The sequence below is a fragment of the Salvelinus alpinus genome, chromosome 13 (genome assembly GCF_045679555.1).
Source record: "Salvelinus alpinus chromosome 13, SLU_Salpinus.1, whole genome shotgun sequence".
Classification (NCBI taxonomy): Eukaryota; Metazoa; Chordata; class Actinopteri; order Salmoniformes; family Salmonidae; genus Salvelinus; species Salvelinus alpinus.
Window position 1 is genome coordinate 13,429,132 of NC_092098.1, and position 72,089 is coordinate 13,501,220.

Sequence of the window (72,089 nt, forward strand, 5' to 3'; positions counted from 1 at the left end):
TGTTGAAAGTCACTGAGCTCTTCATTACAGGCCATTCTACTGGCGATGTTTGTCTATGGAGATTGCATGGCTGTGTGCTCGATTTTATGACAAACCCCAGAGGTGCCTTATTGATATTATAAACTGGTTACCAACATAATTAGAACAGTAAAAATAAATGTTTTGTCATACCCGTGGTATATGGTCTGATATACCACGGCTGTCAGCCAATAAGCATTCAGTGCTCGAACCACTCTGTTTCTAAAGTCTCTTATACCATTGTATTGTTGAATACTTGTTTCTGATTGGCTTGAAAGGAATTCTATAGCGTGCATTATTTAAGTGATAATGCCCTCGAAGTCAGTGTTTGGAGGACATATTGGCACGGGTGTTAGGCCCGAGACTAAGTCGAGGGCCGGTAAACCGTGCCAATATATCCTCCAAACACGGGCTTTGAGGGCATTATAACTTTTATACAATGAGTAAACAACATATTCAAATAAAGATTGACATATTTTAATTAACTTTATTTTGATTAATTTATTCATACTATTTCATCCTTCCACGAGATATAGTCCTGACACAAATCTAGGGTTGCTACCCAAGCCGCTGGTCGTTCGTTCTATCGGTTCGGTTGTCCAGAGACGCCACCCAGTCGTTTAGACTTTTTGTTCTGTATCTTTGGACAGTTACGACCCAGTCATTCTTCTAAATGTTCTATTGCTATACTTTATTATCCCTTGCTTGCTAGGTTAGCCAACTACAGCTAATTTACAGTCACGTCAAACAATGCAGCCAGAATAACAACAAAGTAGCTGCATTTGCATTTGTTTAAGCTGTTTTCTAGTGACATTTATTTGGATACATGCATAAGAATGAGCTAATGATGCGCGATTTCACCTGGCATAGAAAATGTGCTCTCTCCTCAGGACACTGTTGTTCAGAGGAGCTAGCCAACAACACAGCTAACACAATCACTTCAAAATGAAACTGGAAAGACTGCAAACTAGCTGCATTTAGTTGTATCTGTTCTCTATTGAAATGTCTTTGTATATGTCCATAAAAATGAAGCTGATTCATGATTTCGACTGGCTGAGAACAGTTGCCTGTCTTTCTTGTCCCGACTCCCGACCCCTACATGTTCATTACTATGGGACAGCTGGAGATCGAATTTCAATATGAAACAATGTTGCAAATGTCAGAAAGTCAGACTTCAAGTTTTATACAAATCTCTGTTATTGAAAACCAATTGCTAGTCTAAAATAAATGGGAGATAATGTCTAGATGCTTTTTACAGTGGGGATGACGTTTATAAATTGTCTGGTTGGGCTGATGAGACAGTGGATTGCGCAGTGAGATGGAACAGAGTAAATAGGCATTTCAATATCATAGCTTTAGCCGTGGTAATTTGTGGAATAGACACCTGCTGGAATGCGGTTTTAACCAATTAGCATCCAGGATCAGACCCTTCCGTTGTAAAATTTCCTATAACGCACAGTATATCAGCATTGTAGAATTCAATGGCTATAGTTAATTCTTTCATGTTCTATGTTTGAGCTGCTTTTGAAAGAAAGTCGAATTGAAAACACTATTGGCATTGTTGAAATCGATTTTCATAAACGCAAGCAGATGGTTAGCTAAACCAGCAAGTCTGTTTGGTTACCAAGGCAACTCCTGCAGCTCTCTAGTAAACTTGCTAGCTACTTCAGTGAATGTTGAACACATTTCTACCTGCAAATTAACACATTTCTAGTGGCAAATGCCAGGGCGGCAGGTAGCCTAGTGATTAGAGCGTTGGGCCTGTAACCGTAAGGTTGCTGGATTGAAGCCTGAGCTGACAAGGTAAAAATCTGTCATTCTGCCCCTGAACAAGGCAGTTAACCCACTGTTCCCCGGTAGGCTGTCATTCTAAATAAGAATTTGTTCTTAACTGTATTGCCTAGTTGAATAGAAATGTACAAATTATTTTTTTTAACAATTTGAGCCATGGTATAAAAGGGATAATCAACTCAGGGCTCTGTGTTCTCTGGAAAATAATGCAACTCTGTGGAAAGTTAGTTCCACCTTGCTAGTACATCTTGGAACCCACCTTCCATGTTGTTCAATATTTTTGTTGATTATCCCTTACTCATAAAGGCCTGCTTGTTGAGTACATCCCAAGTGTTACCAAATTACAGTCTTACTCATAAAACTATTGAAAGGCTGTGATAGGATAACACTGTTATCATAACAGTGAACATGGACCGAACTAGACGGACACTGTAGCAATGTTCCATAATCAAACTGCAAGACAATTAATTTGCAACTATCCAACACTATTTTAAAATATACTTGTTACATTATTAGTAACGTAACATTAGTATTGTTTTATTATTTCAAAAGAAACAACACAAATATAATATAAAGTGAAAGAAATAATTGACAGTTGTACAATTATAGCATTCATCATATATTAGTTATGGCTAGTCTACAACACCAGTTGATAGATGGGATTTTACAGCAAATGTACCACTACAAAACGTAATTTAGATGCAAAACATTCACCCTAGAACAATAAATACTCAACATTGACCCTAGAACAATAAATAAAGTGACAAATGATAAAACAAGAAGAATGCACTTGAAGGTAATAGCGTAAACAAAGTTTCTTTACCCTTATCTACAAAAGTGTTTTCTTCCAATTCTGTCAAAAAATGTCGTATGCCTCCATCTTCATTCAAGCAACTATCTCTAACATTGAGATGAACTGAGCTCAACTACAAACAAGATCATTGAAGAACTGGGATATAGTCTGTGGTGAGACAGAGGATTCTGAGCAGACAGTCTTTGAGGGGTGTTTCTGCAGCAGGGGCTGCAGGATGAGGCTAGGGGTCAGTAGGTGGCATCTATAACGTTGTCTTCCATCTGATGTCTGTAGGCCACTCTTGCCTTGTGGGAAAAGTAGACAACTCCACCTCCAGCACCATCACTGGCATAGGTTGTCGGGGCAAACTGGGGCTCCGCTTCAATGTATGGAACTAAACAGGAAAAGGAGAGATGAGAGGATTAAAACCCCATTAATATTACATTAATACTGACATTAATCTCTCTTGGGAAGTCACATTCCCAGACTGTACTACTGTTGATGATGATGAACTGTCAAAGGGGTGTCAGTCCAAAATTACATTCCAAGTCAATTGTAAATAGCCTTAAAGTGGAACTGACAGCACTTTAGCACCATGAAATCTTATAAAAATCTATTCATATACACCCAAGGAAGAATACTTCTTTCAATCTTTACTAACGACACTGGCTTTGCAGATGACTTAACACTATACACGTCAGCTACTACCGCAACTGAAGTTACTGCAGCATTTAACAAAGAGCTACAGTTAGTCCTAAATATTTCAAAAACTAAAAGCATTGTAATTGGGACAAATCATTCACTAAACCCTAAATCTTGTAATGAATAATGTGGAGCAAGTTGAGTGGACTAACTGCTTGGAGTAATCCTGGATTGTAAACTATCATGGTCAAAACATATTGATACAACAGTAGCTAAGATGGGGAGAAGTCTGTCCATAATAAAGCGCTGTTCTACCTTCTTAACAGCACTAAAAACTAGTTTGCCGTCAAAATTCCACTGATAAACGATGGGGAATAGTAGCCTGCTTGCCTGCCAATGCATGCATGTTCCAACACACGTTTTGACAACTGAATGGGAACTTACCTGCCAACCCATTTGATCAATGCCAAATACATTTAATTGACAACTAAGGGTGCCTGTTTCTGCTCTCAGGTTCAGGAATGGCTGAAAATGCATAACATTGATCTAAAATTGACCCTAGAAGTAGTACTGTTGGGAGATCTGGAGAGACCGGGTCAGTCAATAGCTAATATACTAATACTCTTAGTAAAAGTATTTATTTACATTTACATCATTTAGCAGACGCTCTTATCCAGAGCGACTTACAAATTGGAAAGTTCATACATATTCATCCTGGTCCCCCCGTGGGGAATGAACCCACAACCCTGGCGTTGCAAGCGCCATGCTCTACCAACTGAGCCACACGGGACATTTATCTTCAATCTGTGGATTCTATTCGATTAGATAGATTGAAATTGTACATTAAACATCATGGCATAGCTGAAAGATATATGGTGCATAGAATTCCGAAGAGGGTGGCCAGCAGAGATGAAATGAGCTGAGGGAAGCTGAGTGTTGGGATGTGGAATTGGAGACAAGTGGGAGTGGGCGGGGGATAGAATGACGGTCAAAGATAAAAGTATAAAAAATAAAGTCAAAATAAAACATAACAAAAAGTAAGTTTGAATGACACTGAGGGGCAGTGTTGTTACAGCTAATGCCTGTTTGCCTGAGGCTGATGCTGTGCAGGTGTTTGTACACATGCATATACACACACACTCATTCAAATGCACACAGGTGCACATACATGGTCACACACACATGTAAATAGTGCCATACATGCACTTAAACATATTCAGTTGTCCTTGATGTCTTTTGTTTTTTGCATTGTTGTTTTCTGTTTTCCTTTGTCTTTCTCTTTTTTCTCTTTTGTTCACTTTCTTGGTTATTGGGGGGGTCTTGGGGGTGGGGAATGGAATATTTTTTAAACTTTATTTTTATCTTATTTTCTCAGGGCAGGGGGGACTGTGTGTGTGGGGGGGGGGTGTCTCGGATGGTCGAAGGGCAGCTCTTGTGGAACTGTGGGGGTGATCTTGGATGGCTGGTGGCCTGGCGGTTAGGAGCTTGGGCCGGTGGCTGATGGATCGCTAGTTTGGGTCCCCGTTTTTGACCTTGTGGGAGATCTGTCGACATGCCCTTGAGCAGGGTGTTGACCCTGGTTGCTTCTGTGTGTCGTTCTGGATGGGAGTCTGTTAGGTGACTAATGTGATGTAGTTGTTGAGCGGCTTCACTGCAAGTATATTGTATGTTCAATAAAAAATAACACACAAAAAAAAAAACATTTGATTTACAAATAAAATCACTCAGTGTTTCAGAGTGCACTCTGGGTCGTTCGTAAACTCAGAGTGCTGTCAGATTGTCTGTTGGTAAATTCAAAGTGTTTCGCCCCCCGAGCGCACACTGCACTATTGATACTGGACACTGGCCATGGAGTATGGTTGATCCGAGCATTCCTCACAACAGCCAAGCTAAGTGGCTAAAGTTGGCTAACCTGCTAGCTACTTCCAGACACAAATGAGAGAACACCTCGCTCTGACCATTTTACTTGCCCTAGCAGAGCTGGTAAGGCTGTTTACATGTTATCTAGAGCTTAGTGACTAACTGTGCTGATGGCAACAATTTAATAACTTTTTTTTGCCAACGTTTACTGACACCGGTCATATTCAGCCCGTGTTAAGTGTTTGTAAATTCATCAGTTATTCTGCGCTCTGGCATACTCAGACATGGAGAGTGATCTGAAATTGGAGTAGATAGCCATATTTCACATTTCTTGCTAGGTTACCAAATGACACCAGCATCTCTAGCTGTAGCCACTGACAAATTATATAAGTGAAAAAAGTCGGTCACTTACCACTCCTCCAATGACATGACATCCTCCCAGCAATGTAAAAAAGTGACTACCTTTTACCTTACTTGTCCAGTTATCCCAAAAGTTAAAGAAACCCATTTTAAAATGTTTTCTTCTATCTACCCTGTTAATGATTTCTTGCACAAAAGATTCCATTTTGACAAAATGCCTTGTGTTTTTTGTTCCTCTGATTCAGAATCTATAGAGAATGTATTTTTTTCATGCCACCATTCTAGTGAACTATGGATTGAAATTCATGAATGGTTGTGTATAAAATCTCTAGAATTACCTATGTTACCTTTGATGATGTCAAATGGCATTATGCTTATCCTTGTAATTCCGATCATAACTATTTTATTAACATTATTATTCTCTTGGCCAAATATTATATTCACAAATGTAAATGGAGTGGAAAAATTCCTTATTTTGTAGTTTTTTTTTAAATTGAACTGTTACAATCTTATAAATCCCTCAAACTTGTGAAACTTAAAAGGGGAGGGGTAATATTGATGTGTAATATTGTTATTATTGTTGCAATAATAAAAAATAAATGTAAAAAATTATATAGAAATAAATAAAATAAAAAATAAAACACTAGGCTCTGTGTTTTTAGCTTGCTAAATAAATACCTAATTAAATAGATATGCTAGCCTATTAACCATGTTATGACTGACTTGTGATCATTGCCCTTGCTAGTTTGATTGTATTGACATTCCCAGCCTTAGTTACATTCGTCTGTTTTTGTTCAAAAAATGTAGTAATTGAAAATGAAACAGTGCATCCCGAATGGGTGGAGGCAACAAACAATTTTCCAGGCCAGCTGTTATTTACAACCTGATAGCAATATTTTTGGGAAAACCAAGAATTATATTAATCATACATTGAACTATGCCTTACTGTACGTCATGGAACTTTGACTTAAATATAACTTCTTTTCAAAACCAATTATAAAGTTGGTTTTGTAGCATAAACTGGGAATTGTATATTTTTAACTGATATTACAACTGTCTGTTTGTTTCATATCTGCAAATTAGTTAAAATGCTGTCAGTTCCACTTTAATGAACACAGTGTTCTTCTCTTTGCAAATAGTGCCCAATTGAAAAAATCGAAACAAATACAGTGCCTTGCAAAAGTATTCATCCCCCTTGGCGTTTTTTCTATTCTGTTGCATTACAATCTGTAATTTAAATTGATTTTTATTTAGATTTCATGTAATGGACATACACAAAATAGTCCAAATTGGTGAAATGAAAAAAAAAATACTTGTTTAAAATAATTCTTAAAAATTAAAAACTGAAAAGTGGTGCGTGCATTTGTATTCACCCCCTTTGCTATGAAGCCCCTAAATAAGATCTGGTACAACCAATTACCTCCAGAAGTCATATAATTAGTTAAATAAAGTCCACCTATGTGCAATCTAAGTGTCACATGATCTGTCACATGATCTCAGAATATATACACCTGTTCTGAAAGGCCCCAGAGTCTGCAACACCAGTAAGCAAGGGGCACCACCAAGCAAGCGGCACCATGAAGACCATGGAGCTCTCCAAACAGGTCAGGATCAAAGTTGTGGAGAAGTACAGATCAGGGTTGGGTTCCAAAGAAATATCTGAAACTTTGAACATCCCACGGAGCACCATTAAATCCATTATTAAAAAATGGAAAGAATATGGCACCACAACAAACCTGCCAAGAGAGGGCCGTCCACCAAAACTCACGGACCAGGCATGGAGGGCATTAATCAGAGAGGCAACAAAGAGACCAAAGATAACCCTGAAGGAGCTGCAAAGCTCCACAACGGAGATTGGAGTACTTGTCCATAGGACCTTAAGCCGTACACTCCACAGAGCTGGGCTTTACGGAAGACTCCCCAAACATATGGAAGAAGGTACTCTGGTCAGATGAGACTAAAATGTAGCTTTTTGGCCATCAAGGAAAGAGCAAACCCAACACCTCTCATCACCCCGAGAACAACATCCCCACAACGAAGCATGGTGGTGGCAGCATCATGCTGTGGGGATGTTTTCCATTGGCAGGGACTGGGAAACTGGTCAGAATTGAAAGAATGATGGATGGCGCTAAATACAGGGTAGTTCATGAGGGAAACCTGTTTCAGTCTTCCAGAGATTTGAGACTGGGACCTCAATCCAATGGAGAATCTGTGGTATGACTTAAAGATTGCACCAGCGGAACCCATCCAACTTGAAGGAGCTGGAGCAGTTTTGCCTTGAAGAATGGGCAAACATCCCAGTGGCTAGATGTGTCAAGCTTATAGAGACATACCCCAAGAGACTTGCAGCTGTAATTGCTGCAAAAGGTGGCTCAACAAAGTATAGACTTTGGGGGGTGAATAGTTATGCACGCTCAAGTTCTGTTTTTTTGTCTTATTTCTTGTTTGTTTCACCCCAAAAATATTTTGCATCTTCAAAGTGGTAGGCATGTTGTGTAAATCAAATGATACAAACCCCCCAAAAATGTATTTTAATTCCAGGTTGTAAGGCAACAAAATAGGAAAAATACCAATGGGGATGAATACTTTTGCAAGCCACTGTAGGCATCACACTCCTGCAAAAACTGTAGTTGGTGTTGTTACCTGCTTTAGGGGGGCAGTGTCTGCCCTTGCCTCTGTCTTTACACCTCCTGTACCAGGGAAAACACTGGAGAACCTTCACACCCATGGGCGCAGCAGCTCGAGGAGCCAGTCTGAAAAGAGAGAACAAGGATTTTGTTATTTAAAAGAAGCATTAGCACTCGGTACTCTATACCTTTCAAAACCTGAAAACAGAGAAAACTTCAACAACCATATTGCAAATGAATAATGAGCCTTTTTCAGGGAATTTAAGAGCTACTCATCCCTCTATATGAATTGCACCAGCAAAATTGAGTTGTTATACATTTCTAAAACTGACACACTCCAAACTTTCCCTAAATGTGTCATTCTGGTTTGGTTTTAGGACTATCATAATAAAATATATTGATAGTTTTTATGTTTAGGAGAGAGAGAGAGAGAGAGAGAAAGAGAGAGAGAGTGATAGCTTAATGGTATTTTCTTAATATTTTGGACCCTGGAGGCCGTGAACCATTTAAATGATTACTTCCAGCTATGACAGAAGATCGAATAGCTTAAAAACAGACAATTCATCAAAGGGAGCTTTTAAATGAAATAACCCACTAGGCACAGACCTCAGTTCAACGTCTGGTTTTGATGTACATTTGGTTGAGTTATCAAGTAACGTAAAAACAAAACAAATCACAATATTGTCGGGAAGTAGTTTGGGGGTGGTGCGATTTTTTTTCTGGGTTTTTCCCACGCAGCAGATGGCTATATCGGGCTAATATAGGACTATTAAAGGCCCAGTGCACTACTTTTGTGAATGTTGTATTTTTTTTCAACCCCCCAAAAAATGTTTATTACAACAAAAAAAAATCTGATTTTTCAGGGGGTGCTGCAGCACCCCTACCTCCCATGGCTATGCATGGCATTGGATTTAGGTTCAAAGTTGAGTGACAAAAAGACGACATTCCTTTACTTTGATGACTTTTTGCAAATCCAATCAGTTTTCCACTTTGATTCAACGTCACCACATAGATTTTTTGTTGTTGAAATGACGTGGAAAGAACGTTGATTCAACCAATTTTTGCCCAGTGGTAAGTTACGTAGCTCATACATTTCTGTTTACATTATCCAACTATGTTGTGACTGTACAAAGTACATGTTATAGAGCAAATAAACTCTAGTTATCCTTTTATGAAAGTTGATTTCCACTGGTAAAGTTTCCTAAGCTTCAGGTCTGTTCAGGTAAGTGTTTCTCAATGGATGTTCTCTTTTAAATTCTTATTTTGATGTATCACAATGGGATTTTCTCCAGTCAGATGACTACTAGGAAGAATCAATCACACAATGTCTGTCGCAGACAGAGATCCCCTCCCTCTTTACAAGGCAACACTCGTCCTTCTCGCCTCTCTTCCTAGCGGAAGCTCACTACGCTCCTGAAGCTCTCCTCAGCGTGACTTGATCCCTGTCTTCCATTCTTAACTGTTCTCAGGCAAACCGCAAGGTTAACGCTCCCAAATGTAGGACCTTAGCTCTTGTTCCTGTGTTGAAGAACTGACCGAAAGGAAAGTTTCAGCTTCAAGTAGAATTCATTTTCTACTCTAATGGGGCCTTCACAACACATTGATTTGGTGCGTTTGTTCCGAACTCTGGCGCGTTTTCCCCCTTAGTTCGGTTCGTTTGGATTATCCGCACTTGGGAGCGCACTAGGCTACCTGCCGCCCCAGGAATACACAGGTAATCCTCTTGTCCAGATGGGATAGGGCAGTGTGCAGTGCGATGGCGATTGCATCGTCTGTGGATCTATTGGGGCGGTAAGCAAATTGAAGTGGGTCCTCAGTTGCAACACTCACTACCGATTTCCAAACTGTCTTTGGAAGCAACATCAGCACAAGAACTGTTCGTCGGGAGCTTCATGAAATGGGTTTCCATGGCCAAGCAGCCGCATAGAAGATCACCATGCCAATGCCAAGCGTCGGCTGGAGTGGTGTTGACGTTATTGGACTCTGGAGCAGTGGAAACGTGTTCTCTGGAGTGATGAATCCCACTTCACAATTTGGAAGTCCGACAGACGAATCTGGGTCTGGTGGATGCCAGGAGAACACTACCTGCCCCAATGCATAGAGCCAACTTTAAAGTTTGGTGGAGGAGGAATAATGGTCTGGGGCTGTTTTTCATGGTTTGGGCTAGGCCCCTTAGTTCCAGTGAAGGGAAATCTTAACGCTACAGCATACCAGGGTATTCTAGATGATTCTGTGCTTCCAACTTTGTGGCAACAGTTTGGGGAAGACCCTTTCCTGTTTCAGCATAACAATGCCCCTGTGCACAAAGCGAGGTTCAAACAGAAATGGTTTGTCGAGATCGATGTGGAAGAATTTGACTGGCCTGCAAAGAGCCCTGACCTCAACCCTATTGAACACCTTTGGGATTAATTGAAATGCCGACTGTGAGCAAGGCGTAATCGCCCAACATCAGTGCCCAACCCCACTAATGGTCTTGTGGCTGAATGGAAAAAAGTCCCTGCAGCAATGTTCCAACATTTAGTGGAAAGCCTTCCCAGAGTGGAGGCTGTTGTAGCAGCAAAGGGGGCACCAACTCCATATTAATGCCCATGATTTTGGTGTTCGAGCAGATGTCCACATACTTTTAGTCATGTAGTGTACAGTGGCTTGCAAAAGTATTACAGCTGCAGCTCAAAAATTACAGCTGCAGGTCTTGGGGCATGTCACTATAAGCTTGGCACATCTAGCCACTGGGATTTTTGCCCATTTTTCAAGGCAAAACTGCTTCAGCTCCTTCAGGTTGGATGGGTACCGCTGGTGTACAACAATCTTTAAGTCATACCACAGATTCTCAAATGATTTGAGGTCTGGGCTTTAACTAGGCCATTCCAAGACATGTAAATGTTTCCCCTTAAACCACTAAAGTGTTGCTTTAGCAGTATACTTAGGGTCATTGTCCTGCTGGAAGGTGAACCTCCGTCCCAGTCTCAAATCTCTGGAAGACTGAAACTGGTTTCCCTCAAGAATTTCCCTATATTTAGCGCCATCCATCATTCTTTCAATTCTGACCAGTTTCCCAGTTTTTTTATTTATTTTTATTTCACCTTTATTTAACCAGGTAGGCTAGTTGAGAACAAGTTCTCATTTGCAACTGCGACCTGGCCAAGATAAAGCATAGCAGTGTGAACAGACAACAACACAGAGTTGCACATGGAGTAAACAATAAACAAGTCAATAACATGGTAGAAAAAAAGAGAATCTATATACAATGTGTGCAAAAGGCATGAGGAGGTAGGCAATAAATCGAATAAGTACAATTTAGCAGATTAACACTGGAGTGATAAATCATCAGATGATCATGTGCAAGTAGAGATACTGGTGTGCAAAAGAGCAGAAAAGTAAATAAATAAAAGCAGTATGGGGGGTGAGGTAGGTAAATTGGGTGCCAGTCCCTGCCAATGGAAAACATCCCCACAGCATGATGCTGCCACCACCATGCTTCATTGTGGGGATGGTGTTCTCGGGGTGATGGAGGGTGTTGGGTTTGCGCTTTCCTTGATGGCCAAAAAGCAAAATTTTAGTCTCATCTGACCAGAGTACCTTCTTCCATATGTTTGGGGAGTCTCACACATGCATTTTGCAAACACCAAACGTATTTGCTTATTTTATTCTTTAAGCAGCTCTACGGAAGAGTGGACAGATACTCCTATGGACAGATACTCCAATCTCCGCTGTGGAGATTTGCAGCTCCTTCAGGGTTATCTTTGGTCTCTTTGTTGCCTCTGATTGATGCCCTCCATGCCTGGTCTGTGAGTTTTGGTGGGCGGCCCTCTCTTGGCAGGTTTGTTGTGGTGCCATATTCTTTCCATTTTTTAATAATGGATTTAATGGTGCGCCATTGGATGTTCAAAGTTTTAGATTTTTTTTTAGAACCCAACCCTGATCTTTCTTATTTGTCCCTGACTTGTTTGGAGAGCTCCTTGGTCTTCATGGTGCAGCTTGCTTGGTGGTGCCCCTTGTTTAGTGGTGTTCAAGACTCGGGGGCCTTTCAGAACAGGTGTATACAGTTGAAGTCAAAAGTTTACATACCCTTTTGGAGTCATTAAAACTCGTTTTTCAACCACTCCACAATTTGTTTTTAACAAACTATAGTTTTTGCAATTCGGTTAGGACATCTACTTTGTGCATGACACAAGTAATTTTTCCAACAATTGTTTACAGACAGATTATTTCACTTATAATTCACTGTATCACAATTCCAGTGGGTCAGACATCATTTGAGTCAATTGGAGGTGTACCTTTGGATGTATTTCAAGGCCTACCTTCAAACTCAGTGCCTCTTTGCTTGACATCATGGGAAAATCAAAAGAAATCCTTCAAGACCTCAGAAAAAAATTGTAGACCTCCACAAGTCTGGTTCATCCTTGGGAGCAATTTCCAAATGCCTGAAGGTACCACGTTCATCTGTACAAACAATAGTACGCAAGTATAAACACCATGGGATGCAGCCATCATACCGTACCGCTCAGGAAGGAGACGAGCTCTGTCTCCTAGAGATGAACGTACTTTGGTGCGAAAGTTGCAAATCAATCCCAGATTAACAGCAAAGGACCTTGTGAAGATGCTGGAGGAAACAGGTACAAAAGTATATATATCCACAGTCAAATGAGTCCTATATCGACATAACCTGAAAGGCTGCTCAGCAAGGAAGAAGCCACTGCTCCCAAACCGCCATAATAAAGCCAGACTACGGTTTGCAACTGCACATGGGGACAAAGATCGTACTTTTTGGAGGAATGTCCTCTGGTCTGATGAAACAAAAATAGAACTGTTTGGCCATAATGACCATCATTATGTTTGGAGGAAAAAGGGGCAGTCTTGCAAGCCGAAGAACACCATCCCAACCATGAAGCACGGGGGTGGCAGCATCATGTTGTGGGGGTGCTTTGCTGCAGGAGGGACTGGTGCACATCACAAAATAGATGGCATCACGAGGGAGGAAAATTATGTGGATATATTGACGCAACATCTCAAGACATCAGTCAGGAAGTTAAAGCTTGGTCGCAAATGGGTCTTCCAAATGGACAATGACCCCAAGCTTACTTCAAAAGTTGTGGTAAAATGGCTTAAGGACAACAAAGTCAAGGTATTGGAGTGGCCATCACAAAGCCCTGACCTCAATCCCGTAGACAATTTGTGAGCAGAACTGAAAAAGCGTGTATGAGCAAGGAGGCCTACAAACATGACTCAGTTACACCAGCTCTGTCAGGAGGAATGGGCCAAAATTCACCCAACTTATTGTCGGAAGCTTTGGAAGGCTACCCGAAACACTTGACACAAGTTAAACAATTTAAAGGCAATGCTACCAAATACTAATTGAGTGTATGTAATCTTCTCACACACTGGGAATGTGATGAAAGAAATAAAAGCTGAAATAAATCATTCTCTCTACTATTATTCTGACATTTCACATTCTTAAAATAAAGTGGTGATCCTAACTGACCCAAGACAGGGAATTTTTACCAGGATTAAAAGTCAGGAATTGTGAAAAACGGAGTTTAAATGTATTTGGCTTAGGTGTATGTAAACTTCCGACTTCAACTGTATTTACTTAGATCATGTGACAGATCATGTGACACTTAGATTGCACACAGGTGGACTTTATTTAACTAATTATGTGACTTCTGAAGGAAATTGGTTGCACCAGATCTTATTTAGGGCCTTCATAGCAAAGGGGTGAATACAAATGTACGCACCACTTTTCCGGGTTTAAAAAAAATATATATTTTAAACAAGTTCTTTTTTTCATTTCACTTCACCAATTTTGACTATTTTGTGTATGTCCATTACATGAAATCCAAATAAAAATCAATTTAAATAACAGGCTGTAATGCAACAAAATAGTAAAAATGCAAAGGACGATGAATACTTTTGCAAGGCACTGTACGTCTCACTCATATTATCTGAGAACCGTGGTTACGAAAGTAACCTTAAATTATGGCGAGCAGCAAATCCCAGGAGGCTTAGCGTGTTTCTTCAGGGAATTGTGAGAACAAGGGAAAACACTGCCAACAAGATGATCTAATCTCAGATCTCTCTCCTTTACAGTACAGGACAAGGCAACCTCAACATGGTGATCCCCACATGCCCAACTAAGCTGTTATTGCTTGTGTGTGTTTTCCTAGGTCTATTTCAGTTTGTGCCCACAATTCTGAAATAATGTGAGGTTCCATATCAATGATTTCACATAGTCCTACCTGATACAAGTATAGACATTTAGGGGGTGCAGACTTAACCTCTGTGCAGGGACAAAACACTGTAGGCTAGTCTTTTGTGAGGCAGACCTGCAGGACAAACCCCAATGGTGGATAAGAAGTGCACAGCAGGTGCACTACAAAGGTGAGCTGCTGCCACCAGTAGCAAATAAGTGTAGAGATCAGCAACCCTAAGGTTACAGGGCAAGTGCACTTACTTTGCTTACTGTATCAAGGTGCTGTCCAGAGGGTGCTACACTTGTTCACATGCCAGACTTGTTGCTGTCAACCGGTAAGCTACAGTAGGCTATTGATACACTGCGTTCTCTGAAAAGACAGTTACATAAACCGGCAGTAGCATAATCTGTTGTTGCCATTGAAACTAGAGCAATTTACGCAAAGGCAGACAGATCTCTCAGTATCCCATAACGGAATTCAATGCAGAAATTAATGACTGCATTTTTATTTCTCTAAATTCTGATCTTAAAATGAGAAATTCTGTGTGTTGTTATGCACAAAATAGCTCATGTCTAAAGTAGGCCTGGGCTATATGCAAATTAAGAAATTGTGTAAGAGCAATAATTCTGAATTTCAATAGCCTTTCAAATATTTTAAAGGCCCAATGATGTTTTCTTGTGTTTTGTATCACATTGTACAGTAGCTGATGAAACTAACACTGTAAAAGTGTGAACAAATTTGATCATTGTTTGATTTCCTGATAGTTGCTGGTTGAAAATGCAGTCTACACAGGACCTTCTATTCAGCAGGTTTGCATGGGCAGGAGTTTTGTACGTTTGTTAATAGACCAATAACAAAAAGCGTTCCAAACCTCTCTGAAAATGGCTAGTTTTCAGTTTTCTTGCTTGAGAAATAGTTTTTGGCTAAAAAAGCATTTTTTTGTCAATTTTAATGGAAAACTATTAGACTACACTAAGATATTTAATTGGTACCCAGAAATTATATTTATATAATGACTGCATTGGGCCATTAAGATATTTGTCCTCTTACTCCCTCTGAAACCCAATTACTCAAATGTAAAAAATCACAATAGTCAAATGTAGCCATACCCTACAACCAATCAATAACTGTATGAAGGTTACATCAACCTAATACGAAATGTGAAAACAAAACATTGAAATATCCCTGTATGTCATGGTGCTATTGAATAGCCAACAGAATAGAATAGTCTATAACTCACCTGTAAATCAAATATCAAAATGGTATGAACTTGTTTAGTTTGTAGGTTTGGTTGGAGTTCTCTAGATAATTGTATCATTTGCTCTTTGATGTCTGATCTTCTGGTTTGATGTCACGAGGCAGTCAGAGCTCATTCCTCTGACCACTGATGCTGTAAATGCAACCTGTCTTGTCCCTGGTAGAGCGTCTATCACTCTCTCATTGATACAACGAGGGCATGGAAATTTTCCACTGTCGACTCTGCGTCTTTAAATAGCTAATCCCTCAGCGCGTGGCCACAAAACAAAACATGCTTCCCCTGACGCTGTCCCCACACTTACAGTGTATGTGTGTGTTGGCAACTTAGTGTTGTCAGTAAATAGATTTCAAGTGAAGTGCTATGTTCCCTTGTAAAAAACGATTAAAAACAAGGACATGAATGGTGATCTAATTGGTAAGGGATGCAATGTTAGTCAAGATGGTGTGTTTACCTACACTAATATGTAAAACACTTTATTCTGCATATTGTACCTCCACATAGAGATACAAAGATACAAAATGTATTTCTTTTTTTAAAGGTCAACATATGCTGTTATTATCTTGTCCATCATCAACACGAGGACACCAGTGCATGCAACCAACACAAAAGGCAATCATAACGTTGATCATGTCTGAAAGATGTCCTTACCTGCCTGTTTCTGAATAACCTATTTTGAATGACAGGCAGAACAACGCTGACCATTGGTGACCCTGAGCAGTGAACTTTCCAACAGCTGACATAGAGCACAACAGCTGGCAGGGAGAAAATAGGTTATTTTGTAGTTGTTTATATGAAATTGGCATAGCTTTTTAATACCATTCTATTGCTATAATGGGCAATTAGAAAGCCTGTAATATACTCAAAGTATTTTTTCCAAGTATTCTCAATTACGTTACAACAGCTATTCACAGGCCATGATTATATAAACATGACAGAAGTTAATTGTTTTAGCTTACTTAAAAAAACACATTTGGCAAGTTACTCATGTATTTATTACTGCATGACAACTGTTTTTGTTATCCACAAATGATGAGTATAGGTTGTCAACAGTTTTCTATGAATGTCATCATTATATACAAGCCCAACAAGGGAATACAGGTAAACCCTTACAGTTACTGAGTGAAGCGATGTCATAAAAAGCTTTTTGATTGATTCTGTACACCATTTATATGATGTACTTGTGACTAAAACTCCATTAAAACTTGGATTAAAGAGTCAATATTTGACAGCTGCCAAATGGCATCAGAGAGATGGTAGCCTTGGTAACCCACAGGCTTGTGAGGTGATGTCATGGTAGAGGACATCTTGTGATCCACTAGAGGGAGATGTTGCCATTTCATGCCAGACAGTCCACAACAGAACCTGATTCCCTTTTCTTTATTTCTTTAACACACTAAGCAACTTTTTCGATATGATGGAATATTTTATTCTAAACAAGCATAACATAATAAAAGTACAGCATTAATGAATATTTAAAAAACGAACGTAATAATGTGACATTGAATTACAGCATAGTTACAGGGATATTTGATAGTACTTCATGTAGCATAGTTGTGTGTTTTTACAGCTTCACCTTTGCTCTCTACTTATAAAAGAACCAGTGTATTGTAAGATCCACCTCCACACCACCCCCAGACCTACAGACATATGAAAGTTGTCCATAATCTCCACACCTCATGCTCTGTTTTCTTTCTCCATTCCTTCACATTCCTCCCCTCCCAGCTCAAAATACAAGTTGCCCCTATCCACAGATCTAGGATCAGATTACTTGACCCCCAATCCTAACCTTAACCATAAGGAGGAAGAAAATGTTATCTGACCCTGCATCGGTGGTTGGGTCAACATCTACTCTACTCACACCCACACACTGCCTTTGCCCTCCCCCTCTGAGGCCCCATGCTGGCCGCAGCAGTCCCCTCCACGGTGGCGCGAGGCAGGCAGGTTCTTGTATACGGCCCTGCTATAGGGGATGAAGCAGAGGCCCAGTTGGAGGTGGCGGGCCAGGCGGCAGTAGGCAGCCAGAGCCAGGACCAGGAGGGGGGTGACCAGGATGAAGCCCACCACCAGCAGGGCCACACAGCCACCGTCATCCAGCAGGTCTGAACAGTACAGGGACGTGCCATTGGGCTGCACCTGGGGACGACATATACACATATTAAAACCACTCATGTGTCACACTGCAATGTTCAGGTGGTGACTCATGCTCTTTCTCCCCGCGTGTCTTTGACTCTTTCCTCTCTGTCTCTATCTCTCTGAGACACACATACTTCCTTCCTGGATGGCAGTCTTACCGTGGAGTGACACAGGAAGCCAAACACGACCATGACCAGTGCTGGGGTCAAGATAGTGCCGAACACGACGCTGGCCAGTGTGCCGTTGACCAGTGCGATGATCAGGTTCTGAGCCGTCACCAGTACTGAGCACGCCCAGCAGTCCAGAGAGCCTCTCAGCTCCAGAGGGGCGTTCGTACCCCCTGATGCGCTGCCCACCACTGAGTACGGGGGTGGCACCACCACTCCTGACCCCCCCGTGGGTGACCTTGGTACAGAGGTCACAGAGCCTGTGTGCTGGAGGTGGGATGGCAGTGATGACAGAGGTTCCCCATTATGAATGTGATTCAGCTGGGTGATGCCCTTCTCCAGGGTCCCGTTTCTCGACAGACTCATCCTCCCTGGGCCTTCAGAAAACAAAATGATTAGGGTTGTTTAATTAATGAATTAATTAATGTGCGTATCATACAGTACAATTGTATAATCATTATTACCAGTGGCAGTGCAGTTGGTTATGGGTTAAGTGGTATTGGGAGGGCCTGTTACTGCTCTTCTGTTAGGGTGCCTTAGTAGTTGCAGTTACATAGACTGGGAGCCTGATAATGAATCCCCTTTACAGAAAGGAATCTGTTTGGCATGCCCATGTTTTTACATAACAGAGTGAAAAAAGCCTCTGAATGTCGCTCCATTAAAGTGAGAGTAGCAAAGTTTCCTAAAGTACACTGGTGAGAGCTGCGGAAAGAAAACACAGATAACTACGCAACTCGGGGAGGTAGGAAATAGACTTCCCTTGGCCCCACCCCCAGTCTCCTGGATGACTACAGTCTCAGAACAATGAGCCAGGAACAAGCCCCCCCCCCTCAAACACCCCTTCTGAGAAACCCTCTACCACTAATTTTAACAGTCAACAACCTTTAGTTAAGTTGGATTTTAAATGAAAACGGATCATTATAATGGACTTTAAAAAATATATATTTCACCCAACTTTCCAGTTGTCTTTAGAAGTGGGGTGGTACCTCAGCCATGTGTAATGGTCACAAATCTAATACTAGACTGTTGGTATTGAGAGGAAGGTAGCATGTATGACCTCTGAGAACATAATGGTGAAAAGGATCATGGATTTAAATAGTTCATTTTCCATTCAGTCTCCATATGAATCTAGCAATGAACGGGTGAATTAAAACCCTTCAAATAAAGTTATTCAACTGTCCTGTAATACAATGCCAAATGCTAAGTGTCTCATCACACCCAAACATGCACTAGCAGCATAAACACTATACGCTGCAAGAGAGTCGACCATGATCTTTGTTAGGATGTTCAGTTTTAGTTTCCATGTCCCTCCTTCATCCCTGGACACCCATAACGACCACAGTGAGATGTGTTTACTCACTGTGTGATTGGTGGAGTAGTTCTGAGGATCTGTTTCTCTCTCCTCTCACAGTAGCGGTGAGACGATGAGAATGTACTCTGTTCTTTAAGCTGTCCTCCCACTTTGAGAACGCCCGTGGAGAGAAGAAGAGGTCGGTCTCCACTACATGAACATCCAGATCCCGAGGTCAGAGTGATGGTATTGATCAGGTGGAGGTTAATAGCCTTATGATGAGGGTTTAGACCTTTCTCTGCTGTATCCTGGTCTTTCAGAAGGTAAACTCCAGGTATTCAGAAGATGCTTTGTGTCCTCACAGCCCTCAGTCAGTGTGACTATCGTTCTCTTTTGCTTTGTGCTGAATTCGATGTTCTGCACAGTTAAGGCAAATTTTGCTTTCCTGCTTGGCTCTGGCTCTTCATTTCCTGCCGTGCCGTTTCCTCACTTTTACTCCAGTTTGGTTAGTCACTGAGTCTCCCCTCTGTCTCCTGCCTGTCTCCTCCTCTCTGCTGGGTGCGTGTCTGTGGGCTGCTGTGGTGCTGGTGGGTACAGAGGCAGCTGGGGTGTGTTAGGGGTTGGTGATGGTATTTGGGAAGGGCGGGGGAACACAGGAGGGATTACACTGATAACCCCTGCACCCAGTGGGGAGCGAGGGGGTGGGGAGGGATGGGAAGGCAGTCACTCCAGAGAGGGAGAGAGTGTTTATTTGGATAGATTAGGAGTCAGGGGTGAGGGCCAAACTCCAGCAGTCACTACAACCACTAATCACTACCTTCTGCTGAAGTCACTACAACCACTGACCACTACCTTCTGCTGAAGTCACTACAACCACTAACCACTACCTTCTGCTGAAGTCACTACAACCACTAATCACTACCTTCTGCTGAAGTCACTACAACCACTAACCACTACCTTCTGCTGAAGTCACTACAACCACTAATCACTACCTTCTGCTGAAGTCACTACAACCACTAACCACTACCTTCTGCTGAAGTCACTACAACCACTGACCACTACCTTCTGCTGAAGTCACTACAACCACTAACCACTACCTTCTGCTGAAGTCACTACAACCACTAATCACTACCTTCTGCTGAAGTCACTACAACCACTAACCACTACCTTCTGCTGAAGTCACTACAACCACTAATCACTACCTTCTGCTGAAGTCACTACAACCACTAACCACTACCTTCTGCTGAAGTCACTACAACCACTAACCACTACCTTCTGCTGAAGTCACTACAACCACTAACTTCTGTATTCTAATATTGAAAATGTGTGGATAATAAAATCCTAAACACATGAGAACAAACAGTAGAGTGGAACTTTCTGAAATAAGTACATTTAAGCATTTAAAAAAGGAATGTGTAATTTAGTGAGATGGTGATAAGACGGAAATAAACTGTTAAAGTTTTGTAATGTGTCTCCATTGCAAGATAATCCGATCCAGTACATCTGTTTTACATTTGCTATACATGTTCAGAACATGGATCGTTTCTTACATAAGATCCATACATTCCTATCTACTACTGAGTGAGATATAGATGACGGGGGAGGGAACTCACTGATTGCACAAAGATAAGACGCAGCTTCTAATAGCACTATAGTATACAGACCCCGAGACAGAACACGGAACTGAAAAAATGAACTATGTAGAAGGTAGGTAGGGACAGTGGCTGCCTGGGCCATACAAGACATATTTGTTTTAATGTTGTGTTGAAGGTCAAGAAGGAAAGGGGACTGGCACTTGCTGTCTTGATGAAAAACAGAACACCAGGTTCAGAAAACGAATAGGAAATGTGGATGGGGTAGAACGGAGTGATGTGGCAGGAGAAGGAGAGGATCACCAGATTGATAAGAGACCAGTGGGAGTTTAGTTCAAAGAGTGAGAATTAGTATTGGATGTTTTTCCAGGTTTTTTTCCATCTCAGTCTGGGCAAGTTTGTTTATTTCTTCAGTGGGCAGATAGGAGTTCCCTCTGGAATGAGAGGGAGCGATTGAATAAAGGAGGGGGCTGAGGAGAAGAAAGAAAGGTGATAATACAGCCTTTTGTGTATGTTGAGAGGTGTAGGGTTGCTAGAGGAAGAAGAAGACCAGTCTTCCTGTCTTAGGAACCAGGATATCCTGCTCTATCCATAGGTCTAGGATGAGTTGTCCCTGCATCCTCTTTAAACTAAAGGTTTTCTATTCCCATGTCCCCAACAATAATACATCAAAAACAATACGCTACTAGCATTCTATCTCTTCCTTAATAACTGGGAGTAGAACCATTCAAGTCACTCTTATGTCACCACTAATCCAAACACTAACATGTGTGTAATGAAGGAGATTCTGGTTGACGTACTGTATTAAAGTAGGCAAAGTGCAGGACGTGGGTAATGATATTACAGAAGAAATGATGGCTAAATGCTGCTAGGCATTAACATCAGCAGGGAATGAAGAGTGGGTAGATCCCAGGGATGGAATACATCTCCTTCCATAGAAATGTTGCAGCTCAGACATAAATCAGACCGTACTCTGTGAAATTGTCAAGGCTTCTTATCAATACCGGGAAACCAATTCAATTACAAACTTTACTCAAAGAATTTCTTAAAACATTTGATTTTATTTGATTAATATTACTCACAATAATGTCACAGAAACATCACAGAGTGTTTGAGACGGGTCTGGATCAGGCCTCCTTCAATAGGAGTTATTTTCTTTTAAAACAGTGCAGCTTCAATAAACAGTCAGAGGAGAGCAAGATCACAACCTTGAAATGATACTCATGAGGACAGAACACTGAAGGAACCCAAACCCACACCTCGCTATACATCCCTAAAAGTCTCGTTCAAAAGTGGCTAAAACTACAAATACTGCTAATGTCCATCATAAAATCACAAATGCGTCACAATTTTATGAATTTCATATAATGCAAAAAAGTTGAAAAAGGTATTGTTTTTATCAGTTAGATACAGTACAAAGACATCATTCTATTCATTTACCAGTAAGCGTAATGACGCGGGTTCTAAGCACCAACCTGTCGGTTTCAGTTATATTCATTTACTTATATTCATAGATCATTTATACACAGTTAGTGAGGGGTGGCGAGGCAAGAGGGGGTTGAGCACCATTAAAATCCAACCTCCCCCTGTTGGCCCTTCCCTGTCCACACACAATAGGAAACTTTAAAAATAGCTGGTGTCCCCAGAGAAGCACCATCAATATGCAATAAATACATTTAAGAAAAAAAACATATACATGTATAAATAAAGTAACAATTTACAATTCTTAATTTTCTCTGTAATCCAGAAAAGAAGGGGATAGCAACCAAAAAAGAGGTATAAAAACAGGGAGAACAATACCATTTATCAAAAGAAAAAGGAAGGGGATCCTCTTTAGGGTATATTGTAGCAATCACATCTCTCTCTACCAAACATCATTTAGGATTATTATGCAAAAACAAAAATCACAATAAAACAGACTCGATTTCCAACAAAGAGTGAAACCAGATTAGTCCTCTAGTAAACCCGTATTTCTTAAATGAATATTCCTAATGCTTTCGAAAAACGTTATCTGCATGTTTGCATTTTTTCCTTTCATTTCATCTAAATACAGTTCGCAAGGCCAATGAGGTGTACTTCTAGGCTGGTTAAACTTTTGAAATACCTAGGTCAGAATAAATGAAATGGAAATAGCACCCCAAAGAGTATACAGACAGGAATTATAAATGTCAGAGTTCACCTGAATAGAAAACATAACCAAAACAATGTCATTTCATTGAGACTATTGGCTACTCTGCTAGTGAAGCGATTCCCCTGCTGTTAGCGTCGCAACACAGTAAATTCATGGACATAGAATAACTAGATTGGTGTAAAAAAGTTCCATTGGATTTGCATAAAAGTACCTGAATTAATGCACCATATACCGGCTACTTGACGCTTTTGAATCACAGCAGTGTCCGTTTTAAATAAGACCTGATTTTCAGTGCTAACTATGTTCACATTTTCTGTAGTTGTCTGACATGTTTTTAACGAGTAGTAGTACCAGTCTAGTCATTCTATCTCAAGACTCAAGTCCAATCAGCAGCTGGTAGGAGGGGAAGACAGTGAGCTGGAATTCAATTGGCTGACGGACGATATCTTACTGTGATGTAAACATACTGAGTAAACATGGTTGGCTGTTCACCAAGTGTTCGCAGTAGTAGTATTCCTTGAAGACACCGTCTGTGCTACCACTGTGTAGGAGTTTTGGTTATGGCTGTTGCACAACAGGAAGGAGGCCTCACTTGGAGCAGGGTGATGGAGTCTAGAGAGAGAAAGAGGAAGAGAATGAATGAAAGTCTTAAAGGGGGGTAAATAGGGTGGACATAACCTCACAGCACAGAGAAACTGTGTGTGTCTCTCACCACACAGAGGCTGTCGTAGGTTCTCATCAGCTCCTCCATGCGGTACTGCTCCAGCACCACAACTCCTGCCAGCGAGGGGCTCTTGGACACAGTCCGGGCACAGTCCTCACAGTGCACCATATAGGTCTTCCTATTGCCATACTCACTGGTCACAAACAGCAGGTCAAACACCTCCACCTGCACACAGACACAGCACAATCACTCACTGCAGAAAAGAACCAAAGCCATACACCAACACTCTGTTGGTAAGATACTTGGGTCATGGTAGTTCATAGCAGGTCTGATTCAGGCATACATCCACAGGCTGTTGGGAGGGACTTACGTCACACTCGTTGCAGTAGTAGGCTGGTTCGTCCTTCACACGGCTCTGATAAGAGATCTTCTTCCCTGCAGCAACCAGCTGGTCTCTCAGAATCTGGATGTGCTTAATGGACTGTAGGAGACAATGTCTGAGAGAGAGCGAGAGAGAGAACAAGAGAAAGGTAAGGTGTAGCAAGAAATAAACATGCATACTAGATAGGTGACGAGGCGCCCACACAGTCTTGTATAACTAACACACGCACACGCACACACACACACTTGACCATCTTGTAGGTTTCTTGGTCTGTGATCTTGATAGTGCGGGCCACATTCCAGGAGACATGGATCATGGGAACGATGGACTTGACCTTCTTGACCTCGTTCCACTCAAAGCGCTCCAGAGCCAGCTGATACTGGTATGCTGAAAGGGCAAAGACGACACACGATGCTCACATTAGCAGTGTTAAAGCCAAATAATGGCAGTGTTCAGACTCTATAGAGTACATTTGGAGAGGGATTTTAATAGTATACTGAACAAAAATATAAAACGCAACATGTAAAGTGTTGGTCCCATGTGTCATGAGCTGAAACTAAAGATCCCAGAAATGTTCCATATGCACAAAAAATTATTTCGTTCAAATGTTGTGCACAAATTTGTTTACATACCTGTTAGTGAGCATTTCTCCTTTGCCAAGATAATCCAACCACCTGACAGGTGTGGCATATCAATAAGCTGATTAAGCAGCATGATCATTACACAGGTGCACTTTGTGCTGAGGATAATAAAAGGCCACTCTAAAATGTGTAGTTTTGTCACACAACACAATGCCACAAATGTCTCAAGTTGAGGGAGCACTCAATTGGCATACTGACTGCAATTGGCATACTGTCCACCAGAGCTGTTGCCAGAGAATTAAATGTTCATAAGCCTCCAACGTCATTATTTTTAATATCCATGGGGTACTGTATTGTAATAACCTCTGGACAGGGATAAGCCAAGGGGGCTTCAAAGGCCTTTACATTTGGGTGGAGGGGCTGTGGAACATTTTCATGTCTCTACCATAAGCCTACTCCAATGTTGTTTTTGAGAATTTGGCAGTACATCCAACCGGCCTCACAACTGCAGACCATGTGTAACCATGCCAGCCCGGCTTCTTCACCTGTGGGATCGTTTGAGACCAGCCACTGCTGTTCTCTGCTGTTCTGCACTGTGTATGACCCAGCTCCCCTTTCCAATCTATGGCTTCCCCTGCTGGACACTGTTAGTAACTCACAGTTGAGAGGTCCAACATTCCAGGCGATGTTGTTGCACCAGCCCACAGCCTGCACCCAGTGGATGGACCCTGCGTTGATCCATACCAGGTCCCCTGGTCTCTGGATGAAGCGGTACACCGGGATGTTGGAGCGGTACAGATCCTCCAGAACAGGCCACCAGGACCCCGTCAGGTAGTCTACTCCATGCCTGAAGGAGGGAGGAGAGATGGCATCTAAGTGGCTAGTTTCTGGTTCAAATCCCTTGTGGGTCACCGCTATGCCTTTTTTCAACGAGCAGAACAGCTCAAACTCTGAGCTAAATGCAAAACCCTCACACACAAAAAGAACGCTTCATGACTCACTTCTCACAGAAGTTGTTGACGTGCTCCCAGTAGTGCTCATGGACTGCAAACCACTCACAATCCCCCGGGCCGATGTTGATGTTCACAGAGCAGAAGTTATTATTCTCCTGGTGGCCTGAAAACAGACATACACAGAGATATTTAAGCCCGTGTTCAGATGCGTGCAATACGCACCTAAAAACACACCCGCGTAACACTGACCAGGCGTGCGGCTCCCGGGGACCTTCATGTAGAGCTGGACGGTGTTCATGCCCAGGATGGTGTGTCCCACGTGGCTCAGCATGTTTCCATTGAACTCCACACGCATGAAGGCTGGTAGCTTCAGCAGCTCCTGCAGCTGGGGCTTCCACCTGGTAACACACGTACATTAACACTCTACTTCCTCTCCAACGGTGACCTTAGAAACAATCTGTCACGAGTAAAGCTAATCTCACCTCTTAGGATCAGAGAGGTCGATGTTGGTGCCGAATTTGATGATATTTCCAGTCGATTTTGCCTCTGGCCTATAGGAAAGGGGAAGTGTATTTCAATAAAACATCTTTAATAACGTCGGAATATTGTTTCGATTAAATGTATTGCATTTGGCTTATCAAAGAGATTATTAAGGATGTTCTGACCTCAGTGTGTTAGCAATAGGTGTAGGGCCGACTTTGCTAGCAACCACAGTAGGGTTGGCTTTGCTAGCAACCACAGTAGGGTTGGCTTTGCTGGCGCCAGACGCAGCGGTGGTTGATGGGTCAGAGGACGGAGCCTGCTTCTCTTCTTGTTCTTCCTTATCCTCATCCTCACTGTCCTTCTCTTCCTGTAGACACATAGAAGTACACATGAACTTAGCTGGGCAAAGAGAGGAAGTGGGACCGTGTGTATGTGCTCATCCCCAACCTGGAGGCTCTCCTGGAAGCTGGAGGCCTGGTACTGGGCGTACTTGGCGATGGTGGTGTGTGAGCGGCTGCTCTCGCAAGGCCAGGTCTGGCCTGAACCAGTGGCGTCCCAGTTCTCATCAGCAGGCTGCTGTACCTGCGTCCTCACCTCCACAGCATGCTCCGCATTGGCCTCCACCAGAGACTTAGTGGAGAACAAACCCAGGTCTGACATAGAGGGAAAGAGAGGGGGAAGGAGAGAAAGAGGGAGTGAGAGAAGAGAGGTATAGTGAGTCAATTTGAAATGATGTTGCTGTTATAAAAAGGGCAACTCCACCACTTTTCAATCTCATTTTCATTATCTCCAGCACAATACCAGTGCCTACATATGTGAAAACGGCAGATTTGAACGTTTTGTAGAAAACAAAAACAGAGTTAAAAAGTTCTACCCGATGACATCATCAAAAGTGAAAACATTTTAAAATGGTGATCTTCAAACAATATGACATTTAAAGTGACGTGGGGAGCAAGAAAATGCCCTCCCTCTGGCAATAAAAAAAAAAAACTTTTATTCCTACCCTTTGATGTCACAAAGAAGTATTATTTAGGTCCTTGTCTTTTTAACCACAGACCATCGAAACGCACCGTTTTCACATATAGACACTGGTATTGTGCCGGAGATACAGAATTTGAAGTTGAAAAGTGACGGAGTTGCCCTTTAAGTTTTAGCCCTGAGAAACATCGAAATACACAAACTCACTGAGTCTGAGGGATCCAGCCAGGCCTCGGATGACAGTGACAGGGTTCTTGGGATCAGTACAGAACTGGAGGAGGACTGGGGAGAAGGCATCTCTCTTACTCTCCAACTGGACACAGACACACAAGACGATACAGAAATACATCAACAACGTGTTGCACAAATACAGAACTGATATGTGAGAATGAAGAATAAAATAGGAAGAGAGAAGATCAACTTGAGATGTATTTTTTTGTTGGTGTTGTTTTACCCCCCCTCCCCCCAAGACAGCTTGAAGCATAGGGTCAACTGCAGGGCAGCGCCCCTGGAGTGTGGACTCACATAGATGCTTGGTGTGGGGGGATTAAGCTTCTCTCGTGGGATGGGTGGGTCGGTGATGAGAACAGGCTTGACAGAGAAAGCACGGAGCAGATAGGACTCCCGAAACTTCCCCTTCACCTTCGCCCCCCTGAAACAGACACAGAAAGAGACAGATGAAGAGCTAGAATTCAATAAGATTTCCTTTAATCCACTTTTCTTTGTACTGTGTACTCACTTGCAGGCCCTGATGACCTCGCTGGCTGTGTGTCTGATGCTGACCTCTCCTAGGGGGATCCTGCGCTCCTCGACCTCGGAGGCAATGAACGTCTCTCTGTCTCCACTCTCCACCTTGATCAGACAGATCTTCAGCTCCTTGGGAGGGCCCATGGACAGGGCCTTCAGCTTCAGGAAATCAGCAGCAGCCAGGGGACAGGGGGTCCTCCTCACTGGGGCAGCAGGCGGGGCCGGGGTAGCAGTAGAGGGGGTGTTGATGGTGCTAGTTGCGGTTGCCACTGGGTCTGTGTTGCTGCCTGGTGTGGACGTCATGGTTTCAGGCTCACTGCACCTCTCCTCCTTCCTCACTGTCGATTGTGCCCCCTGCTCAGTGTTTCCTGTGTGCGCCTTGTCTTTCTGTCCCTGGATGTCTTTGCTCTGGAGGCCGAGGTTGCTCTGGAGGCCAAGGTTCCCCTGAATAGGACGGCTCTTCTTACTGTCTTTGAGCTGCTTGACCGGGCTACTGGGGGGTGATGTAGATGAGGAAAACGTAATGGAGGAGGCTGATTTTCTGTCTCTCTTTTCTTCCATCTTCTTCTTTTCATTGCCTCCACTCCTCTGATGACTGCTATCTTGTTTCCTTCTCTTCCTTTTCCCATCCTCTTCCCTGTTTCCATCTGCACCTCTTTGTACCCTCTTCCTGCCTGTCCGCCTGCATACCTCCCTCTGCCCCCGCTCCTCCTTGGTGGTGGCAGGGATCCGGTGTGTGGTGGTCAATCTCAGCTCAGCGCTCAGAGACCCGGCTGTCTCCCCGCTGTCTACACCCTTAGTCCTCTCCTTCTTTCTCTCATTCTGAATCTCCTCCAATCTCGCGTGCTTCTGTTTCGTGCGCTCCCCCACAGAGAGTTGTGGTTGGTTGAGGTCTAAGGGAGGACGGGGTTTGGAAGGCGGATCTGAGGTAGTGTGAGTGGGTGATTGGGTAGTGAGTCTTGGGGGCGTGGTGGAGTCGGATGTCGGGGAGGGACACTGCTGGTCCTGACAGTTGGTTTCCGGATCCATGGCGAGGGAGGAAGAGTACTTCACTCCTCCCATGGATCTAGGAGGAGGACGCCCAAATGGACCGCCCCGATATGTGTACCTCTGGCCCCCCAGGAACGAGGCCAAAGACTTGAAGACATCAGCCACTCCTGTCTGGTGGAGGTGTGGCCGACGGGGAGGCAGAGAGCTGGATGACGTGTCCCCACTACTGTCCTCCTCTTCCTCATCCTCCTCTTCCACTCCATTGGGAGTATCAGGCAGGCCATAGAGCTTGGCCAGGTCGCTATGGCGAAGCTCATCAGCACCCCTCCCCTCACTGACCCCCTCTGCCTTCTCATTGAGCCCCTCTAAGTTCCCATGGGGGGGTGAGATGGACGGGCTGTGGGTGGGGCTGGGCTGCAGGACGGGTCTCCTCATCACTCCTCCCTGCTCTTCCTCCTCTTCTTCCTCACTCAGGGCTGATGCTGGGGAGCCTTGCCAGCTAAGCACAGGGGGGCTGGCGGGGGGGTTGTCTCCCAGCTCCTCCACACTGCCCACCCCCGCCGCAGGCTGGAGATCTGGGGCCCGTAGGACCCCCCCCTCTGGACACACACCCATTGTCTCTGTCTGGTCCTGCTGGCTTGGGATGGACCCCCCTGACCCAGCCACAGTGGGAGCTGCTGGGGTTTTGGATGAGAGTGTGGAGGGGGTAGAATCAGCCTTCCCCTCTGTGCTGCATTTAGAAGGTTTTGGAGGGCTGGTGGGCTGAGGACTGGTCTTACTGGTCTTGCTGGTGCTGCTGATGTTGTTGTTAATGGTGGTGGTGGTGGTGGGTGGGGGACAGGCTGGCAGTGGTGAGCCCTTGACGGGGTGTTTGGGTTGAGCTGGGTTTGACTTGTACAGGGTCCCTCCCCTCCCTGACTTTTTGTGTTTGGATGGATGTGGTGAGGGTTGGCTAGGATGGGCGGCAAGCGGGCCAGCAGGTGGGCCTGTCTCTGAGGTATTTGGAGAGCTGTGGTCATGGGACTTTCCACCTCTTCCTTGGCCCTTCTCCCTGTGTCTGTGTTTGCCAGCGGTGGATGGTGTCTGGGAGGGTTGGCCTGGCTTCCCTGGAACCCTAGATCCAGACTGAGTCTTAGGGGAGGAAGGCCGTACTGATGGAGGGAGGGATGATTCATGTGGGGACTTTGAGTATCCCATCTCTGCTTTCTCCAGCTGCTTAGCCCTAAGACTCTCCTCCCTTTTCTCCATCTTCCTACCTTCCTCTTTCCTATTTTTTCTCTCCACCTTGTCCCTCAACTTATTCTTTACCCCATCCTCCCTTTTCTCTTCTTTCTCCTTTCTCCTTTTCTTCTTCTCCATCTTCCTCGTTGGTTCCCTCTTTCCCACCTCGCCTCTCTCCGCTCTACTTTCTTTATCCTTATGGGTCCTCTCTGTCTGTTTGTGTCGATGAGGCTGCAGCCCTGGCTTGTTGACAGTAGGTCTGTTGTTGTTGACAGTAGGTCTGTCCTGGGGAGAGCTGGGTGGGGTCTGGGGCTCTGAGCCTAGCCCTGTGCGGGAGGCAGAGAGAGGGGGAGGAGTGGGACTGGTTGAGGGGGTCCTTGGTCCCCGTTTATGGGGTGTGCCAGCGCCAGTGTCAGGACTCCTCTGATTGGGTGGAGGGTCTTTCTTCCCACTGGCCTTACTAGGAGTGGTGGAGCTGGAGAGGCCAGAGGGGCAGGAGGAGCTCAGGGCTGTGGAGCCTAAAACTCTGTGGCTGCTGTTGCGGTAGGGAGGCTCTGTAGCAGAGGGCTGGGAGGGAGTCTGATCCCTCTTCTGTCTGTGGGAGCGTGGAGCTGGGGGGCTGTGCTGAGGTACTGAGGGGGGTGATGGGGGGCGCTGGTGGTGCTGGCTGTAAGGCACGCCGGTGTGTTCTGCTGGTGAGGAGGGGGGCTGGGACTGGCCATCCACCTCCACCCAGGATCCATGGTGGGGGGGTCTGCTGCCGCCACAGGGCTGGGATGGAGGAGGGTGGCGGGGATAGGAGGAAGGAGGGGGGCCTTGACCATCGAAGGGGACCTGGGGAACTGGACTATGGGTAGAATGATGTGTACTGTAGTTGAAACGCCCTAATCTTGACTTGATTGATTCCTGAAATAACAAGAGAGAAAGGAGTAGTCTTAAGAGCACTGTTCTCTTGAAGAACATTGACTATTAACCGACTTACTTGTAACTCGGTAGACGAGCTCCTCCTGTCAGCATGGGTGCGAGAACCAGGTCTGTCATATGATTGGTTCCAGAAACCTTGTTTGGGAGGGAGGTAGTGGGGTGGTGAGTGTGGCTGGTCTGGTCCAGATAAATGCTTTGAGCCACGGTGAGAGGGCTGGTGAGAGAGAACAGTACTAAACAGTAAGTGTCTTGGTGAGGTGTATTGATCCCTACCAGAAGGTGGTGCTATTGTATAAATATCACAGCTACACGAGTGACTTCAGACGACTGTTCCAGGATCAGATATCACCATAATGGTTAAGACTAGCAGTAGAGAAATCTGATCCTAGATTAGGTTAGTAGACATTTTCCTCAAGCATTGATAGCAGGACTAACTGTGGTGGGAGACCGTCCACTCCTGGAAAACAAGATCATTAGCTCAAGTGATGACTGACCTGCTCAGGGCCGGAGCTCCTGCTCCTCTTGGCAGGGCAGTCTTCCTTGGGGGGCGGAGAGTGCTGTGAGTGCGGGGAGCGGTGTGGAGGTTGGCCACGGTGGTGCTTGTGGGGGGGCGGGCACTTCCATGGTCCTGGTCCCTGGTCTATCATCCTGCCTGGGAAGGCCCTGGAGCGGTCTGAGGTGGCCCACCTCTCTGCTGGGGAGCCCAGGTCTCCGGGGGGATCTCTGGGCCGTTGGTGCTGGTGGGGACCCCCATACTGAGAGAGACAATTATCATCATTAAAGTCATGCAATCAATAGAAAAAAACATAAACCTAACTACTGTATGTAATAAATAATGAGTTATGTAGAGTATAGAATGGGCTGCCCTCTTCCCCTCTCACCCTGGGAGGCTGGTTGTTGTAAAAGTTCCAGATGGTGTAGGGTTCCCCCGGTCCTGTTTGGTAGCCCCCCTGGCTGTGGCCATGGTTTTGAAATGACCGTGGGGAGTCCTGGTGCCAGCCTTGGGTCTCATAAGCCTGGTCTTTCTGGGCCCAGGGTCGTGTTCCTGATCTCTGGTCCCTCTGAGGGCCCCTTCCCTGGACATGGAAGGAGGGACTGGCCCCTCTACGTTCCAGAGAGAAAGTGGAGATCACTAAGGGATCACTGCAGTAAGGTGACAGTGGACTAACATTTCAAAGATGTACGCTGCTCTCAATGTAAGATGTGAACAATTGAGATGTTTCACTCACCTGTCATAAATCTTGTTAACGTGCTGGGATTGGTTGATTCCTCCGTTGTACCTACAGTAGATAAAGGAGGGTTACCATTGGCTCAGCACAGACTCCATCACAGGAAGAGTGTGTCAGTAGACTGTGGTGTAAGAAGAGGGCTCACCTGTTTGGAGGGCCCCAGGGGCGACTGTTGACGGGGGCCCATGTTCCTCTGTGAGGTCCTCCAGCAGGGTAGGAGTCCCTGGTGTTACGTCCATGATACTGCTCTGCTGGGTGATACATTCAGCCTGAGACAGGATAAAAAACACTTTTTACTGGACTAGGATAGAACATGAGCAAACATACAGTGGGGAGAACAAGTATTTGATACACTGACGATTTTGCAGGTTTTCCTACTTACAAAGCATGTAGAGGTCTGTAATTTTTATCATAGGTACACTTCAACTGTGAGAGAAGGAATCTAAAACAAAAATCCAGAAAATCACATTGTATGATTTTTAAGTAATTAATTGGCATTTTATTGCATGACATAAGTATTTGATACATCAGAAAAGCAGAACTTAATATTTGGTACAGAAACCTTAGTTTGCAATTACAGAGATCATACGTTTCCTGTAGTTCTTGACCAGGTTTGCACACACTGCAGCAGGGATTTTGGCCCACTCCTCCATACAGACCTTCTCCAGATCCTTCAGGTTTCGGGGCTGTCGCTGGGCAATACGGACTTTCGGCTCCCTCCAAAGATTTTCTATTGGGTTCAGGTCTGGAGACTGGCTAGGCCACTCCAGGACCTTGAGATGCTTCTTACGGAGCCACTCCTTAGTTGCCCTGGCTGTGTGTTTCGGGTCGTTATCATGCTGGAAGACCCAGCCACGACCCATCTTCAATGCTCTTACTGAGGGAAGGAGGTTGTTGGTCAAGATCTCGCGATACATGGCCCCATCCATCCTCTCCTCAATACGGTGCAGTCGTCCTGTCCCCTTTGCAGAAAAGCATCCCCAAAGAATGATGTTTCCACCTCCATGCTTCACGGTTGGGATGGTGTTCTTGGGGTTGTACTCATCCTTCTTCTTCCTCCAAACACGGCGAGTGGAGTTTAGACCAAAAAGCGCTATTTTTGTCTCATCAGACCACATGACCTTCTCCCATTCCTCCTCTGGATCATCCAGATGGTCATTGGCAAACTTCAGACGGGCCTGGACATGCGCTGGCTTGAGCAGGGGGACCTTGCGTGCGCTGCAGGATTTTAATCCATGACGGCGTAGTGTGTTACTAATGGTTTTCTTTGAGACTGTGGTCCCAGCTCTCTTCAGGTCATTGACCAGGTCCTGCCGTGTAGTTCTGGGCTGATCCCTCACATTCCTCATGATCATTGATGCCCCACGAGGTGAGATCTTGCATGGAGCCCCAGACCGAGGGTGATTGACCGTCATCTTGAACTTCTTCCATTTTCTAATAATTGTGCCAACAGTTGTTGCCTTCTCACCAAGCTGCTTGCCTATTGTCCTGTAGCCCATCCCAGCCTTGTACAGGTCTACAATTTATCCCTGATGTCCTTACATAGCTCTCTGGTCTTGGCCATTGTGGAGAGGTTGGAGTCTGTTTGATTGAGTGTGTGGACAGGTGTCTTTTATACAGGTAACGAGTTCAAACAGGTGCAGTTAATACAGGTAATGAGTGGAGAACAGGAGGGCTTCTTAAAGAAAAACTAACAGGTCTGTGAGAGCCGGAATTCTTACTGGTTGGTAGGTGATCAAATACTTATGTCATGCAATAAAATGCAAATTAATTACTTAAAAATCATACAATGTGATTTTCTGGATTTTTGTTTTAGATTCCGTCTCTCACAGTTGAAGTGTACCTATGATAAAAATGACAGACCTCTACATGCTTTGTAAGTAGGAAAACCTGCAAAATCGGCAGTGTATCAAATACTTGTTCTCCCCACTGTACATACATGAACACACACTGTAGTCTACATGACGGTAAATGGTTGCCATGGACACAAACAGTACTGAACACAGAGGTAGAAATACTCACCACACTTGGTCTGTGTCTGTGAAGCCCTCTACTATAGAACTGAGAGGGTTACACGACAACACCAATCTGTCTTTCCTTCAATAACTCTCAACCACAACCTAGAGAGAGATTAGTGTTCAGTTGCTAAACCACCAAAATATCAACCACTAACCACATCATGCTTGACGTTCACAGTCTCTGCAGACTCGCTACACTGTACATGTTAATGCACCTCCAACACTGCACTACAACTCCTTACACCAGCAGACAACTGCCACTCCCCACACACCTACAATAGATAGACCGGTACCTAAAGGTTAAGATCCTATAATGACAACAAATACAATTCACTGCAACTACACACACAACACTCTCCTCTCCCCTTTTCTGTTTCACTTTCTCTCTCTCCGTGTCTGCCTCCTAATCTGCTGGAACACTCATGTTTGTTTGTGGTTTATCACCAGTCAGCCAGAGCTGCACCCTGCATCCAACCCCTCTCTGATCACCAGCTCCCTGCAGCAACTGCAGCCTGTGGCCAGCCACTGATAAAGGCCTGTCTGCTCTATTTCTCCAACCATTCTAGTCTGAACAGAAAGGCAACACAGACAGCAGAGATGGAGAGAGAATAGAGGGGCAGAGCTGATTTGCTGTTTCTACTGTTGATCAGGGAAATGGATGTGTGTGACAGCAACAGAGATGGAGAGAGAGCGTGTGCTTGTGTGTATGGATGTACTTTAAGTAGACAGTGAAAGAGGACTTTCCCATCAGGCTGTTTATATTAATGTTAGAATACTGCTGTGTACTACAGCACAATGCAAACACACATACGGACAAGAATGTTTCTCTTATGTTCCATAAGGACAGCTGTACATTGCAGGTCATCTCAGGCCCTAAATTCTCTCTGTCTAATATGCAAACCAGCTCCAGTTCATTCAGCTGCGTGGTAGTAGTGACAGGTGAAAACTAGACCAGCTGTGTGTGGCCATGTCTGACCTACCTATGAATGAGTCTAACCTTTCCCTCTTTTAATCCTCATCCCCCCCCTCTCTCTCCCTCTCTGCTAAATATGTTGCTATAGAGATACTATGATGCTAAACTAAAACATCAGTTTAGCCTGTTATGGTTTCAGCTACCTACTTTTCCCTATACACTGAATAAATAACCTTTCAGCCCATCCATAGGATCCTGGGTGCCAGTACGGGTAGGGGAGAGGGCTGGGGTTGATTAAGATGTGTGAGTAATGAGAAAGAGATCACCAAAGAATAAGAGGTTCTACACACACCACAGCATGTGGATTTGAGTGTTTGATTGTCCATGTCTCGCTCTCTCAGACTGTGTGTGTGTGTGTGTGTGTGTGTGTGTGTGTGTGTGTGTGTGTGTGGGGGGGGGGGAGATCAAGTCAAATTGAGGTAAACACAGCATTTTATATTCAGTCAAACCCAAATATTCCGACCCATGGGACTGGCCTGTGACCCAGTGAATCAGAGTACAAGCACACATTGTGCTCGGCGTGTAGAGCAGCCAGAAACACACACCCCTCCCCCCTCCTCCTCACCCCTCCTTCACTTGTCTGGCCACTCAGCCACACCCCTCGCCCCTCCTCTGTGCACTTCATTCCTGAAGAACGGACAATCGCTCTTTCAAACAGGGGTCCTGGATGGATGGGGGTGGGTATGGGGAAAGTGATCCTCTGTGTATGTGAGGACAGACAGGTCTCTCATCCAATGAGAATACAAAAAAAGACGTCAAAGAATTTAGGCAAAACAAGAACCCAGAAAATTCATGCTATGAGATGTAGCTATTAAATATATCGCCAGAGAGATGATACATAATATCTGTGAAGGTTGAAACCATGCATTCATTTCTCGATTCTATAGGGTTCTTCCAAGTTGCATATCCAATCTAGCACTTGCAGATCTATGCTCCATGGCCTGCATGCACCACCATCATGTATGTCAGATCTAGTGAGTACATATACACGTCTGCCTCCAGGCACCTTTAATGAATTAGGACAACAGGGAGGGCAGGTGATAGAGGGGCCTTGGGAGAGGGTTACATGATATCAGCCCTGTGTGTGTGTGCACGTGTGTGTGTGTGTGTTTGTGTGTATGTGTGTGTGTGTTTGTGTGAGATCGCAGATGGATTATAGTATGTCAGCACACAGGAAATTGCACTCATTCACGGGGTTGTGGGTGAGAGTGTGTAGGGGAGAAATATTTTGACATCCTCCCTACACATGTGCACACACACACACACACAGTCCACAGGCAGAGCATAGACTTTTGCTTACTCATCCACTAGAACGGCCAAAATACAGCAAACACTGTATACACACTAACCCTCTCTCACCCAGATACCGGTATGCAGCACTGTGCATACTCTCTGACAGAAACATTAAGCATGCATGCACACACGTGCACGCAAACAGACACACACACACACACACACTTACAATAATGGAGAATTTATTGCTCCTATGAAACCATGCTAGATAGACAGATCATATCTCATCTTACATCCTCTCTGTCCAGACCACATCACACACAGTGCAGTATACAGAGTAGTAATGATCTGTGTGCCTCTAGTGGTGCCTGCCTGGTGCCTGAGATCACCATAGCAATCGATAATGATTCCATTTCCTGCACAAAAGCCTGCACTCCCCCCACCCACCCCTCACTACATTTCTACCCCAAGCTGTGTCTCACACACCACCTCTAACACACACATGTAGACATTTCTTGTGTGTGTATGATGACACTGAACAATGAATAAGATAGCATATTTGTTTACTTAAAGCAATTTTGAACAGAGGCAATCCTACAGCAGATTTCCAACGCACAGAGGGGGAGTAGGAGAGAGAGAGAGAGAGAGAGAGAGAGAGAGAGAGAGAGAGAGAGAGAGAGAGAGAGAGAGAGAGAGAGAGAGAGAGAGAGAGAGAGAGAGAGAGAGAGAGAGAGAGAGAGAGAGAGAGAGAGAGAGAGAGAGAGAGAGAGAGAGAGAGAGAGAGAGAGAGAGAGAGAGAGAGAGAGAGAGAATGGACATTTCATAAGACAAATGGAGACTGTATAGCTGTGTAGCTGAGTTAGTAGAGGGTGGAGGAAGAGGGTGGCTCCACATTTCATCTTTACTAGCTCAGTCAGTCAGTCAGTCAGTCGCTTCTGAGCAGACATGTCCTTCAGTTTTCGGAACTGCAGCCCTCTATCGGTCTCTATCACCAAGGAGACCGGTGTCTTTGTCACCAGACGCTCTTTGTCACCAGAGAAATCACTGTCCTCAACACTCACTAAATCTCCCTGGTAACCGGTGTCTCTGTCACCAGGGAAACACATAACCCTCACTTACGCATATTCCTCTCCAGGGAAACCTGTTTTTTACTGTGACCCCCTGCCCATGTGTGTGTGTGTGTGTGTGTGTGTGTGAGTGAGAGAGAGAGAGAGAGGTAAAGGATCATTCTAGTCTTACCTTGCTGCTGAGTGCTGTGAAAGAGAGAGGGAGGAGGGGACACCGTCTGTGTGCTCTCGGTGTGAAGACGCCACTCACTCAGGGACAGAGGCAGCAGCCCACTTCAGCTTCAGCCTGAAGTCCTGTTAAACAGAACAGGCGTCCTCTCCCTCTGCTAGCCAGCACACACACATCCACAAACACAGGAGAGAGGGAGGAGAAACCACTGTCAGGTAGGACACAGATGTGAGGACATGAAAGGGGGTTATTGTTTAAAAAGAAAGTAGGTATCTCTATTCCATTCTGCCATCTTGTCATTCCTCTCTTGTCCTCCCCTCTCCCCCCTCTCTTTCCTCTCTGTCACACACACTGTTCTCTCTGGCGTTTCTCCCCTCAGCAGATAGACAAAGAAAGGGAACGAATGGCTCAGTAGAGAAAGCAGAGAGGGAGAGGGAGAGCGAGAGGATGGCCCAGCCCCCTTTGACCAGCCAGTCGGATTTAATTTATTTTTGCCTTCCTCTCTCTGGCTCCTCCCCTATCGCCTCGTCACCTCTCCTACTCGAGACCCAATTCAACAAGACTGATTCCTCTCCAGCTCCCTCCTTCTCTCACTCGCTCTCCCACTTACTATCTCTCTCCACGTGTCTGCTACTCACTCTTTGTCTCTCTCTTTCCCTCTCTTACTCACACACTGTGTCCTGTATCCTTGGTAACCAATGATATATTTTACCCCAGAGCCAAGAGCAAGACTCTCCTTTACCGAGACACATTTTCTTCACTGTGTGTGTGTGTGTGTGTGTGTGTGTGTGTGTGTGTGTGTGTGTGTGTGTGTGTGTGTGTGTGTGTGTGTGTGTGTGTGTGTGTGTGTGTGTGTGTGTGTGTGAGAGAGGGCTGCACCTGACTAGCTGCATTCCCCTGCTATGTGTGTGTTTGTGTTTGTTTGTACGTTTGTGTGTTTGTTTATGCATACATCAGCTTGTTGGGAAATTAAAGCATAAGGAAGGTTTGTATCCCTTCTGGCGACTGACTTGTTTTTCAATTACCACAGCATGTGGATTTGAGTGTTTGATTGTGCATGTCCCGCTCTCTCAGACTGTGTGTGTGTGTGTGCGTGTGTGTGTGTGTGTGTTTGTGTGTGTGTGTGTGAATGGCCCTTGAGATATACGAGTGTCAATGCCATTGTTATTATGGAATTCTCATTACTATTACTCAATACCCATTCATGAATTCTGATGCTGTTCTGTGGGTTGTGTGAAGGGAAACAAGTCTAAAACCTGTTCTGTGGGTTGTGTGAAGGGAAACAAGTCTAAACCCTGTTCTGTGGGTTGTGTGAAAGGGAAACAAGTCTAAAACCTGTTCTGTGGGTTGTGTGAAAGGGAAACAAGTCTAAAACCTGTTCTGTGGGTTGTGTGAAGGGAAACAAGTCTAAAACCTGTTCTGTGGGTTGTGTGAAGGGAAACAAGTCTAAAACCTGTTCTGTGGGTTGTGTGAAAGGGAAACAAGTCTAAAACCTGTTCTGTAGGTTGTGTGAAAGGGAAACAAGTCTAAAACCTGTTCTGTGGGTTGTGTGAAGGGAAACAAGTCTAAAACCTGTTCTGTGGGTTGTGTGAAAGGGAAACAAGTCTAAAACCTGTTCTGTAGGTTGTGTGAAAGGGAAACAAGTCTAAAACCTGTTCTGTGGGTTGTGTGAAGGGAAACAAGTCTAAAACCTGTTCTGTGGGTTGTGTGAAGTAAAACAACACTAAAATCTGTTATTAATAATACATCTCTTTTTAACATCTGCTTTGGAAGAAAAACATCTAAGAGAATAAGTCACCTCTAAACTGTGATATGGGCCTTAAATTGTTCATAAAGAGTTGAAGATCCCCGCTGCTGCACATCTTAAAAACAAGAAGCCCTGCTTCTCCACTGACTTATTAGTTACGTTCATTTTAGTTTGGTGCGATATATCGGTTATACCGTATACCGAGGTCTTTTTTTATTAGGAATCTAAATGACATCCAGCCCAGGGCTCCAGCTATGCATTTGGTTTGCTAATCTGCTAGCTAAGTGTCTAGACGTCAAGATCAAGCTTCTCGGTTACAGCAGAGACATTGAATCCCCTGGAGGAAGATCCCTGTTGCCTAAATTGTTTTGTGCGTCAACAACAAAAAATTGCGCCCCTTGTGTGCACTTCCGTTAATACCGTGTACCCCGGTATGGTACAGAAACGGTATGACAGTATGAACATCTGGATACCGCTCAACCCTTGTTCCTGTACTGAATAACCATGATAGAGTAAACTGACCCTTCCTCTCCCCCAGAACGACCTTACACTCCGCAGGAAGTTACTAACCTCTCCAGATTAGCAGACATGCTTTCCTCAGTGATCAACCAGCCTGCTTGAAAAGGTGCAGAATAATATCATGCGCAATAGTCTTCTGACAATGGGAGTCATATGCTTTACAATTCTCCAATTTGAGTCGCCTCAATAGAAGCATACATCATCCTATAATCCTTCTTCGGTCTCTAGAGTGTTGAAGTTAGCAGAAATGTTGACGTTAGAGCAGAATGTCTTTGCACTGTCAAACCCTGCCTTTCAACTGGTGCTCCCGAGTGGCGCAGCGGTCTAAGGCACTGCATCTCAGTGCTTGAGGCGTCACTACAGACACCCTGGTTCGAAATCCAGGCTGTATCACAACCGGCCGTGATTGGGAGTCCCATAGGGCGGCGCACAATTGGCCCAGCGTCATCCGGGTTTTGGCCGGTCTAGGCCGTCATCGTAAATACGAATTTGTTCTTAACTGACTTGCCTAGTTAAATAAAGGTTCAATGTAAATGTAAAAAACTTCTCTGCAACTGACACAAGAACAGTAGTGTCCCTCAATCAAAGAGGCAGAGACAACAGATTCCAATACAGCAATAATGCTCGCCATGTTGCGCTACACTGACACACATTGAACAGTGTGTTTGTATCTGCCTGCTGGTGGCATAGTAACCCAGTGCAGATGTGCAGCCTTCTGTGTGGGTGAACATGGCGGAGCCTCTACAATCAGGGCAGTCACACAGACAGACAGAGGTCACTAAGCTGCTTAGTGGAGGAGGAGGCAGGAAGCATACTGATCCTATCTTATTTGGGGGGGGATGGGCTGTACCACCATACCACACCAGACCTGGCTCTGATACCCAACTCCCATTCCCAGTTCAACATGTGGAGCATTTAGACACATAGAGAAACATAGAGAAAGAGACCTGAGCGAAGAGGGAGACGTCACTTCTCAGTGACATCTACAAAACACAACTACACAAATCAACCTGGAATACAGACTGACAGGGCAGCAAACAGACAAACGGACACTGACACATACAGCCTCACATCCACAGGTTAACAGGCAGAGACACTGATGCTTATGTAGCCTACTGTAAGTACTCAATGTCTGTAAGACAATGTAAAATGCTGACCTGAGTTGACACCAAGCAGAACGTATGAGATTCATATATATAGCTTTTCTAAAAATAACTTTTTATAACCTCACAGCCCTGCTCTCCCTCCCCTCCTCTCCCACATCTACCTTCTCTTTCTCTCCAAAATGGAGGCTTCTCCCTCTGTATGCTCCAGAAAGCACAGACAAGTACTGGAATGTACCACTGCAGGCTTGGAACAGGGGGACTCGAGGGGGGCATCTTTTCTTGCAAACAATACCGACAGACCAGGTGGCATTTCAAAGACGACAGCAATGAAGAAGTGTGTGTGTGTGTGTGTGGTTGTGTGTTAGTGAATGAGTGTGAGTGTGTGTCTGAGCGTGTGTGCGTTAATGTGTGTCAGAGAGAGCCTGTCTGTGCTAGTATGTGCAGAGGACTGGTTGTCATGGAGATCATCACTAGGCAAGTGCATCAGCAGGGCAGGAACTTTATGATCTGTGACCCCGCAGGGCGGTGGAGGGGCAGGGACCTCATCAGAAAGCTGTCACACTGACCCCTCACCCCTGACCTCTAACCCTGGCCTACTGCTGAGTCTCTCATAACAAAGAAATATTTACCACTAAATTCCTCCAATGAAACACACGGACCCATCTGACCACCTGGAACCTATTTGGGAGGAAAACAGGCAGCTGCTGTGTGTACTGAACATTAACCTCATCATAGAATCAGCATGGTCAAGTGGTTGGGTGTACTGGTTGGTGAACAGTGGTGAACCACAGAAGAAATACACCCTGATGCCCAGAGTGTGTGTGTGTTAGGGTGTTAGTATGTGTTTGTATCCACATGGGTGTGTTATTGTAACTTAGCAAGGGCAAACAAGGCTATTCTTTACTCCTTCTATTTGCAGCTGCCAGAGTGAGTCACTGTACTGTATAAATACAGCACTAAATGTGGGTCAAAAATGCTCGGCCATTTTTAGCACAAGGAGGACAAGTTAGCCCACTACCAGGCTCCCTGTTTGGGCTCTGCACACTAGGAAAACCCCTGGCAAGCTTCAATCTAAAAGGCCTGCACTTTCATAAAAATTCGGAACAATATACTGGGTTTATTCAATACATAAAATAAAAAAATTCAGAATACAATAACATCTTTCAGCAATAAACTGACAAGCAGCACTCCCTATCGGAAAACTTTCTATTGACACAATGTTTATCAATACCTACACAAGGTCACGCGCTGCAATCACTGGACTCGCTCCAGCACGGAAATGTAAGGTTACTCTCTGTTTTACTACTGTATCACAGCAACCAAACCACACACATCAACACGGACCAAACACTGCGTTGCTGTAAAGCACAAGTTAAAGCCTGAGTCTAAACAGAGGCTTAAAGAGACTAACACGACAGGAATAACCATTACTCTAAAAATCTTTCAGCACAAATCAGCTGACTGTGTTTATGTACAGTGTGTGTAGTGCATAACTGTGCCACACAATCTGCAGACATACAGCATAGTACAGTATGTGCAGTAGTAATATATCAACACAAAAGACATGTCCTAACATGCACTGATATATGACTCATAACAATATTTGCACAAATGTGTACACAATTGCACCCCTTCTGTACAGTAACACAAAGAAACAGACAGACACACTCTCCTTGTTTTACCTGCACTCTCCTTTTGTTCTCTTCTTTTATTCGTTCTTTCTGCTCCACACACCCCTTGGCTCCTCTCCCTTTCCTCTTTCCTCTCTCCTCCCCCAGTCCTCTCCTCTTCCTCTCTTCCCTCTCCTCTGCTCCTGGTTTCCTCTCCTCTCTGATACTCAGGCTCTAACAGCAGACTGATCCACGTGCAGAGACCTAAGGGGCAGGTCCCCACACCGCCATTTAATTCACACCAGCCAATAAGGGAGGAGGGTCTCATGTCAATCCTCCTATGCTAAACAGGAGGAGGGGACAAAGACAGAGTGAAAGATAGAGACACCCGCCCCTCTGTGTGTGTGTGTGTGTGTGTGTGTGTGTGTGTGTGTGTGTGTGTGTGTGTGTGTGTGTGTGTGTGTGTGTGTGTGTGTGTGTGTGTGTGTGTGTGTGTGTGTGTGTGTGTGTGTGTGTGTGTGTTGGAATAAAGCCAACAGAACTAGCAGCTATTTTTAAACCACCACAGTGAGGTAGCAAAGACTCCATTTTCTCTGTGGCAGATATTCCCCAAATCGTACTGCATCCTCCATACTTAGTACTAGCAACTGTAAAGGTTTCCAGGAATGGCTTGATAGTTATGAACTTGCACTCTAAGCACTGACAGTAATACTCCTACTAAATACTCCCTTACCGTATTCAAAATGTTGGAATCAGTTGCATTGTGCTCCAATCAGGCGGACTGACTCTCTCCTTCCATACTGTATGAAACAAGCACTTTGTTACAGACATTAAACTCACATGCCCTGTATTTGGCAAGAGCTCACAAAACCTGCAGTTTAAAAGCACCACAAGAGAAAAGTAGTGCCATGGAATGACTGGGATTTCAATTATGTCAGAGGGTAAGACATTACATGTGTGATAAATCATTTGCAGAAAACAGACAGAAACATGTCAGACTCTATCCTCTTAATGATAATATATTGGAGGAATATAGAGTCATAATGGTAAAGTAGGATGCTGCACAGACTGGGCCCTGACGTGTGTAATAATTGATATCTGTGTGATTAATCAGGACAGTGGTGATTATGTACGAGGCTCTGACAGACAGACATTAGAATGAGGGATGACCAACGGGTCGTAGAGGACGACTAACCAGGCCAGCAGCACTGGACCCCAGCACTGGACCCACAGGACGTCAGCTGGCTGTTACATGGGCTGGGGAAGGTGGGGCAGGGGGGCATTGGGTTTATGTGGGGAGGGTCTTGCCTACGTGACTCAAAGCCCACACCCAGTAGAGCTGCTTCTCACTGGCCCCCTCTCCTCACTTCACCCTTAATCAACCAATACACCAGAGACAGTGGATAGACACAGACAGTCTGAAGGACAGATCTGAGAGATAGAGAGAGAGAGAGAGAGAGAGAGAGAGAGAGAGAGAGAGAGAGAGAGAGAGAGAGAGAGAGAGAGAGAGAGAGAGAGAGAGAGAGAGAGAGAGAGAGAGAGAGAGAGAGAGAAAGAGAAAGAGAAAGAGAGAGCGAGAGAAAAAAAGAGAGAGAAAGAGAAAGAGAGAGAGAGAGAGAGAGAGAGAGAGAGAGAGAGAGAGAGAGAGAGAGAGAGAGAGAGAGAGAGAGAGAGAGAGAGAGAGAGAGAGAGAGAGAGAGAGAGAGAGAGAGAGAGAGAGAGAGAGAGAGAAGAGTCCAGCTGACTCTCCTTAGCAACAGCCCCAATGCTGTCTCTACCCCATTGGCCAACCATCTGCTCACAGCACAACCCCATGTGGCCATATGAGCCAATCAGCAGGCACTGCTACAGAGCTGGATTCCATTTTCACCATGGAAACTGAACATTACACCCTCCATGTACGAGTCGTGTAACATGGACACTCACCCTGGCTCTCACACATACACACAGCTTGAATGCTGTGTGTCCCTCTCTACCACTGGGGCATCTTGAAAAGCAAATCACTTTGTATACGCTATACATACTGCATACAACATAATGGCAGACATGGCGTGTGCTGTGGCTGCATAATGTGGATGGTACAGTGCTGTGTATTCAGATACAACATTAAGAATCTGTGGCGGGGACTCGATTGTAATCGAAGCATTGAGACTTGTAGCAAGAGATAATTTGTGAATGCAAATAAGAGCATGTTCGATTTACTATCATGGTTTCCTTTATTTTGGTTATCTATGCTAAAGGATGCAAATAGTGGCTGTGGCTATGTATACAGGAATGTGGACCAGACAATCTCTTCGCGCTCAAAGACTATTTGAATTATTCATAATTTGGTTGAGCTATCTCTTTAACGTGTGGTAATATTTCCCTTCCCATTGGCTGAGCAGATTTGGAAACCCACCTCATCTTGGAGGCTACTGGCTTCGTTGGACTTCATCTTCTGCAAGTCAATCAAACCATGCCTTCCATTGGCTACAGCTGACACTTCATCTTCTGTCCTCTTCTCCTATGGCCCACCCTTGTCCTAGGTGTGGATGCATCGCTCTCTGCTATTGGCCAACAGAAAGTGCTACTCAATTGTAGGTGTCTGATAGGGTGTCTACAAAGGCGGTGCCATTTTTCACCTCTCGTTACCTGCCACCACCCACTGTCAAGAGAAATGAAAAACCGATTAGCATGTGTTAATAGCATGCAACTGACTAGAGCAAACACTGCATTGATTATTTAAATCAGAGAGTAACACAGATTGAGAGCTGGCTCATGTTAAGGAGGGCACACTTTCTACATGACAGAATCATCAGGTCTGTTCCATGTACCATTCATCTGAACATTCTGTAACCCCACTGATCACCTCCCCGGAGTCCATTTTATATGACAAACAAATAGAGAACCACTAAATTGAGACCTGATTCGATTGGTACGACTGAAGGTATATGATCTAGTATCTTATTCAGAAAATTAATTATGGCTCAACTGGCCAATAGCCAAACCCTGAGAAATGTAGTTAATTACTAGTGAATTACAACCATTAATTGAGAATAAACATGTAATAATCTACATTAGACAATAATCCATAACACATTCAATCATCTACACTAAACAGACCTACAGGTAACTGTACGAAAATGAATCATAGACCTCCACACAAAAGTAGTCAGCTATATCATCCATGTACAGATATCTCCACCTTGTGGACAATAATCCATATTGCATCACAGAAACTAGTGAAACAAGTTGGGAATATTGTGTGTGTGCGTGTGTGAGATTGAGTGGGAATATGCCAATTCGGCATTCAGTTAATTTCCCAATTCCCGCCGCAACTTCACGTGGCATTTAAACGTGATAATGCGACACCATATTTACAGAACCAAGTGGACATATTGAGAATGATAATGATTCATAAAATGAGTAAGTAATAGCCAACTAATTTATTAAAGAAAAAACACTATAGCATGACCACCTATGGAAATGTTCTCTAAAAGTTATATTTTTGTGGGGGAACTTGGTTAGCTAAATTCACATACTAAAATAAAACCACAAAGGTGGATCGCCCAGTAGCCTACAATGACATGTGCATTATAGTCTAAATTAATAGTTTTATGTAACTTGAATAAGTAGGATACATTTCTATAGCTTGATTGTAGATACCTATATATCCCTTCTCATGCACATTAAGAGTGAAATATGATTGATCGTTGGCTTTTCAACCGCATTATGTAAGCTTTTCAATAATCAAGTTATGGCGCAGAGAGAAGCTTCTGAATTAGAATGTTTACTAGACAAGGTCCGTCGCTTAAATAGAAAACAAATAGCCTTTCAAACAAACAGCCTGGCAGAGTATAGCTATCGATAACTGTCCCTCCAGCTTACCTCTGACAAACAAAGATGGAAAACATTCTGAGTAGCGAAACAGTCGGGATGAGTGATTCAGCTTTCCTATTGCGCAGTTGTAAAGCCACTGATGGGAGCCACTCAATACGAACGCCCCCGTCTATGGCGCAGAATTCACCTACTCCTACTGTCCTCAAGTGGACGAGATACAGCTCGTGCCACGATGCACGCTGGCACTGTCACTCTTAAGGAAACAGAACAAAAGGGCCACGGAATTTTGAAGAAGACATGCGGTGATGTTGTCAAATTCCTCAAATAAGGACTGTGGCGCTTCACGTGTCCACAGATGAGACAAAGTTAAAGAAATGTTATCATGAAGCCCCATTTACAGTTGTCACAAAGGGCTTTACAGCAACTAGGCGGAGATCCCTTAACAGCAGTGCCAAGGCATAACGAAAGGAGGAAACCTCTAGAACAGGGTTCCCAAACTGATGGCCCGAGGGCGATTTTATTTGGCCCCTTAAGTACTTTAGTGTGTGGAATTTTCATTGTTGGACATAAGACTGTAAAATAAAAACAGGAAATCAGCTCCAAGTGATTTTAATTTAAGAAAGCTGTTCCTAAGTATTCCCACACATAGTAGAGAGACACAACTTGATTATATACAAATGTAAGCAAGATTTGAAATAAGTTTGTTTTAGTCAAATATTATACTCTACTGTTCAAAAGTTTGGGGTCACTTAGAAATGTCCTTGTTTTTTAAAGAAAAGCACATTTTTTGTCCATTAAAATAACATGAAATTGATCAGAAATACAGTGTAGACATTGTTAATGTTGTAAATTACTATTGTGGCTGGAAACGGCAGGTTTTTTATGGAATATCTACATAGGTGTACAGAGGCCCATTATCAGCAACCATCACTCCTGTGTTCCAATGGCACGCTGTGTTAGCTAATCCAAGGTTATAATTTTAAAAGGCTAATTGATCATTAGAAAACCCTATTGCAATTATGTTAGCACAGCTGAAAACTGTTATCCTGATAAAAGAACCAATAAAACTGGCCTTCTTTAGACTAGTTGAGTATCTGGAGCATCAGCATTTGTGGGTTCGATTACAGGCTCAAAATGGCCAGAAACAAAGAACTTCCTTTTAAAACTCGTCAGTCTATTCTTGTTCTGAGAAATGAAGGCTATTCCGTGCGAGAAATTGCCAAGAAACTGTAGATCTCGTACAACGCTGTGTGCCATAATGACCATTGTTATGTTTGGAGGATAAAGGGGGAAGCTTGCAAGCCGAAGAACCCTATCCCAACCGTGAAGCACAGGGGTGGCAGCATCATGTTGTTGGGGTGCTTTGCTGCAGGAGGGAAAATTATGTGGATATATTGAAGCAACATCTCAAGACATCAGTCAGGAAGTTAAAGCTTGGTCGCAAATGGGTCTTCCAAGTGGACAATGACCCCAAGCATACTTCCAAAGTTGTGGCAAAATGGCATAAGGACAACAAAGTCAAGGTATTGGAGTGGCCATCACAAAGCCCTGACCTCAATCCTATAGAACGTTTTTGGGCAGAACTGAAAAAGCGTGTATGAGCGAGGAGGCCTACAAACCTGACTCAGTTACACCAGCTCTGTCAGGAGGAATGGGCCAAAATTCACCCAACTTATTGTGGGAAGCTTGTGGAAGGCTACCTGAAACTTTTGACTCAAGTTAAACAATTTAAAGGAAATGCTACCAAATACCAATTGAGTGTATGTAAACTTCTGACGTTTCACATTCTTAAAATAAAGTGGTGATCCTAACTGACCTAAGACAGGGAATTTTTACTAGGATTAAATGTTAGAAATGGTGAAAAACAGAGTTTAAATGTATTTGGCTAAGGTGTATGTAAACTTCCGATTTCAACTGTATGTAGATATTCCATAAAAAATCTGCCGTTTCCAGCTACAAAAGTAATTTACAAAATTAACAATGTCTACACTGTCACGACTTCTGCCGAAGTCAGCCCCTCTCCTTGTTCGTGCGGCGTTCGGCGATTGACGTCACCGGCTTTCTAGCCATCGCTGCTCCATTTTTCGTATATCCATTTGTCTTGTCTTGTTTACATACACACCTGGTTTTCATTTCCCCAATCAAGCTACTTGTATTTAACCCTCTGTTTCCCGTCATGTTTTGTGTGTAATTGTTTTCAGGTTAGGTGGTGTTACTTTTACGCTCTACTTTTATGTTCCGTTTTTTGAGCGGGTTTGTTTCATGTAGTGCTCTCGTTTTTGGAACTATAATAAAGTGCGCCTGCTCATCATAATATCTACTCTCCTGCACTTGACTTCGCCTCTAATACACCATCCTGACATACACTGTATTTCTGATCAATTTGATGTCATTTTAATGGACAAAAAAATATGCTTTTCTTTAAAAAACAAGGACATTTCTAAGTGACTGCAAACTTTTGAACGGTAGTGTATGTTTGGGCTTCTTGCTGTCCATTTGCAGTCTACAAATTATATGTAATTATGTTCCGCTCCCTGACCATCCACTCAAGAAAAAAATCGGGCTGAATCTAGTTGATGATCCCTCCTCTAGAGGAACCAGACTGAGGGGAGGCCCATGTATCTGGATAGTGTATCCGGATAGTTAGAGATACTCTATACACATAACTGTAACACCCAAAGGTTCTAGGGTTGTTTATGCAGCCACCCTAAGAACCCAAATTTGATTTTCTTTCTCTACCCAATCTTTTTTTCTGACTGTCCAAGATCATTTTCAAACAACCCATATCAGATTTGGGTATTCACACTGATGTAGCCTCTGAAGTAGCACACAGACACAATGCTCATTTCTTGTCTCTGTTCCTTTACATTTTGGGGTGGTTGTCATGATTATGGCCAGTGGTGTAAAGTAGTAAAAATACTTTAAAGTACTACTTAAGTAGTTTTTTGGGGTATCTGTACTTTACTTAACTATTTATATTTGACAACTTTTACTCCACTACATTCCTAAAGAAAGTAGTGTACTTTATACTCCATACATTTTCCCTGACACCCAAAAGTACTTGTTACATTTTGAATGCTTAGCAGGACAGGAAAACGGTCTAATTTACGCACTTAAAGAGAAAATCCCTGGTCATCCCTACTGCACAGTGGTGTAAAGTACTTAAGTAAAAATACTTTAAAGTCCTATATAGTTATTTTTTGGGGTGTCTGTACTTTACTATTTATATTTTTGGCAACTTTTACTTTTACTTCACTACATTCCTAAAGAAAATAATGTTGTTTTTACTCCATAAATTAAAAAAAACAAGAACATTGTGCTGTCTGGTTTGCTTAATATGAGGAAGTTTACTTTTACTTTTGATACTTAAGTACAGTTTAGCAATTCCATTTACCTTTGAAACTTGATTATATTTAAAACCAAATACTTTTAGACTTTTGTTCAAGTAGTATTTCACTTTTACTTGAGTAATTTTCTGTTAAGGTATCTGTACTTTTACTCAAGTATGACAATTGAGTACTTTTCCCACCACTACTACTGCATCCGAACTGGCAGACTCACTAAACACAAAAGCATTGTTTTTAAATGATGTCTGAGTGTGCCCCTAGGTATCTGTAAATGTAAAAAACAAGAAAATCATGCCATCTGGTTTGCTTACAGTTTTTTTGGATTGCTTACACACTAAAATTAAAAGTAGTACACTATTAGCAAAACCTTACACTCAAGAAGCAAAACATCAGCCCATATTTGCACAACTATAAGCACATTGTCAACCTCACACTTGTTGCAAAACTCTACACACAGTGATTTGCAAAACACTAAACACACTTAACATACATTACACACAAAAATCTATCATGAAGTCACGTCCTTGCAATACCAAAGCACTGACTGTCAAATTACCACACCGTCCAACCAATTGGTTCAACACAGTCATCAGGTGTGCAAACACTTGTTTGCTTAATTGTAGACACACCAATCAGGTGTATAAGCACTATAAAAAGCAGCAGGTGAGTTCATCGGTCTTCAAGGACAATGGAAAGAGTCAGAGAAAGAGTAAGACGAGGAGGAGGAGGAGGACGAGGAGGAGGAGGACGAGGAGAACGAGGACGAGGAGAACGAGGAGGACGAGGAGGAGAACGAGGAGGACGAGGAGGAGGACGAGGAGGAGGAGGAAGGGGAGGAAGAGGAAGAGAAAGAGGAAGACAAGAAGGTGCTCAAAGAGGACCGAATCTGACAAATGAGATCCGCGCAACACTGGTTGACCACGTTGTCAACCACGGCCTGACGCTGAGGGAGGCTGGACTGCGAGTACAGCCAAATCTAAGCCGATATACAGTGGCAAGTGTGATGAGAACATTTCGACTGGAAAATAGGTATTGTAAAAATATCATCATATCAAAAACATCTGCACGGTTTCAGTAACTGCTTATAGTACTGTATTCTATGCACTATCAGCACTTCTGTTACCTTTTCCTGTGAAATTACTGTACTATTGTATACTGTTTTTTTTTCTACATAGGATTGAGGGTCAGGGACGACAAGGGGGAAGGCCTCCTATGTTCACAGAACAGCAAGAGAGGGAGATAGTAAACATGGTTTTGGCCAACAATGCTATAACACTCAAGCAGCTCCAAGCTAACATTTGGCACGCATCCTAAAAAAAAAACATATTCAAATGAAGCAAATTTATTGAGTGCCTTTCGAGCGCAATTCCGAAAGGGTGAAACGACTGCGGCATGATTATGCAGAGGTATGTATTCACTTTAGCAGTGTGATCTTGCATACTGTCTCATAATCTTTTACTGTACTGTAATATGTATACTAGATCTACACTGAACTACACAATTTTGCCTGACACTGTTTTTCAGAGAGTTTTACGAATGGATGGAAAGGAGATCCAGCATGAGTTCATTTACGTAGATGAGGCTGGGTTCAACCTGATGAGAACACAAGGGAAGAAACATCATTGGCCACAGGGCTATAGTCAATGTCCCAGGGCAACGTGGGGGTAATATAACACTCTGTGCAGCCATTACACAGAATGGGGTTCTCCACCGCCATGCCCATATGGGCCCTTACAACACAGGACTCATACTTACATTCTTGGACCAATTGCACAACATAACAGCAGCAAATCAAATCGATCATATGCAATACATTGTTGTCTGGGACAATGTGTCTTTCCACCGCTCTGCTCTGGTTCAGAACTGGTTTCAGCAACATCCACATTTCACCGTTCTATATCTTCCACCATACTCTCCATTCCTCAACCCCATAGAAGAGTTTTTCTCTGCATGGAGGTGGAAGGTATATGATCTCTGTCTCCAGGCTGAGGTACCCTTCATCCAAGCCATGGAGGAGGCCTGTGACCAGATGGAGGTAGCAGCAATGCAAGGATGGATTCGTCATTCAAGACGTTTCTTTCCAAGGTGTCTTGCTAATGACAACTTTGCCTGCGTGGTTTGATGAAATTCTCTGGCCAGATCCAGCTAGGCGAAGAGACATTGTCTAGTTATTTTTTATTTTATTTTTTTGAACTTACAATACAATACGTAAAGTGACGTTTGGTCAACTTTGTTGATAGTAGCCTACTCTAATCATAGGGAAGTAGAAGTGCTAAAAGTGTTTTAGGTTTATCACAGCAGAGTGTAACTCGTGCAAACAGAGTATAGTAATGTGAAACGTGTGTGTTTCATATGGTAACAAAGTGTGGTTTTTAAAAAGAAGTGTATCGTTTTTACAAGAGTGTTTAATTTTGCAAAGGATCTGTAGTGTTTTGCTAATTGGGTGTGTGGTTGTGCTAATTGTGTGTAGTGTTTTGAAAACACGGGCCCTGTTTTGAAAATCGTGCTTAAGCAATCAAAAAAAACTGTAATATAAGGAAGTTGAAATTATTTATACTTTTACTTTTAATACTTAAGTATATTTTAGCAATTAGATTGACTTTTGATAATTAAGTATATTCAAAACCAAATACTTTTTTATACTTAAGTATGATTTTACTGGGTGACTTTCACTTTTACTTGAGTCATTTTCTATTAAGGTATCAAGTATGACAATTGGATACTTTTTCCACCACTGGTAATGGCAGGTCATGTGCAGAAACACAAAAACACTCCAGAGTAAAAACAAAATCTGAACTGAGCATCCAGACAGAGGTGACATATGGAGGATCGGGTTTGTATCATGATCTAAATCCACAAAGGCTGCATTTACCCAGGCAGCCCAATTCTGATCTTTTGCCCAACTGTTGGCTTTTTGACCAACCAGATCAGATCTTTTGCCAATAATTGGGTAAAAGATCAGGATTGGGCTGCCTGTGTAAACAAAGTCATATGGAGGAGGTATAAATTGTAATTCAAAATATCAGATTCTCTGTCTGTGTTTACATAGACAGCCCAATTCTGATATTTTGCCCAATTATGGCAAAAGATCAGAATTGGGCTACCTGTGTAAATACAGCCAGTGTGTTTTTTGCTGTTTACACATTTTGGAAAAGATAAGATAAGTATCAGATGTGCAAATAATTGGCAAAATATCTAAATTGGGTTGCCTGTGTAAACACAGACTAGATAGGGTAGAGTAAATTAAGACTTGTACTGAGTACTACAGGCACTCACAACACATGGTTATCATCACACATTTTGGAAAAGATCAGATAGGTATCAGATGTGCAAATAATTGGCAAAAGATCTGAATTGGGCTGCCTGTGTAAACACAGACTAGTTGGGTAGAGTAAATGAAGACTTGAACTGAGTACTACAGGCACTCACAACACATGGTTATCATCACAAAGTATAGATTTTATTACAAGGAATTAAGATTAAATTAGGGCCATAGCGCGTGTGCTTGGAATATGTAGACCTTGAAAAGGTAATTAATAGTGGTTATCAAGTCTTCAGTACAAAGGCAACAATTCAGTGTTCACGTGCAATATTCAATTCTCAAGTAAACATTGTATCTCAAAAGGCCAAGCAAATCTTAAAGGGTGGCTGATCTTCCTGATTTGGCCTCATTTTAGATTTGGGTCATTTAAAAACGCCATGACTGAATTGAAACGTTAATTGGTTTCTGGATGTGGTGTGATGTGCGAGTCTTGTGTGTGTTCACAGGTGCGAAGAGCTAGCCAAATTCCTTTGCCAATTCGCTTCAGTGGCTGGTGTGTGACCATGGAAAAATTGGTTTGACTTTGGATAGCCTATCTCTGGGGCTAGTTAGGGACCGTCAATAAATGACACAATGTAAATGTTAGTGGAATTTAATAATTCCTACAATATACTCATTAATTAAATTCAATCTGTCTATTTATAAGAATTTGTAAGATACTTATTAACATAAAATAGACAGGATACAGTCATATTAAAATTAGATAATAGTGTTTATTCTCGGAGCACGCTCCCATTTGATCATAAACACAGGTTTATATACAAGATATGACGTCATAGGTTACAGAATGAGTCTCATTGTCCTGACAAATAGAAAACAGGTTCAAAAGTTCATTCTAACCTCACAGGACACTCACATGAAACACCATATAATCATTTATCCTGAAGGCTCACTATAATTGATTACCACTTTAGCAGACAACTCAAGATAATGAAAGACCTAAAAAGTGACCCACAGCCTTATCTAAACATCTCAGGGCTAAGTTGGGTCAGTTCAACCATAGTTTAACGACCCTTTCTGCTTATTTTATGACCCACAACACAAATCTCTTTTCACCAGGCATGCAGAGTTCAATTTGTTATAGTTTTATCTAAAGCTAGAATTTGTTTTAACTATTTATTAACAAAATTCCTAACAGTAAATTAGAATATATTTTCATGTTGCACACCTTTTAGATTTAAAAGGTTAAATTAAATTCTTTCAATATTTGTATATTAATTTCTACAATCTATAGTTGGTTTGAGTTTTTTAAGTCACTGAAATTTGGAGCTATTGGAATTTTAAGATTGTCCCATGTACATTGTGTAATTTACTTATGGTCCCCAACTAGCCCCATAGGGATATCCAAAGTCAAACCAAATTTCCCACGTGCATTGCAATCGGGTCACGTGCAGCTGCACTGTTTACTTGGGTGCTGCCAGCTGTGGGCTTGTAGGCAGGCTTGAAATAAACCCAATCCAAGGAAAGCTGTAATTCCGTGACATAATTTCCCCTATCATCTCGCAAATCTCAGTTTTGGACGAGACTGACTTTATGAACAAAATTATCCTATTTACACTTTGTAGTAAATTTTGACACTAGAATAAATGTTTATGACTCATATCAATGCCACATAGCCATTTTCAAAGTGAGAAGTTGTTTTCTAAGTGCAGGTGCTCTTTAATGGGAGGCACGGCAAACTTCACACAATACTTTAAGTAGGGATAAATATCAAAGACTAAAGTCCTTATGCAGACCTTTGTACAAATACACAACAAAACACAAATACATTTGCTGGCTGTCTCCTTCTTCGAAGAACATTAACTTCTTCAAATTGTGTCCTATGGTTTGTAAATTGCTTTAAGCTATACTGCCGCCATTTAGTGGCCATAATAAATGAATGACAAAATTTGGTTCAGGATTCCAACGCTGGATGTTGTTGAAAATCACCAAAATTAGCTTCTCACTTTTTTCAAACACAAAAGCAGAAGAAAATTGACTACATTAAAATGGAAAACAGGATGCTTGGGAAGTTCCAACTCTGAAGTCAAACAATTGAAGTTGAAATGTAAAACTGTTAAGGTAAGGGTTATGGCTAAGGTTAGGGTTAAGCCGTCCGCATACATAGGTTCGAATTGCTCCTAGCAGAACTCGGCACGGCAAAGTGAACATCTGTGCTCGCCTACTCCCTTAAAATACCTTTGCTTGAAAAAAGTGGCCATATTATTGTTTGTCCCTCTTGAGACGCCGTACTAACAAGTACAGTTCAAATAAATCAAGAAATCTGTAATTCATTTTGAAAATGTAGCTGTTTTCTTAGTCGTGCAATATGAACTAAAATGTGTATGAAAACTAGTCGTCTGTCGTTGATTGACAACAAACACTTCATTGAAGAATCCCTACTGTTGACCAATCCCTGACTAAGGGGCGTAGACTTCGGGAACTGAACTTTGACCAACCTCAAATTAATTTACTCTAATAATGGTACCTCCACCCTGTTGCAGTACTCTGTGTTTCTCAATCCTGGTCCTAGGGGCCCAAAGGGGTGAACATTTTAGTTTTTGCCCTAGAGTTGATTATTTGAACGAAGTGTGTGAGTGCTAGGACAAAATAAAGAATATGCACCCCTTTGACTGCGTTTACACAGACAGCCCAATTCTGATCAGATAGGGCAAAAGACAAATTAGTTAAAAAAATATCTGAATTGGCTGCATGTGTAAACGCAGCCTTTGGGTCCCCAGGACCAGGATTGAGAACAGCTCTAGGCCTATCTGTTATCTAGTAGTTTGGTGTTTGAATGAGAAGGGAAACTCATTCAAACGTTTGATTGCAAGAGTATAATGTTACAAATTGTTGGCTATTAATTTCCCGATTGACTTGATTTGCCAAAATAAAAATGTGCTGGCTCATTATACCAGTCATTCAAATTCAATAATTTCCATTTCTATCTCAAGGTCAATTCATTCAAATGGGATTCAGGTCACTTTACTTTGAAGCCATTCCACATATTCCCTTATTCATAAGATTCCTCAATTTCAATCGACATTCTAAGATGTATTTTTCCCTCTAGAGAAGGATTACACACAAATCCTGTCACACCACATTGCTTTAATCCCTTCTCAATTGTCCTTCCAATTGAAACTCATTCAAATTCAATATGTCATAGTCCATAAAGGAGTACATATACTGTAGACACAAAGCAGGTTTCAAATAACCTGAAAATGCCATCATGACATGACTCGCTCAGTTGTTAGTGTTCAAGGTTCCATCATACATGGGAAGTTTGTATCCAGGATACCACATCATACCAAAATCTTGACATGACAACAGTGAATGCTCAGTCAAGACTTGTACATACTGTACATTAATTCTGTTGCAGCCCAGACAGCAGGACATAACCACGTTTAGAACTTCTTGTCACCACCAAATATGGTGATGAGAGGAAGTCCAGTGACGGGAGGTAGGAGGAGATGGAACTAGATTCAACTTGGCCGACATGCTGCACATTTTCTAATCAATGAAACATTCGATCTCAATACAGTTTTCTGTTCCCAAAACTACAATCGGTTACGAACAGACTGCACTGACTTTTGTAGACTTTTACTTTTCTAAAACTAAAAACAAAAAGTAATTGTTTAGGAGTACAAGGGTGAATTTAGTTATTGCACACGCACACTTCACAGAGTAGGCCTTCCCTAATGGAAAAATGCAAATGTATGCTAGAACGCACCAATGGGATCTCCCTAGCTCATTCTTGGCTGTGCCCACATCCTTGCTTGTTCTGCCCACTATGATTAATTTGCTCCCAATTGGAAACAACACCGGTGGTGTATCTTGGGTTAGTTGCCAGTATCTTTGACGTAACTTTGCAAATGATCAACTGTCTGACACGACAGTCTGAGAGCACATTTGATTGTCCAAGGAGGACTTTGCTCAGGGATAAGTGGAACACTTTAGAGGAAATTAGTTTAGCCTAATAATGGCCTCATTTGCATGTAACGTGTTGAGAGTGTTCTGTTTGAGTAGCGGAGGTCCAGACGCTAGCAGTGGGCTCGTATAGTGACATACTGAAGCATTATTATCTGGCTGCCTGGAGGGCTGCCGTTGTCATGGCAGTGTGTGGAGGGAGAATACCAAATGCTTCAGGAAATGAGAGAAACAGCCTCTTCAGCATAGAGACACACTCTTGACCTCCAGCACAGACGAGGGGTTATTAACCACACATTCACACAGGCAAACAACTCATACATAGGGAGAAGAGACCTTGATGAAGACAACATGCAGAGCCTCACATGTTACATGTTATCTAACCTGAGAATGCCACATGCAAACCTCACACACACACACACACACACAAAGCCATATAGAGATTGACAGCACACTGCATATAGTCACATTCACACAGGTGTCGTGACCTTGGGACTATAAGGTTCTATTTGCACAAAGCATAGTTCTGAGATATTGAGCATAAGACTTTTCACATCGCAGATCTCAGAACTGTTTTGGTCCTCACCTTAAAGATACCTGAAATGCAGAGTATCAAAATGCTGAGACATTTGTAAATCCATTTTTTAGGGGCATGCAATCACAGATAGAACCTTATGGCTCTGAAATGTCAATCTGGGTTCAACCATAAGGTTCTGTCTGACACTTCTGAACTAGACATGTTCAGTTAAGAAAACTGTAGCTATTTGAATGCATCAATGATAGACTGAAACTATTTTATCAAGATAGAGTCAGAACACATCTTCTACTATATTAAGAAATGCATTATGATCATCAGATGAAATACTGTCATCACTGAACAACGATGTGACAACATAGGTTGCTTTAAGATTTCTGACGGCGTGTGCCATTATTGCTGGCTAGACTAGCCTAAAACATACTTAAAGGGAGATGTATTTGTTCAGACTTGTGATTGGATTGCATATAGAACCTTATAGTGCCACACTCAAATGGATTGATGCAAACAAGACTTTCTATTTTTCAAAAAACTTCACTGACATATGAAGGACCATCCTAAGATCAATTATATGTAACTAACTCATTTTTGACAAAAACATGTCAAATAGAACTTTCTAGTCCCAAGGTCTCGCTATACTAAGCACAGTGTACGTTAGTCAAACACACACTCTTATACAGCAGATATATTATGGACGGTCATAATGTGGTTGATAATGTGAAATAAAATGTTGATTGACATGTCTCCGCCTGCCATGCAGTGCTCATTCTAAACACCTGGAGGCGATATTACACTTTGAGTAGACAGCAGTTGGCCTGTCAGGGAAAGTGTAACATTTGTGGCATCCTCATTTTGGAAGTTTATGCCTTGTAGAAAGCGACTATCATAGAAAGATAAAGAAATGTAAAAACCTGTAGAAACCCATTACTGTTTCACCTTCATCCTCCTCCTCAATCGTCATCAACATGATGATCATCCATTATTATGACCGAGTGTGTCTCGGTATTTATGCAGTGATTCTTCCACCAGCGTTGCCTCAGTGTTCTTAGAATGCTTTAACAGCTCACCTTGAATCTTCTCTTACCCCAGTAGCACAAAGAGAACACGTGAAAGTTATGTCTGAATTAGACAGTAGATCCAATCCTTGAATACACCAATTACAGCGACAGTCAGTTTGGGCCGTTAGTCATGACAGGAATTTGAACCCTGACTGGGCTTGGCTCCTGGCTGTTTCGTATTGGCCTTTTCTCTGACTGTAGATGTTGAGGTCACAGTCTTTGTGTTGCTCTTGTGAAAGTCCTTGCTGCTGATTGGTAGGGACATTTCCTGGAAACCCTTATGTGCCATGTTAAACACTGAAGCAAATACATATGCTTTCACTGTTTTCCATTTGAGAGCTCCAGTGCTTTGAATAGCAAAGTATGATACAACTGGCAATATTTCATATTCTTACTCATCCCTCAGCCTTTCGCTCATGCTCACAGTTCTCTGACCCTTGCGAGGGAGATTATCATGTTCATGTTGTTTCCAAGCTGTTGGCTTGTGCAACATTTTGACAGGATATCTATTTTTCTAACAAAACATGATATCTTGTGGTATGGATTATGCTCAATTGCCAAAACACATTGTTTAGATCATTCTCTCATAGAATAACGAGAAGCATATGAAAGTGCACTTCCACATGTCAATGCTTTCCTGTAGACGTTCATGTGTTCATATTAGCATTTTAGAAGGTCAAGCTCATGCTCCCTGGTGCTCTGTGTGGTCATCATCTCCAAGGCGATGGTTTGAAACTCATGTTGGAACTCGGCTGGATCCAAGGCTCCTAACAGAGCTCCTGTGGGTTTGGGAGACGAGACGAGGGCCTGACCTTGAATGAGCCTGCTGTAAAACCATAAACCAACATTTGGCCTGAATATATAGGAAAGGGAATGCTTGATGTGCACAACTGTCTCCCTGGGTCAGACTCATTGGACCAGTTGCCATATGAATGCTGCTGGCTGCCATCCACCCAGAGACACACTCAGGCTCCCTCTCCCCTTAAACAATTTTTCCAAGCCAATTACTGACAGCCTCATTGCTGGCTGAGGGAAGACTCCTCCCCTGCTCTCCAACAGCAGCTCCTTCTATTCAGCCTGGAATTGAATAGCAGACGCCATGTAATTTAATGGAATTGAATAGCCGACGCCCTGGAATTGAATGGAATTGAATAGCAGACACCCTGGAATTGAATGGAATTGAATAGCAGACACCCTGGAATTGAATGGAATTGAATAGCAGATGCCTTGAAATTGAATGGAATTGAATAGCAGACACCCTGGAATTGAATGGAATTGAATAGCAGATGCCTTGAAATTGAATGAAATTGAATAGCCGACGCCCTGGAATTGAATGGAATTGAATAGCAGACACCTTGGTATTGAATGGAATTGAATAGCAGACACCTTGGTATTGAATGGAATTGAATAGCCGACGCCCTGGAATTGAATGGAATTGAATAGCCGACGCCCTGGAATTGAATGGAATTGAATAGCCGACGCCCTGGAATTGAATAGCAGACGCCCTGGAATTGAATGGAATTGAATAGCAGACGCCTTGAAATTGAATGGAATTGAATAGCAGACGCCCTGGAATTGAATAGCAGACGCCCTGGAATTGAATGGAATTGAATAGCAGACGCCTTGAAATTGAAAAGCAGACGCCCTGGAATTGAATGGAATTGAATAGCAGATGCCTTGGAATTGAATAGCAGACGCCCTGGAATTGAATGGAATTGAATAGCAGACGCCTTGGAATTGAATGGAATTGAATAGCAGACGCCTTGGAAGTGAATGGAATTGAATAGCAGACGCCCTGGAATTGAATGGAATTGAATAGCAGACGCCTTGGAAGTGAATGGAATTGAATAGCAGACGCCCTGGAATTGAATGGAATTGAATAGCAGACGCCCTGGAATTGAATGGAATTGAATAGCTGACGCCCTGGAATTTGGATGATTGTCTAAACCGTCTTAAATGTTCCTTTGAATATCTACGACGGAGAGGCTGCATCCCATTTGTGAGTGGCCAGTATTGCATCAGATATATCAATATGGGAGGCCACAGCCTCTAACTCGGCCTTCAGGGGAGATAATCCAACAAATCCCCATTATTGAAACCTCAGCAAATATAAACCCTCTTAGACTGGAAATGAAAAGACAGGAATCAATTGGAGGAAGTCAGAAAAGCAGATGGGCACAAACAGAGATGCAGAAAATACACCCAGAGGCAGGCAGAAAAATAAATTGGCAGAGGGAAAGACAAATACCGGGAGAAATATTAAAATGAAAGCATGGTTAGAGAGTGGTGGTGAGCCAGTGTGACAATGGATTATGTCCAGTGCCAGGCTTATTTGGAGCTGACGTTTGGTATTGATTTCCCTGTCTGGCCCAGGCCTACCTGCAATGGTGTACAGGGGAAACTGCAACGGATTGGAAACAGTCAGGGGCCAGGGCTTTAGTGTGCTCTCCACATCCAAACCAGGGCCGCTATAGCCTTTTGGGGGCCCTAAGCGAGATTTGGTTGGGGCCATCCCACCTCGCTGGTAAAACATTTTAGTGGCACCCCCTATTGACGGCAGAGAGACAAATGTACCTTTTAAAAGTTAATTTCCTGCAATTCCACTCATTTTGCCACGACTTATGCCATGTTAATGATATCTGAGTGAGAGTGACTAACAAAATCAAATGGGGGCCACCTGGAAATCAGGGCCCCTGGGCACGGGTCCTGCGTGACGGTATTCGGCCATGATTACTATACGTTTAGATAGCTGGCAAGAATAATTTAACAATAAAACAATTGTTAGCTGGCATGGCTAACTGAGTGGCTGACATAACAAGATAAAAATTGCTGATGCACAACTCAATTTCGAACTTGCACCTTGTGTATTCTACTATTCTAAGTCCCCCCCCCCCCAAAACAAATATATATAAAAAATAGTTTTGGGGGCCCTAAGCAACTGCTTATGTCGGTATGCCTGGAGCCGGCCCTGATCCAAACGCTTAACTCTGCGGATCATACCCACTGCACAGGACACTCTGATACACACTCTTTCAGCTCCACACACAGATGTTCAATTCCCACAGCTATACACCCCTCTCAGAAACAAACACACAAAGATATTATTTGTCCAGGTGTGTAACCCCTTTTATTGAAAAGGAGCGATGTTTAGTATGCAAGACATCGGCCAGGTGATTTGCATACTGTGTATTTTGTGAGAAAGAGAGGCTCACTCAATGAATAGCTGTCCAGTTGTCCATCCCTCTTTTTTGTAAAAGGGTCAAATGCCCTTGTGAGTTATTATGAATCAGAGAGACTTGCGGTTCCCCACATTTAATGATCCAATGTGACTCAATCCAAGTGTAATTAATGGAATTTGGATTTGGGTTCAGCTCTATTTCGGGTTGGTATCACGTCTAGTCCAGGGTAGATTATCTTGCTCTGTCGCTCATCCAACTCTGGGATTACTACTTTACAGAATGCCTGGACTTTTTTTTTTCTTCTCTCTCTCTCTCTTTCTCTATGACATCACCACAGACTGCCACCAGGCTGAATTAACCTAACAAGGAGTCCTGCAGGTATGTGACACATGGCTGCCACCGTAGTCAAGATTTGATGGTCTGCACCTGGTAGTGTGTGAGCGTGTGTACGTGTGTTGGTGCATGATTCATTCGTGTGAATGTATGACTGTATTTGTGTGGGTAGAACAGAATCCTATAGGCTTTTAGTATTAGAGGATGTTGTCACGTTATCAAATAAATCAGTGCAAAGACAACCATGCCCAAAACGAGGAATACGGCAACAAAGAGAGAAAGGTTGAATTTTTTATTTATTTAACCTTTATTTAACTTGGAGAATGAGAGATGGATGAAGGAGAATGATGGATAAGGGTTGTGCAGAAAAAGAGAAATGGGAATAGGGATTGAGAGATACAGAGAGATAGAGAGAGAGTTGGGTGTAGAGAAAACAACGTGTCTGGTAGCTTTATCTGCCAATTAGTGAGATAACACACCCCTTGAAACATTCCTGGAATGTAGCTGGTAGCAACTTTTAACTTGGGGGAGCTCTCAACGGTCGTTGTTGTCTCAATCCCTTATCTCAGAGTTACTGCTTCAATGAACAACAGGATCTATTATTTAAGCACCAAATAGTGCTCAACAGTACAGCACAATGCTAGTACTGTGAATCACAGGGAAACTTTAGGTCTGATGTTTTAGGACAAAGGGTACCCATTCACTTTATTCTAGACAAATGGCTTTATGGAATGAGATAATGCTGTATCATACTGCCTACGGAAAGTATTCAGACCCTGTGACTTTTTCCACATGTTGTTACGTTACAGCCGTATTCTAAAATGGATTAAATACACACTATTTCCTCATCAATCTACACACAATACCCCATAATGACAAACAAAAATAGGTTTTTAGACATTTTTGCAAATGTATAGAAAATTAAATAAAAAAATACCTGATTTACATAGGTATTCAGACCCTTTGCTATGAGACTCAAAATTGAGCTCAGTTGCATTAGAACCATCAAGACTCTTCCTAGAGCTGGCCGCCCGGTCAAATTGAGCAATCTGGTGAGAAGTGCCTTGGTCAGGGAGGTAACCAAGAACCCGATGGTCACTCTGACAGAGCTCCAGAGTTCCTCTGTGGAGATGGGAGAACCTTCCAGAAGGACAACCATCTCTGCAACACCACCAATCAGGCCTTAAAAGGCACATGACAGCCTGTTTGGAGTTTTCCAAAAAAGCACCTAAAGGTTTCAGACCATGAGAAACAAGATTCTCTGGTCTGATGAAACCAAGATTGAACGTTTTTCCGGAATGCCAAGCGTCACGTCGGGAGGAGACATGGCACCATGCCTACGGTGAAGCATAGTGGTGGCAGCATCATGCTGTGTGGATGTTTTTCAACGGCAGGGACTGGGAGGCTAGTCAGGATCGAGGGAAAGATGAACAGAGCAAAGTACAGAGAGATCCTTGATGAAAACCTGATCCAGAGTGCTCAAGACCTCAGACTGGGGCAAAGGTTCACCTTGCAACAGGACAACCACCCTAAGCACACAGCCAAGACAACGCAGGAGTGGCTTTGGGACAAGTCTCTGAATGTCCTTGAATGGCCCAGCCAGAGCCCGGACTTGAACCCGATCGAACATCTCTGGAAAGACCTGAAAATAGCTGTGCAGCGACGCTCCCCATCCAACCTGACAGCGCTTGAGAGGATCTGCAGAGAAGAATGGGAGAAACTTCCCAAATACAGGTGTGCCAAGCTTGGAGTGTCACACCCAAGAAGACTTGAGGCTGTAATCGCTGCCAAAGATGCTTCAACAAAGTTCTGAGTAAAGGGTCTGAATTTCAATGTAAAATGTGATATTTCAGTTTTTATTTTGAGAAATGTGTCAAAAAAAAATCTAAAAACCTGTTTTTGCTTTGTCATTATGGGGTATTGTGTGTAGATTGATGAGGGAAAGAAACAATTTGATACATTTTAGAATAAAGCTGTAACGTAACATAATGTGGAAAACGTCAAGGGGTCTGAATACTTTCAGAAGGGACTGCATCTTCCTGTTATAGTGACAGAGAGATGATTATAGTGGAAATAAGCCAGACCATGACAGAGAAGAGGTCACATTCCAAAATCACAACATCCTCACAAACTTTTCATTTAAAAAAGAAAATCATAACTTGAAAATGTTTACAATTTTACAATATGTACAATATGTATAGGCTACAGCAGTGGTATGGACCAAGGAATGTCTACAGCGTCTACTTTTAGACGCTACAGAGGTAATCATGAAAACCCTGTGTAACTGCAGAAATCAAATGAAATAATAACACCCGGCTTCAAACTATGAATCAATCACACACACAAACACATTCACACGCAGCGCAGGCACACAGAAAAAAACAGTGACCTGTTCTGTCATTGTTGGAAGAGGGACAGTTGCCCGTGTCGCTGACTGGTTTTGGCGCATGAATAAACAGTAGAGGACAAAGCCTTGATGGTTGGGTGAGTGTCGTTTGGGTGAGTGTTTGAGGACGGATGCTCGGAGACAGATGGACGGGCGCAGCGGCAGGACGCTGCACCCCTGTTCAGGTCCCGCTATCGGTGTGGACACATGACATTGCCTCGGTCATCTCATCCAACTGTCAGATTGAATCAAAGATGCAACTAAACAATGCATCTTTCGGAGAGTATTCATCCTGCTAGTCTTTCAACTCCTCAGGGCTCTGACAGAGGCTTCACGGGGACTGAACACCCTTTGAGAGCTGGATGACTTTAGAATGGATCTATGTTTAACCCTTCAGTGCAACACTAAGTTACAAAGGCTGAATTATGCAGAGAATAAGAGATGCAGTAAAACGATTCATTGAGAAAATCAATGAAGCTGTCATACCGTCTGTTTTGTGTGACAGAAGAAGAGAGATGAACACAATTAGTTGGCTGGCACTTCACGAACAGCATGATGATTCATTTCTTGGAATGAGATTGAAAACATCTGGACACCATAATGTGATCTCTAAGAACTCTGACGTGAGAGGACTGTCAACAGGTCTATTCAGAGGAACTCCTGCGCTTTCCATGACAGACTGACCAGGTGAATCCAGGTGAAAGCTATGATCTCTTATTGATGTTATTGATCTGTTAAATCCACTTCAGTCAGTGTAGATGAAGGGGAGGAGACAGGTTAAAGAAGTATTTTTATGCCTCGAGACTATTGAGACATGGCTTGTGTATGAGTGCCATTCAGAGGGTGAATGAGAAAGAAAAGTGTTTAAGGCGCACCAGTTTGAGTGTGTCAAGCACTGCAATGCTGCTAGGTTCTTCACACTCAACAGTTTCCCGTGTGTATCAAGAATGTTCCACCACCCAAAGGACATTACAGGCAACAGCCGCACTGAGCTAAAGTGTAGAGCTGCCGCTTTCAAGGAGCGTAACTCTAACCCGGAAGCTTATAAGAAATTCTGCTAATCATCAAACAGGCAAAGCGTCAATACAGGACCAAGATTGAATCATACTACACCGGCTCCGATGCTCGTCTTATGTGGGAGGGCTTGCAAACTATTACAAACTACAAAGGGAAGCACAGCTGCGAGCTGCCCAGTGACACAAGCCTACCAGACGAGCTAAATTACTTCTATGCTCACTTCGAGGCAAGTAACACTGAAACATGCATGAGAGCATCAGCTGTTCCGGACTGAGTGTGTGATCACGTTCTCTGTAGCCGATGTGAGTAAGACCTTTAAACAGGTCAACATTCACAAGGCCGCAGGGCCAGACAGATTACCAGGACATGTACTCGGAGCATGCGCTGACCAACTGGCAAGTGTCTTCACTGACATTTTCAACCTGTCCCTGACTGAGTCTGTAATTACCAACATGTTTCAAGTAGACCACCATAGTCTCTGTGCCCAAGAACACTAAGGTAACCTGCCAAAATGACTACCGACCCATAGCACTCACATATGTAGCCATGAAATGCTTTGAAAGACTGGTCATGGCTCACATCAACACCATTATCCCAGATAACCTAGACCCACTCCAATTTGTATACTTGCCCAACAGATCCACAGATGATGCAGTCTCCATTGCACTCCACACTGCCCTTTCCCACCTGGACAAAAGGAACACCTATGTGAGAATGCTATTCATTGACTACAGCTCAGAGTTCAACACCATAATTCCCTCAAAGCTCATCACTAAGCTAAGGACCCTGGGACTAAACACCTCCCTCTGCAACTGGATCCTGGACTTCCTGACGGGCCGCCCCCAGGTGGTAGGTAACAACACAGCCGCCATGCATATCCTCAACACGGGGCCCCTCAGGGGTGCGTGCTCAGTCCCCTCTTGTACTCCCTGTTCACTCATGACTGCATATCCAGGCACGACTCCAACATCATCATTAAGTTTGCCGATGACACAACAGTGGTAGGACTGATCACCGACAAGATGATACAGCATATAGGAAGGAGGGCAGAGACCTGCCCATGTGGTGCCAGGACAACAACCTCTCCCTCAACGTCATTAAGACAAAGGAGATGATTGTGGACTACAAGAAAAGGAGGACTGACACCATTCTCATCGACGGGGCTGTAGTGGAGCGGGTTGAGAGCTTCAAGTTCCTTGGTGTCCACATCAACAACAAACTATCATGGTACAAACAGACCAAGACAATCATGAAGAGGGCACGACAAAGCCTATTCCCCCTCAAGAGACTAAAAAGATTTGGCATGGGTCCTCAGATCCTAAAAAAGTTATACAGCTGCACCATCGAGAGCATCCTGACCGGTTTCATCACTGCCTGGTACGGCAACTGCTCGGCCTCCGAACGCAAGGCACTACAGAGGGTAGTGCGTACGGCCCAGTATATCACTGTGGCCAAGCTTCCTGCCATCCAGGACTCTATACAAGGCGGTGTCAGAGGAAGGCCCTAAAAATTGTCAAAGACTCCAGCCACCCTAGTCTTAGACTGTTCTCTTTGCTACCGCACAGCAAGCGTTACCAGAGCGCCAAGTCTAGGTCCAAAAGTCTTCTTAACAGCTTCTACCCCCAAGCCATAAGAAGACTATTTGTATTGCCCCACCCTCTTTTACGCTTCTGCTGCTCTCTCTGTTTATTATCTATCCATAGTCACTTTAACTCTACCTACATGTACATATTGCATTAATTACCTCGACTAACCGGTGCCCCCGCACATTGACTCCGTACCGGTACCACCTGTATATAGCCTGGCTATTGTTATTTTACTGCTGCTCTTTAATTACTTGTTATTTTTATTTATTTATTTTTACTGAACACTCATTTTTTCTTAAAACTGCATTGTTGGTTAGGGGCTTGTCAGTAAGCATTTCACTGTAAGGTCTACTACACCTGTTGTATTCGGCGCATGTGACAAATAACATTTCATTTGATTTGAATTGCCTCAAGACTTAAAAATCCTTCTTTAACCTGTATCCTCCCCTTCAACTACACTGATTGAAGTGGATTTAACAGGTGACCTCTAAGGGATCATAGCTTTCACTTGGATTCACCTGGTCAGTCTATACTATGGAAAGAGCATGTTCATAATGTTTTTGTTACACTCAGTGTAACTGGCTGGAATTCCAACCATAAAAATGGCTGAAATGGAGTAAATGGAATGGTATCAAACACATCAAACACATGGTTTCCAATCATTATTATGAGCCATTCGGCCTCCACTGGGCCCTAGCATATGGTTTGGGTCTGCTTCTAAAACCTGATCCTTCTGAGTGAGTGGCAAAATCCCAACCGCTCTGAGAACACAAAAAGGAGGAATCAGAGAGAGGGTGAGTGAAGGATGGATAGAGGAAGGATGGCACACAGTCACTCTATAGTTCTGCATCTACAGTAATTGCTTTTTTCAGGTCATCAACTGGGTGAGCTACGTGATAACTTTACAGTTGATCTGTAATTAGTTAACTGCCTGGGAGGAGTTGAATAGAGCGAATAAAGGGAGGGAGGTCATGGATAGGGCACTGAGGAGGAACACATAACCTCCACCACATACACGCATGCAAGTACTGGATGTACACACGCACGCACACACACCTACAGTGCATTCGTTAAGTATTCAGACCCCTTCACTTTTTCCACATTTAGTTAAATCAAATCACATTTTATTGGTCACATACACATGGTTAGCAGATGTTATTGTGAGTGTAGCAAAATGCTTGTGCTTCTAGTTCCGACAGTGCAGTAATATCTAACATGTAATCTAACAATTCCACAACAACTACCTAATACACACATATAATATATAATATATAATATATCAAATATAGATGAGCAATGACAGAACGACATAGATGGTATAAAATACAGTATATACATATGAGATGAGTAATGCAAGGAATGTAAACATTATTAAAGGGGCATTATTAAAGTGACTAGTGATCCATTTATTAAAGTGGCTAATGATTTCAAGTCTGTATGTAGGCAGCAGTCTCTCTGTGTTAGTGATGGCTGTTTAACAGTCTGATGGCCTTGAGATAGAAGCTGTTTTTCAGTCTCTCTATCCCAGCTTTGATGCACCTGTACTGACCTCACCTTCTGGATGGTAGCGGGGTGAACAGGCAGTGGCTCGGGTGGTTGTTTTCCTTGATGATCTTTTTGGCCTTCCTGTGACATCGGGTGCTGTAGGTGTCCTGGAGGGCAGGTAGTTTGCCTCCAGTGATGCATTGTGCAGACCGGACCACCCTCTGGAGAGCCTTGCGGTTGTGGGCGGTGCAGTTGCCGTACCCGGCGTTGATACAGACTGACAGGATGCTCTCAATGTGCATCTGTAAAAGTTTGTGAGGGTTTTGGGTGACAAGCCAAATTTCTTCAGCCTCCTGAGATTGAAGAGGCGCTGTTGCGCCTAGGAACTTAAAACTTTCCACCTTCTCCACTGCTGTCCCGTCGATGTGGATAGGGAGGTGCTCCCTCTGCTGTTTCCTGAAGTCCACGATCATCTCCTTTGTTTTGTTGACGTTGAGTGAGAGGTTGTTTTCCCGGCACCACACTCCGAGTTTCCTCACCTCCTCCCTGCGCTGAACACGCACCCTTGTGGGGCCCCAGTGTTGAAGATCAGCGAAGTGGAGATGTTGTATCCTACATTCACCACCTGGGGGTGGCCCGTCAGGAAGTCCAGGACCCAATTGCACAGGGCGGGATTCAGACCCAGGGCCTCAAGCGCAATGATGTGCTTGGAGGGTACTATGGTGTTGAATGCTGAGCTATTGTCAATGAACAGCATTCTTACATAGGTATTCCTCTTGTCCAGATGGGATAGGGAAGTGTGCAGTGTGATGACGATGGCACCGTCTATGGACCTATTGGGGCGGTAAGCAAATTGAAGTGGATCTAGGGTGACTGGTAAGGTGAAGCTGATATGGTCCTTGACTGGCCTCTCAAAGAACTTCATGATGACATAAGTGAGTGCTACGGGGCGATAGTCATTTAGTTCAGTTACCTTTGCCTTCTTGGGTACAGGAACAATGGAGGCCATCTTGAAGCATGTAGGGACAGCAGACTGGGATAGGGAGATACTGAATATGTTCGTAAACACACCAGCCAGCTGGTCTGCGCATGGTCTGAGGACGTGGCTAGGGATGGCATCTAGCCTGGCAGCCTTGCGAAGGTTAACACGTTTAAATGTCTTACTCACGTCGGCCACGGAGAAGGAGATCCCACTGTCCTTGGTAGCGGGCCGCGTCGGTGGCACTATATTATCCTCAAAGTGGGCAAAGAAGGGGTTTAGTTTGTCTGGAAGCAAGACGTCGGTGTCCGTGACATGGCTGGTTTTCCTTTTGTAGTTCGTGATTGTCTGTAGACTCTGCCACTTATGTCTCGTGTCTGAGCCGTTGAATTGCGACTCCACTTTGTCTCTATACTGACATTTATCTTGTTTGATTTCCTTTGCGGAGGGAATAACTACACTGTTTGTATTCGGCCATATTCCCAGTCACCTTGCCACGGTTAAAGGAGATGGTTTGCGCTTTCCGTTTTGCGCAAATGCAGACGTCTATCCACGGTTTCTGGTTAGGGTAGGTTTTAATAGTCACAGTAGGTACAACATCTCCTGTGCACTTCCTTATAAACTCACTCACCGAATCAGCGTATAGTATTCTCTGAGACTACCCGGAATATGTCCCAGTCCGCGTAATCAAAACAATCTTGAAGCGTGGATTTCGATTGGTCAGCCAGCGTTGAATAGTCCTTAGCTCGGGTACATCCTGTTTGAGTTTCTGCCTATAGGAAGGGAGGAGCAAAATGGAGTCGTGGTCAGATTTGCCGAAGGAGGGCAGGGGAGGTCCTTGTAGACATTGCGGAAGTTAGAGTAGCAGCTACAGTCAATGTGCTGACAGAATTTGGGTAGCTTTGTTCTCAAAATGGCTTTGTTAAAATCCACAGCTACAATAAATGCAGCCTCAGGATATATGGTTTCCAGGTTGCATAAAGTCCAGTGAAGTTCCTTGAGGGCAGTTGTAGTATCGGCTTGAGGGGGGATATACACGGCTGTGAAAATAACCAAGGAGAATTCCCTTTGGTGATAATACGGTCGGCATTGGATTGTGAGGAATTCTAGGTCAGATGAACAAAAGGACTTGAGTTCCTGTATGTTGTTACAATTACATCATGAGTTGTTAATCATGAAACATACACCCCGCCCTTCTTCTTCCCGGAGAGATGTTTATTAGCTGTCGACACGATGCACAAGGAATCCAGGTGGCTGTACCGACTCCAACAGCATACCCCGAGAGAGCCCCGAGAGACTGCTCTGTCTATCTCTTGCCCTGGATGGTTCGAACAAAGGATGCGCTTCGGGAAAGTCATTTTCCTGGTTGTAGTGCTGGTAAGTTGACATAGCTCTGATATCCAACAGTTCTTCCCGGCTGTATATAATAACGTTTAAGATTTTTTGTGCTAACAATGTAAGAAATAATACATAAAAAAACTAAATACTGTAAAGTATCCTAAGGACTAGAAGTGAGGCAGCCCTCTCTGTTGGCACCGTTTTACTAGAAAAGTGGAACCAACAACAGCCTTATTTTAAAATGTATTTATTTCCTCATCAATCTACATAAAACACAGCAGAATTTCATCTTAACTGATTTGCCTAGTTAAATAAAGGTTAAATATACAGTTGAAGTTGGAAGTTTACATACACCTTAGCCAAATACATTTAAACTCAGTTTTTCACAATTCCTGACATTTAATCCTAGTAAAAATTCCCTGTTTTAGGTCAGTTAGGATCACCACTTTATATTAAGAATGTGAAATGTCAGAATAATAGTAGAGAGAATGATTTATTTCAGCTTTTATTTCTTTCATCACATTCCCAGTGGGTCAGAAGTCTACATACACTCAATCAGTATTTGGTAGCATTGCCCTTTAAATTGTTCAACTTGGGTCAAACATTTCGGGTAGCCTTCCACTAGCTTCCCACAATAAGTTGGGTGAATTTTGGCCCATTCCTCCTGACAGAGCTGGTGTAACTGAGTCAGGTTTGTAGGCCTCACACAGGCTTTTCAGTTCTGCCCACAAATTGTCTATGGGATTGAGGTCAGGTCTTTCTGATGGCCACTCCAATACCTTGACTTTGTTGTCCTTAAGCCAGTTTGACACAACTTTGGAAGTATGCTTGGGGTCATTGTCCATTTGGAAGACCCATTTGCGACCTAAATTTAACTTCCTGACTGATGTCTTGAGATGTTGCTTCAATATATCCACATAATATTCCTGCCTCATGATGCCATCTATTTTGTGAAGTGCACCAGTCCCTCCTGCAGCAAAGCACCCCCACAACATGATGCTGCCACCCCCGTTCTTCATGGTTGGGATGGTGTTCTTCGGCTTGCAAGCATCCCCCTTTATCCTCCAAACATAACGATGGTCATTATGGCTAAACAGTTCTATTTTTGTTTCATCAGACCAGAGGACATTTCTCCAAAAAGTACGAGCTTTGTCGCCATGTGCAGTTGCAAACCGTAGTCTGGCTTTTTTTATGGCGGTTTTGGAGCAGTGGCTTCTTCCTTGCTGAGCTGCCTTTCGGGTTATGCAGATATAGGACTTGTTTTAGTGTGGATATTAATAATTTTGTACCTGTTTCCTCCAGCATCTTCACAAGGTCCTTTGCTGTTGTTCTCAGATTGATTTGTACTTTT

General features: G+C 43.3%; 2 protein-coding genes and 1 long non-coding RNA gene across 6 annotated transcripts; all 3 read right to left on the reverse strand.

Moving 5' to 3' along the window:
- Nucleotides 1-8,202: 8,202 nt before the first annotated feature.
- LOC139537147 (uncharacterized) lies at nucleotides 8,203-15,766 on the reverse strand. Its single transcript, XR_011667472.1, has 3 exons — nucleotides 15,523-15,766; nucleotides 14,543-14,651; nucleotides 8,203-8,217 (listed from the first exon to the last, which is right to left on the reverse strand). It is a non-coding gene; the product is annotated as an uncharacterized lncRNA (long non-coding RNA).
- A 1,135-nt stretch (nucleotides 15,767-16,901) lies between these two features.
- On the reverse strand, nucleotides 16,902-19,743 carry LOC139537148 (transmembrane protein 88-like). The gene is made up of 3 exons (XM_071338105.1): nucleotides 19,201-19,743; nucleotides 17,832-18,217; nucleotides 16,902-17,673 (listed from the first exon to the last, which is right to left on the reverse strand). The coding sequence occupies exons 2-3, from the start codon at nucleotides 18,204-18,206 to the stop codon at nucleotides 17,395-17,397; spliced, it is 654 nt and encodes a 217-aa protein (XP_071194206.1). The 5' UTR covers nucleotides 18,207-18,217; nucleotides 19,201-19,743; the 3' UTR covers nucleotides 16,902-17,394.
- Nucleotides 19,744-21,764: 2,021 nt separating this feature from the next.
- Nucleotides 21,765-46,427, reverse strand: LOC139537149 (lysine-specific demethylase 6B-like). 4 transcript variants are annotated; one of them, XM_071338107.1, is made up of 23 exons: nucleotides 46,316-46,427; nucleotides 44,847-45,092; nucleotides 43,182-43,248; nucleotides 42,521-42,712; nucleotides 37,470-37,623; nucleotides 32,152-32,275; nucleotides 32,007-32,057; nucleotides 31,659-31,881; nucleotides 31,272-31,532; nucleotides 30,836-30,991; nucleotides 27,635-30,759; nucleotides 27,421-27,547; nucleotides 27,103-27,208; nucleotides 26,365-26,570; nucleotides 26,100-26,284; nucleotides 25,917-25,985; nucleotides 25,684-25,832; nucleotides 25,483-25,597; nucleotides 25,141-25,328; nucleotides 24,146-24,287; nucleotides 23,889-24,015; nucleotides 23,567-23,743; nucleotides 21,765-23,466 (listed from the first exon to the last, which is right to left on the reverse strand). In XM_071338107.1, exons 6-23 carry the CDS (start codon nucleotides 32,268-32,270, stop codon nucleotides 23,443-23,445), a joined length of 5,550 nt encoding a protein of 1,849 aa, XP_071194208.1. In that variant the 5' UTR covers nucleotides 32,271-32,275; nucleotides 37,470-37,623; nucleotides 42,521-42,712; nucleotides 43,182-43,248; nucleotides 44,847-45,092; nucleotides 46,316-46,427; the 3' UTR covers nucleotides 21,765-23,442. The 4 variants fall into 4 exon arrangements, with proteins under 4 accessions (XP_071194208.1, XP_071194209.1, XP_071194207.1 ...); XM_071338108.1 differs by lacking the exons at nucleotides 43,182-43,248; nucleotides 44,847-45,092; nucleotides 46,316-46,427 and having other exon boundaries at nucleotides 37,470-37,620; nucleotides 42,521-42,765; XM_071338106.1 differs by lacking the exons at nucleotides 43,182-43,248; nucleotides 44,847-45,092; nucleotides 46,316-46,427 and having other exon boundaries at nucleotides 42,521-42,765.
- Between the last annotated feature and the right edge of the window lie 25,662 nt (nucleotides 46,428-72,089).

Excerpts from the sequence above, each read along its gene's own strand:
- LOC139537148 (XM_071338105.1), bottom strand. The coding sequence starts at position 18,206 with ATGAGTCTGTCGAGAAACGGGACCCTGGAGAAGGGCATCACCCAGCTG. Across the intron at positions 17,674-17,831 it reads GCTTCCTGTGTCACTCCACG|GTGCAGCCCAATGGCACGTC; the intron begins GTAAGACTGCCA and ends TGTCGTCCCCAG.
- LOC139537149 (XM_071338107.1), bottom strand. The coding sequence starts at position 32,270 with ATGTATCACCCAGCAGAGCAGTATCATGGACGTAACACCAGGGACTCC. Across the intron at positions 31,882-32,006 it reads GTTAACAAGATTTATGACAG|AGGGGCCAGTCCCTCCTTCC; the intron begins GTGAGTGAAACA and ends TCTGGAACGTAG. Across the intron at positions 24,288-25,140 it reads GAATGTTGGACCTCTCAACT|CATACCAGTATCAGCTGGCT; the intron begins GTGAGTTACTAA and ends TTGCCCTTTCAG.